This window comes from Lathyrus oleraceus, chromosome 7 (assembly GCF_024323335.1).
Source record: "Lathyrus oleraceus cultivar Zhongwan6 chromosome 7, CAAS_Psat_ZW6_1.0, whole genome shotgun sequence".
NCBI lineage: Eukaryota > Viridiplantae > Streptophyta > Magnoliopsida > Fabales > Fabaceae > Lathyrus > Lathyrus oleraceus.
In genome coordinates, this window is record NC_066585.1 from 15,264,631 (window position 1) to 15,336,719 (window position 72,089).

Sequence of the window (72,089 nt, forward strand, 5' to 3'; positions counted from 1 at the left end):
AGCGGAGTCTGGAGTGTTATATCCCCAGCAAGTCAAAGACTGTTGTTTCCCCACAGAGTGCGTTGGTGGTTCTTATCCCCAGCGAGGTCCCCCAAGCGGATCGGGCACAGAGGAGGTTTTTCCCCAACAAGGGTTACCTTTTCCCAGCAGCAGCGCTATTCCCCAGCAGGGCGGAATCGGAGTGATGGCGAGTTCCTCAGCAGAGTGCCTCGAGCTCCCCAGAAGAGTCCCTTGAGGGGGATACTTTTTATGCATTCATCATGTAGATAAGCATAGCATATTGCATAATCAATTGCGTAGCATTTCCATGATTGTGGAGCATTACGCTGAAAAAGTCATGCATCATTATTGCAAGCATAAGCTAGTCTCTAGCCGTGGTTATCGTTTGAGAGGTGGTTTTGTCCGAAGGCAAAGATGTTACTCTGAGGAGTTTAGCATCACGACGTCAGGTCGGCAATGTTCCCCAGTAGTGCGATACTGGAGGAAGCTTTTCCATCGGACAGAGATGGAAGTGAAGATCGCGATCAGCGCGACTCAAGCCGTGGTTACCATCCAAGAATGGGTTTTGCCGGTCAGTGAAGATGATACTCCGAGGAGTTCAGCATTGTGACGTTGGGTCAATGGTATTCCCCCCAGTAGCGCGATATTGGAGGAAGATTTCTGTCGTGCGAGACGGAAGTTTGAAGATATTACTCTGAGGAGTTCAGCATTCTTGTGATACCAGTAAGTGTCGTGTCGATCCCCGTAAGGTCGAGTTTTCTTTGGTGTCAAGTAAACATCATTGTTCGATGTCCAGTAAACGTCGAGTTTCCTCCCGGTCATTGGTTAATGTCTGGTCGAGTCTTCTTTGGTGTCAAGTAAACATCATTGTTCGATGTCCAGTAAACGTCGAGTTCCTCCTAGTCATTGGTTAATGTCTGGTCGAGTCTTCTTTGGTGTCAAGTAAACATCATTGTTCGATGTCCAGTAAACGTCGAGTTTCCTCCCGGTCATTGGTTAATGTCTGGTCGAGTCTTCTTTGGTGTCAAGTAAACATCATTGTTCGATGTCCAGTAAACGTCGAGTTCCTCCTAGTCATTGATTAATGTCTGGTCGAGTCTTCTTTGGTGTCAAGTAAACATCACTGTTCGATGTCCAGTAAACGTCGAGTTTCCTCCCGGTCATTGGTTAATGTCTGGTCGAGTCTTCTTTGGTGTCAAGTAAACATCATTGTTCGATGTCCAGTAAACGTCGAGTTCCTCCTAGTCATTGGTTAATGTCTGGTCGAGTCTTCTTTGGTGTCAAGTAAACATCATTGTTCGATGTCCAGTAAACGTCGAGTTTCCTCCCAGTCATTGGTTAATGTCTGGTCGAGTCTTCTTTGGTGTCAAGTAAACATCATTGTTCGATGTCCAGTAAACGTCGAGTTCCTCCTAGTCATTGGTTAATGTCTGGTCGAGTCTTCTTTGGTGTCAAGTAAACATCATTGTTCGATGTCCAGTAAACGTCGAGTTTCCTCCCGGTCATTGGTTAATGTTTGGTCGAGTCTTCTTTGGTGTCAAGTAAACATCATTGTTCGATGTCCAGTAAACGTCGAGTTTCCTCCCAGTCATCAGTAAGTGTCTGGTCGAGTTTTCTTTGGTGCCAAGTAAACATCATTGTTCGATGTCCAGTAAACGTCGAGTTTCCTCCCAGTCATCAGTAAGTGTCTGGTCGAGTTTTCTTTGGTGTCAGTAAACATCATTGTTTGATGTCCAGTAAACGTCGAGTTTCTTCCTAGTCATTAGTCAGTGTCTGGTTGAAGGTGTTACTCTGAGGAGTTTAGCATCAAGACGTCAGATCAACAATGTTCCCCAGTAGTGCGATACTGCAGGAAATTTTTCCGTCGCACAGAGATGGAAATAAAATCAAAGGAGTTACGCGATCAGCGCGACAATCGGGGTTCAAATGGAGAAAAGGAAATGTTGAGGCATTTTCTGGAGATCGAGGTTCAAATGGAGATTGGAGTTGAAAATCAAATCCGGGATGAGGTCCTCAGGATTATCTTCTGTTCATGTGTCACCTTAGACTTTGGCTGAGGCCAATGGAGGTCGTTATGGGTGTCTTCTGAGGAAGAGATGCACATGTTACCTTCCTTTTGTGAAGGTATACCCTCTGATATGTCGCCATCAGAGTGGTGTTTGGTGTTATTTCCGATGTTGCCAGCGGAATTATCACAAGAAAGCGGAGAACGGGGTTCAAATGGAGAAAGGGAAATGTTGAGGCATTTTCTGGAGAGCGGGGTTCAAATGGAGAAAGGGAAATGTTGAGGCATTTTCTGGAGAATGGGGTTCACAATGGCGATCACAAGTTATCGTCAGGCGACTGGGGTTCAAATGGAGAACGGGGTTCATTATTTTGGCAAACAAGATGTCGGGGTTCAAATGCAGTGATCCGAGATCATTTGCGCGAAGGAAAATTTCGGGGTTCAAGAAAATGAAAAAAAGAAGAGCAATCAAAAGAAAAATTTCGGGGTTCAAGAAAAGCATTAAAAAGAGGTGATAATCCCCAGCGGATGTGGTGTTCAGGCCATAGTTATCCCTGTGTTACCATTTATTTTGGTATCCAGGTTGACGTTCTTGTTTCGGTATTCCGGCCGACTTTCTCCGTACCAGACGGGTTCTTCTTTTAAGGTTGTTCTTTGCCGATTCTGACTGGCATTGTTAATTATTTTCCCATCAGAGCGCAAATTGTTCGTCTGTTCTTGGTATTCAATCACTCTTCATCCTGATCATCTGAAAGCCGAGGCTATTCATATCGACAGGTTCACAGTGGATTGAATAGGGGCAGCTGTAACACCTCAAAATTTGCCCTCCTCTCTTGGGACTAGCTTAACATATTGCATATCCTTTTTAGGTCATTAGGCATTGCATCTTTGCATATCATGTGGCAACACAAGCAAGTCATCCTCCTAGGTCTTGATCAGAAGATAAAGAGGTTAAGATGCAAGCTAGGGTTTCATTGGATTGATCACTAACCATCTGAGGATGTGTGATTCAAATTAGGGTTTCATGATTCCTCGAAGAGATTGAGCATCATCTTGGTTGAAATGGTACATCATCATCATCATGGTTTTGTCATCACCAGGAGATTCATTGTTCATGATCAGATACCTTGAGATTAGGGTTTTGACCACTGCTCAACCCTAATCATCTGCATGGTGCCATTCAGGGCTTGTCAAGGAGATGGGGTTTTCAATGGATATGGGGATCATCATATGATTATATTGAGCTTATGGAAGCTAGGGTTTCATCATTGAGCCATGGCATCAGGAGTTTGAGGCTCAAGTTCATCAGTCAGGCTGAAACTCATCTATCAGTCAGAAAAAGTCAACTATGGTCAACTGTGCCTGAACTGATGGATTTGGAGGTGGGAGAGGGTTAGATACACCTCATTCATGTCCAAACAAGTTTAATTTGACATTTCAAAGATCAAGAATGAAGAAAATAAAGTCAGATGAAAACTTTCCAAAAATAGAAAGTGACTTGTAATTGAAAATTGCCAAAAATGGAAAGGTTTTCTCCTTAAAATTACATGTCCAAAAATGCATCAAATGAAATTTTGTTCAACATGAAAGTTGTATATCTTGCTCTCACCTTTCCAAAAAGTCCAAGAACATGAATTTCTCATTTGTGGTTGGCAAGTTATGGATTGATCATTGTCAAGGAAAGTTGAATTTCAAAAGTGCATAACTTTTGATTCACAAGGCCAAATGGAGTGAGACTTTTTTGAGCAAAATTCTTTTGATGTCCTCTATCCAAAACAAGCATTACCTGTCATGAAAACTCATCACACAAAAAGTCCATTTTTCAAGTGAACCAATTTTGAATTTGGAGGGAAAAAGTGCATTTTGAGAAATAAGCCTTGTTTTCACATGATTCCACTTGCAATAGCTCACAAATACCATTTGAAACTTGTTGCAACCAGAAATTTCTACTGTTACATTGGTTTTGCATAAGTGAGGGTGGATTGGCTAATTACCATTTAGCATAAAAGTGCATTTTCACTAATCACTCACATTTGGCTAAACTTGATTAACAAAATGGATTAGTGCATCATATAAATGGTTAATCATAACTATTTTTGAGATTAACATTCATTCATCTCAGATCTAGATCCAAAATTGCACAATTCTCTCAACTTTTCATCTTCACTTTTTTGCAATTTCTTCACAAGCTTAGCTAAGATCTTCATTGTTTCATCATCTACAATCATTGTTGAAGCTAATTGAAGCAAGGAATCATCACTATCAAGCCAAATCGTGGACTGTTAAAGTGAGGTGCAACAATGGCAAATGGAGATTTCATCAAGATCGTGCGTAATTGAGCAACAAACCTTGTTCCATTCATCTATCCAAGCATCACAGAAGTTCTGTTTTCACATTTCAAGGCTTAAAACGCGCGATTCAACACCTGTGCTTCAAAGAAGGTAAGATTTCGACCTTAATAATTCATGAAATTGTTTGATGCTTTAGATAGATCTCTTAGAGTAGGTAAATCTGCACTTTGAACCACTGATTTTCATTAAGAATTGGTCAAGTTATGATGATTTGAATTTTGAGGCATGAACATGTTTTGGATCGATCCGGTTAAATTAGGATGAATTAGGCTTAATGAATGTGATATTGTTGATGTACGTTGTGAGACCTTTCCATTGATATAAGGTTTGTGTGATTTGGTGGAAAAATGTTCATGAGCATATGAAGGTGATGAATGTAAAAAAAAAAATCCAGAATCCTATTTTGATCCAAAATTGCGCTTGCCTACATGCTGAGTGGTGTTTGTTGTACAGTAGCGCGCGCTACTTTTTAAACTTGGACATGCTTCGATTCCGCTTGAGTGCAATTCCACATTTTGCTTTTTTTTTCTCATATGCTTCATGCTTCACATGCTATTCATTTCACTTTTTTTATTGTTTCCCTTGCTTCCAAAATTCATAACTCATGAAATAATTGTCCAAATTAACTGAAATTTTTTTCACCATGATCCTTGTAATCTCTAGTATTCTTTGATGATTTTTGTGGAAATTGTTCACGTGTGATTTTTGGAATGGTCTAGGGTTTGCTCATACATGTCATTTGTTGCACCTTGCTTGGTATTTTGATCATGAAATGATGATGCTTAATTGGAAATTTCTGAAACTTTGTATGCATGATCTAGACATCTTAAGGAGCATTTTGGTATGTAGTTTGTGATTTTTTCATTCCTGGATTGAGAGATATGACATGATCATTAGAGGTGTGACAATTTGTGTCACACCATTTCTTGCTTAACTTCATGAATTTTGTTACCATGCCATATGAACTTGAAATGAGCTGAAATTTTTCATGTTGATACTCCTGGATGTTAGGTTCACTTGTGAATGTTTCTGGAATTTTTGAGTGCATTTCCTATTTGTTTGGTAATTTCCTTTCTGTTTGACCAAATGTGGACTTTTTGTGAGTCATGTTTTTAATTGTTTTGTGAAATTCTGGTGGTGTATTGGATGGACTTGAGATTTTGTGGAGTGATTACAGACATCTTGAAGTTTTCCATGGTTTTGGTTTGGTGCATTTATCATGTTCCTACACTGTTTTATGCTTGCTTGAAGTTGATACATGATATTGTGCCTTGTTTGGACTTGTATGAGCATGCTTTAACTTGATGAATTTAATTGACTTGCTTCCCATTGTCCAAATGGCCTGAAATTTGGTGTGATGATCCTTTAATGGGTTCTGTTTAGACATGAATTTTTTGGGAATTTATTGAATTGTTTGTGAGTTGATTTGAGTTGAACCATTCTGTTTGGTCCTTTGAGGTTCTAAATTGCATGTTTTGTACTCTTTGCCTCATGAAATGATAATGGTTGATGATATGAACATGAGACCAACTGGATTTGATTCTTATTTGATTGATCTTGATTTTGGATAAGTTTCATGTTCTGTTTTGACTTATTGATCCTATTTTGACCCTAGTCTTGTACTAGTGGTTTGTGTTCTCACATTTGAGCTTTGTTTCAGGTCAAAGAGCACAATTGCTTATACTTGATGATGTGCACTCAATTGGGATTGGTTTATTGCTTGTTTATGACTAATTTGAGTTTGTTTTGTAGGCATTGAGACTTATGCTTAGGCCTTGTGGCTTGCACCTATGTGCATTGATGCTTGTTATCTGTTTGTGTTGTGGACTTGTAATTTTCTGTTTGACTTTTGTTTGTCTGGTATACTGATTATGTTGGATTGATTTCAGGTACCTTAGTTGCTATAGTTCATTGTGAACTTGCTGTTGCTGCTGCTTGGTTGTGTAAACCAATTGAGGTAGAATCACTAACTCCATGTAGTCTGGAAGACCTGGCCTGTTACTTGGCCAGGCACCTGTCTGAAGTCCTCCTTAAGAGGCAATGTTTGTGCTTGTTTATTTTTGTCCCCAAGCAGGAAAAGACCTTTGTTAAGGCAATTGGCAGACACAAGAGGTGTGTAGTCCACCTCCTGCTATTCTGTTGAGTCGTCCCTTGGCTCACATCACATGTTGATGCCTTGTGGATCCTAACCCAAGATCCATGTACAGTTGTACAGTTGAGTCAGTGTCATAAGTGTAGAAGGGTTCCCACTTTCTGGACCCACACTTCTTTGTCTGAAGCTCTCCCTGGCCAGGGATAAGAGCTGTGAGGCACACCCCTCACTTCCACTTCATCTGGCTTCACCCTGACTCTCAATGTCAGGGTTAAGAGCTAACATCACCTGATACAGTTGGTTTGCTTTTGCAGCCTAACCCTTTGTTTGAGCCCACTTTGTCTGGATATAGTGTGTGCTAATTGTGAATGTTTGCTTTGTTTTGATTATGCTTGCATGCTCTGCTTTACCTGTGTAGGATTAGCTTGCTGCCTGTGCAAGTTAGGATAGAAACCATAACTTAGGGATGATATGCATGATAACATCTAGGCTCGAGTACAGCTCCCTAGTAGTGTGTCTCCCTTTGTATCTGGTTAGAATTTCTTTCCCGTTCAGGGGAACTACGTTGCCCTGATCCTCATACCAGATGAGGTACGTAGGCAGGAGACCGTGCGAGGTCTCTCCGGGCACCCTTTTTCTTTTTGTGTGTGTTTGCTTGACAGTTGCTAGGCTCGAGTTCCCGACTCCTTAGTAACTTGTTGCTTGTTTCTTCTGGTGTGTGTAGGAGATGGATGTAAGCCCAGCCATTGGCATTCTGTATCCTCTTGTTGTGTGCTTGGAGTCCGGTATAAGTCCATCAAGTGGCATCTGGTTTCCAGTGTGGGTTTGTTCGGTTCGGAAGCTGATGTAAGTCCAGCGATTGGCGTTCGGGTTCCATGTTTGCCTTTTGTGCGTGTGTTTGTTTCGGCGTGCGTGAGCCGAACTACGGCAGCTCTGATTCTCGTTCCAGACGAGATACGTAGGCATGGGATGCGATATCCTAGCGAGCCCTCTCCCCTCTTTCTCCACCTGTGTTGTTTGTGTGTGTGATGTTTGTTTTAGCAACCTTTTCTTCCTTTTAGAGCGTGGATCCCGTCGAGTACGACGGATGCGTAGGGGTGCTAATACCTTCCCTTCGCATAACCGACTCCCGATCCCATTCTCTTTGGTCGCGAGACCATGCTTTTCCCAGGTTTACTTCGAGCGTTTCCTTTCCCTCTTTGGGATAAATAACGCACGGTGGCGGCTCTGTGTTGTTTTTGTTTTAGCCCGCCGGTTGTTTTTCGCGGATGCGACAGCTGGCGACTCTGCTGGGGACTATAGAAGTTGACCTTTCTGCTGGTCCATCTTCCCTAAGCGAGTCTCTCCTAGCGTTCTAGGATAGTTTAGGTTGCTTGTTTTGTTATATTTATGGCATTTATTATTCTGATTGTGTATATATTTGCATAAATATTTGCATGCATCATACTATCATGTTGCTGTCCTCTGTACAGGTGGTTCCTCTGTTTGGGGTGGGTGTTCTGAGTGGGGCTAAAACCCAGGCCCGAGTATACACCTAGGATTAGTGTGGTCTCATGTTGCCTCTTTCATGTTAGGTCAACATGTGTTTGGCAACGTGATGTACCACAAGCCGGACGAGGTTCTTGAGGGTGCTCTTCCTTTGTGGGGTACTCCACTCTGGTTGAGTCACCTCATCTGAGCTATTGACTCTGGTGATCGATCATTTCCCGGATCTTTGGTTTAGACGATCTCAGGAGAGCTACAATGGCACATCCGGAAGGGCAAACCCATTGAGTATCTTTGCCCGATTGTCGAGACTATTATCCGCCTTAGGATGACCTGATTAGAGTTTACCTGTGAGGGGAGGGTGATTCTTACAGATGCATGTTCTGTTGGTGACTTTGATGGTGACTATTGGTTCCGTTGATCAAAGTCCTATTTATAAGTTGGATTTATGGGTTTATTTCCGAGACGCCGGAGTGCTGTCCGTGTTATTTATCAGTGGGGATCCGTTTATTTCAGGATTCCCCCGGCCGATTCAGAGGATTGTGGTTATCTGCTCAGAGATTGTCTGGTGATGATGGTGATGTATCTTTCAGTTCCGTTTATTTCGGAATCCCAAGTCGGATTTATGGTTACATATACCTCAGATGGTTGTGATCGGTTCAGAGATCAGGTTTCAGTGCAACAATATGATCAGATGATTGGGAGGATGGGATAATGCATTGCATTCATACATCTGCATCATTCTCATTTTGCATTCATCTGCATCAAACCTATGCCTAGCCATATGGGGAGTATTACTAATTAAGAATCTGGTTGAGAGACATCCGGATGTCAGAATGTTATTGACGAAATATTGTCCGTCTCGATGAAACCAGAATCAAAGGACGGAATCTTCCTCATATGGGTAGACGTTGCATTCATGCATGTTAACCTGTTTGCTGTTTTGTAGGTATCAGTATCTAACCGGTGCGCACAGCTTTTCCGTCCAGATACCCTCCCAGACTCAGCAAATCCAAACTGATGGATCCATCCAACGCCGACATTCTCGAACTAAAAGAGATGATGAGGGAGTTGTTCAGTGTTGTGCAAGGGCTTGCCTTGGGACAGAAAGCCATGGCGGAGAGATTGGAAAGGATTGAAGGCTGGACGATCAAGGAGAAAGTTCAGGGAAAGGTTCCGTCATCCGAAGTAAACAACCCCTTTGGCACCGTGATAAGGAAGCCCCCTGACAATGGTCAGCTCAAGAAGGAGATTGAACCAGGTGGTGTGCAAGCAAAAAGAGAACACGGTAAGGATCGTTACCACCCTTATGCTGCCACTGTAACCATTCCTGTTGGTAATTCACCTGCACCACAGCGACATCAGCCACCTCAACAGAGAGCACAGAGAGCTGGGAACCAAGTGAGAAGAAAGGGGGTTGATCGTCAATTTGATAGGCCACCCATGACGTATGCTCTTCTGTTGAAGAGGTTGAAGGATCTTGGATTGGTGCGGCCAAGGATGTTGACTCTGTTGAAACCTGATCAGAGGCCTGCCGATTATGATGAGTATGCCAAAAAAGTAGTACAATGGTACAACCACCACTTTGTGCAATCTGCCAAAAAGGACAGCACCGCCTGCACCCTGATGTGGAAGTCTTCACCAAGACGCTTTGTCTCCCATAAATTTTCCCTTGTACCTGATTCTTTGGAGTCTAAGCAGAAAGAATATTGAGGATATGGCTGATTTGATTATTGGGCTTGATGTGATTTCATTAGCATTGGCCCATGATTAAAGGTTCCTCAAGAAACCATAGTTCAAGATTATAAATAGACCCTGCTAAAGATTATAAAAGAGTTCACAAATTCGAAAGATACAATACAGAGTACAAGAGTGTGAGTTCAATGGAGAGAAATGAGAGTTCTTCTTCTCACCATCTATTATATTGGCTGCTGAGTTGTGGCGCGAATAGAGTTATCCCTTGCTGAATATTCCTCTCAAGGAGTATTCTAGTCACTCTTAGGTTTACATTTCTTTTTCAGTATTTGTTTAATAAGTTATCTTATGAGAACCATGTTTTTAGTTTATACTTAGATTAATATGAGCTGAACCTTTTATGTGTTAAGCAATGGGAAGTTAATGTTATAATTTTTTCATGATAAGAGATGTGTAGTTTAATGCCTTATTTTATTATGTGTTTCTTGCTTATAAATCTATTTCTTTAAGCGATCAACTTAGAAAAAGATAACAACTTATTATTGTGAGAGATCCAACAACAAGTGAATTTCATAATAAAAATAGTTGAAAAGAGTAGGATAGAGATATTCATTTGATTAGTTCACTTAGAGATAAAGAAATATAGCTATAAGGGATTTCAGAATATAATGGACGTACTTTAGGGTTATAAGTGTGACTTAGAGATTTGTTCTCTTGCCCTATTAGTGCATGCTTTGATGTTGTAGAAATACACCTCTTGATCACTTTGACCTTTCATGGCATGACACAACATATCATGAACACATTATCACATTATTAACATTAATGGACCTAAGCTCAACATGCACTCTCTGATATAATTCCACTCATACTTTACACTCTTTAGGTCTAGTTTAGAAAGGTTTGAACTTTTGACATTCATCTAATATTTTTATCCTTGCTCATGCTTAAAATCAGAAGATAGATAGTAGAAAATCAACCTAAGTAACATTCATTCCCTGTGAGTACGATATCCTTACTTTTTGTCACTTGTTACTTTTAAAACATACATGTATACTTGCATGTGACACATTTTCAAGCAAAAAGTTTTTGACACCGTTGTCGGGAGTGCCAAGTTATAATTTTGATTTTGTATTTATCATTATTCTTTTTTATTATTTAAGCATTTGAGCCTTTAATGTTTTCCTATAATTTGGTGTCATGACAGGTGCTTAGTAATTGTATGCGCAGGTTATTGAATCTAGTCTACATAGGAGATTCTGAACCTGAAAGAACTCTCAGAGTACTAAGGAGATTTCAACTTACTGGACACTTGCCTGGAAGCCCTCCTTCCTATGTTCTAGTTGATGTTCCTGAGATAGAACTACAAGAGGAGTTAGAGCTACAAGAAGGAACAGAGCAAGAGGAAGTAGGGGAAGAAGTTATCATGGAGAGACTGGTGTTATTGGCATTGCCAATGACAGAGCAAGAAATATCGGAGACTATGCAGTCTTTGATCCCGACACCATGAATACTGGGATTATACAACCAACAGTTGATGCACCACAGTTTGAGTTCAAGCCTATGATGTTTCAAATTATGTAATCTACTGGTCAGTATTCAGGCTCTGCACACGAAGACCCTCACTTGCACTTAAGGTAATTCCTAGACGTTGCTAGTGTCATACCCCAAAATTTGCCCTCATATTTTCACTTTTTATCAACCCATAATATTCTCAAGATAGACTCGTTTGAGGGTAGTGTCGTGTAACAAATGTGATCAGGTGTACACCTGAACAGTCTCCGCACTACATCCTAAATAGGCCAAGTTAGGTTAAATGTTCTACGGTCCTCAGCTTCTCGGACCCCAAATCAGAGAAAGCAATGCCTAACAACAAATAACTTGTGTGACATTAGTAACTCCAAAAGGGTCTTCACTGAGTATATGGGTCTCAAGCCAACTTGTTAAGGATTAATCCACACAAGTTGAACATGACTATACCATCCTCCTATCTTAATTGCACTCAAGTTCGGGTTAGAACTTATCTCACCACTCAAAGATCACCAAGCACAACAGCCAAATCATATCACACAAAGAAATATACAAACATCAAATATACAAATATATACACATAAAAAGGTAGGCTAAACCCACTAAGTACTACTCCCCAGCAGAGTCGCCACTTAATTTTTGTAACTGTAAATTCATGACCATCAAGCTATGGATAAGCTTAACATCAATAAAACCAGAGTTGCCACCGCGCTTTTATTGTTTCCAAAGGAAAAGGGAAAAGTACGAACAAAACCCAAAGATAAGAAGTTTTCAAATCAAAACTAATAAAATGCCAGAGATTACATGTAAGGGGGTTGGTTACACAGAGGGAAGGTGTTAGCACCCAAAGTGTCCTAGGTAATCCTAGGGAGCCCTTTTTTATGCGTGTATGTGTTTTTGGTATAAAATATGTTTGAGAAAAAATAGAGTGTGGGGATGAGAAAAGAATTCATTAATTATATTTTTATGTTTGACAAGACCTTCGAACGTGTGCCTACGTACCAACATAAAAATAAGGGATCAAAACCTCGTAGTTCGTAGTATAAAATTTCAAATTTGGTGAATTGCTTTTAACAAAATTTTAAATGAAAAGGGTGTTGGTGTAAGCCCTAGAGGCCAATACTTTTGATACTTGTATCGAATTATTTATTAATAATAAAAGGCTTTTTCTTTATTATGTTTGTCTAATAAAGTCCCTAGAATAGATAGTCCGCTTAATGTATCAAGTGTGACTTAATCATGAGATCACATTAAACATAAGGACACTATTCTTAAAGTACCCGTAGTCGAGCTTTATTGTGAAGTGGGATAACATTAAAGCATTAAGACTATTATGTATATAGACTGATGATCACATCTCATGGATCATGGATAAGGAGTTATCAAGTCTTAAACATAGGTATGAATATTAAGAGTAATATTTATACTGGATTGACCCGCTATGAGAATACTATATAGAATGTTATACAAAGTGTCATAAGTTACTCTCATGGTGATAATGGTGTATACCACCTTTCGACCTTAAACCACTATGGACCCTAGATGTAGAGTCGAGCGCCTTATTGTTGATCAAACATTGTCCGTAACTGGATGACCATAAAGACAGTTGATGGGTACTCCACGAAGCATGCTAAGGGACATGAGTGACCTAGATGGAATTTGCCCATCCTGGTAACACGATAAATGTCTATGGGCCCAATATTGAACTGGACAAGGATGACACGGTTTATGCCTTGTGTTCAATATAGACATAAGGGCAAAAGGGTAATTGTACACATAAGTATTATCACAAAAGGATTTGTCAGATCACATGACATTTTCGTGTCTTGGATAGTAGTGATGTGTTGCTAGATACCGCTCACTATTTATTATGTTAAATATGTGATTTAATATAATTGCCAATGCCGCGAAAACCTACAGGGTCACACACAAAAGGACGGATTGATGAGAGATAGAGTAACTAAGGAATACCGTAATGTACGGTGCACTTAAGTGAATTGTAGAACATCGTAAGGTACGGTGTACTTAAGTAGAATACGAAATATGGTAAGGTACCACACGCTTAAGTGATTTTGGCATATTATAAGATATGGGCCACATACACTTGAGTGGGCTTTTTAGCTTGTAGCCCATACAAGCGGTTCTATAAATAGAACCGTTGTGTAGAAGCATTTGTGTAGTTGCAATTTTGTTTCTCTCTCTCTCTCTCACTCAAAGCCTTCATTCGTAGCAGCTAGCACTGAGATTGAAGGAATCCGTTCGTGTGGACTGAGTAGAGGCGTTGTCATCGTTCAACGTTCGTGATCGCTCCGTAGATCTGCATCAAAGGATACAATCGCCACAAGAGGTAACGATTCTATCACTGATCATTCCCATTCATAAGGATCACTAAAGGAGAAAATTTAAATTCCACTGCGTTTTGGATTGCTCTTCTCCTCCAGTGGTATCAGAGCCACTTACGAAACCATGCATCTGATAGTTGTTTATTTTCTTTATTTTCTATATTAATACGATTAAAAGACAGAATGAATCAAAGAATAAACGAGTAATTAAATTTGGCATCATGTGTGTACGCTTTGGATGATTGATGTTGACTATGCTTCGGAATCCGACATTAGTATGGCGAAGCAGTGATACATTGATCGTCCATAGGTTATGCAATTGAAATCGATCAAGTTATATATATGATATAAGTAATCCTGATGCAAAATAAGGTATATATGATATACTGTTTCCGTTTCGTTCATTCAAACACCTAATGGTTGTTTTCCTTTGAGCGATCAATGATCGTTTGCTTCTTGATCCGACAGTAGTATGCTGAAGCAATGACGTGTTGATCAATCATACTGAATCAAGAATCGAGGTGTGTTTGACGGTCTGAAATTGGTGCATTAGGGTTAATGACGGCACAAGGGTTGTGTTGTCAAAGAGTTATGTGATTAGGGTTATGACTGCGCAAGAGTTGTGCTTTAAAGTATCAAGTGTTGATGCGAAAAACGACGTTGATTTCAAATGAATTGTTCATTAAAAATTTCGGCCCCCGTCCCGCTGGCCTGACAGCGGACCCCCGGCTAACTCTGCGTAGTGTGATCGGTCGCCGAAATTTAATTTGGTTTTAATTAATTAAAAGAATTAAAATTAATAATAATAATGTATTTATTATTATTGTCTTGTGGTGATCGGTTATGGCCTTAGTTTTCCTTTATTTTGTTTTGGGTTTTTAAAATACGACGTGCGTGTCGTACCTCTCTTTTAATCTCTTAATGTAACTTCTTTTCTCATCTCACTCCCTTGTATGTAAAACGAGTTTCTTTTATGTAATGTAATGTTATGAAGAAAGAGAAGAATTCAATATCAAAGGAGGACAACCTTGAAGATCTTGCTTGGAGAAGCTTAGATCGTTATTAGGTTAGCTTAGGTTATTTCATTGGCTTGGGAGAACAATTGCGTTAGGGGCATGTTCTATATTAGTAAGGTGCGATGGGATAATTGTAATATCCAATTGCTAAAACAATGGGTCAAACTTAACTAAACAAATTATAATAAGATTATATATGTTTAGAAGCAAGAGTTGGAAATGATCCATGTGATGGATTGGAATAAGTAGTTATTCATCCAACTAAAATATTCGAGAGTTGTATTAGATACAATTGGAAGGAGTTCCTACCTAAATAACCTAGTTTTGTGTAATTCGCCTATGCGGACTTAAAACAAAGTGAAATGTGGATCTCGACCCACTAGAAAATCTTCCAACGGGATTTTCCGAATCAAATGGTGAGGGTCATTTGTTTTGAGTAAAATAGTGGGAGCATATTTAATTAAAGGCCTAATTAAATATGTTATTGATACTTATATTTTCATGTAGATTACCATGACAACAAACACCTCTAACAACATTTTGCGATCAATCCTTGACAAGGAAAAATTGTCTGGGACAAATTTTCTGGATTGGCACCGAAATCTGAGGATTGTCCTCAAATATGATAGAAAGCTGTATGTCTTGGAGAAACCTGTTCCTGAAGAGGAACCTCCTAGTTCTGCACCTAAGGCAGAAAGAGATGCTTATAAGAAGCATGTCGATGATGCCAGTGAAACTGCTTGTCTCATGCTAGCTACCATGAACTCAGAGTTGCAAAAACAACATGAGAACATGGCAGCGTTTGATATGATCGAACACCTGAAGATGCTCTATCAAGAGCAAGCAAGGCATGAAAGGTTTGAAGTTTCAAAAGCCATTTTTCAAGGCAAGTTAGCTGAGGGAGCCCCTGTAGGTCCTCATGTGCTCAAGATGATTGGGTATGTGGAAAACCTTGAGAGGTTGGGTTTTCCCCTCGGAAAGGAACTTGCAACTGACTTGATCTTGCAATCGTTGCCAGATAGATTCAGTCAATTTGTCCTAAATTTCAATATGAATGATATGGACAAATCTATTCCTGAACTACTAGCCATGTGAGCAGAATCTGAAGTCAAAAGGGAAGTTCATTCTGATGATCGAAAATGGAAAGAGACAGAACAAAAGACCCACCAAGCAGGGTGATAAAGGGAAAGGCAAGGAAGTTGCCAAACCCAAACCCATTGTTGCTGCTTTGAAGCCTAGTGGAGGCATAGCAAAGGAAGGCACCTGTTTCCATTGCGGTAAGACCGGACATTGGAAGAAAAACTGCCCAAAGTACCTGGAAGATAAGAAGAATGGAGTAGAGACTTCAACTTCAGGTATTTTTGTTATTGAAATTAATTTATCTACTTCTGCATCATGGGTATTAGATACTGGATGCGGTTCTCACATTTGTACCAATGTGCAGGGGCTAAAAAGGAGTAGAGATTTGGCAAAAGATGAAGTTGACCTACGAGTTGGCAATGGAGCAAAGGTTGTTGCTTTAGGCGTAGGAACTTATGTATTGACTTTACCTAGTGGTTTAATAATTCAATTAGAGAACTGTTATTATGTACCTGCAATTAGCAGAAATATTATTTCCGTTTCTTGTTTGGACAAGTTTGGTTTTTCATTTATAATAAAGAACAATTGTTGCTCAATTTATTTCAATGATATATTCTATGCTACTGCACAAATGAACAATGGACTATATGTCCTTGATCTTGAAATGCCTATTTATAACATTAATACTAAAAGGATGAAACCTAATGAGTTAAATCCAACTTACCTTTGGCATTGTCGATTAGGCCACATAAATGAGAAATGCATTTCCAAACTCCATAAAGATGGACTCTTGGACTCTTTTGATTATGAATCATATGAGACATGCAGATCTTGTTTAATTGAAAAGATGACAAAGTCTCCATTCACAGGAAAAGGTGAAAGAGCTAATGATCTTTTGGCCCTCATACATACTGATGTATGTGGACCACTGAACGTACCAGCCAGAGGAGGTTTTCAGTACTTCATCACATTTACTAATGATTTTAGTAGATATGGTTATGTGTATTTAATGAAACACAAATCAGAGTCCTTTAAAAAGTTCAAGGAATTCAAGAATGAAGTACAAAACCAACTAGGTAAGAATATTAAAACTCTTCGATCAGATCGAGGTGGTGAGTATTTAAGCCTAGAGTTTGATGACCATCTGAAAGAGTGTGGGATCCTATCCCAACTTACTCCTCCTGGAACACCCCAATGGAATGGTGTATCTGAGAGAAGAAACTGAACCATGTTAGACATGGTCTGATCCATGATGAGTCACGCCGATCTTCCAAACTCCTTTTGGGGACATGCACTATTGACAGCAGCTTACACACTTAACTGTGTTCCATCCAAAAAGGTTGAGAAGACACCATATGAGATATCGAGTGGTAAGAAACCACATATGTCTTACATGAAGATTTGGGGTTGAGAAGTTTATGTGAAACGACAAATTTCAACTAATGTTGAGCCCAAATCTGACAAATGTTTATTTGTGGGGTATCCTAAAGAAACAAGAGGGTATTACTTCTACAATCCTTCTGAGGGAAAAGTGTTTGTCGCTCGAACTGGAGTTTTCCTAGAAAAGGATTTTATTTCCAAAGGAATCAGTGGGAGGAAAGTATAGCTTGAAGAAATTCAAGAATCACAAAGCATTGATACACCTATGGAGGAATTAGAGCAGGAAACACAAGTAGTTGTGGAAGAGCAACCTGCTCAAGTAGAACAAGACCAGCGTAGGTCAAGCAGGATACATCACCTACCTGAGAGATATGGATATCTCATAACTGATTAAGGTGATGTATTACTCATGGATCAAGATGAGCCTGTGACCTACCAAGAGGCCATAACTGGTCCCGAGTCTGAGAAGTGGCTAGAAGCCATGAAATCTGAAATGGATTCCATGTACACAAACCAAGTTTGGACCTTGGTAGAGCCTCCTGTAGGAGTTAACCCTATAGCATGCAAGTGGGTCTTCAAAAAGAAGACTGGCATGGATGGTAAGGTACATACCTATAAGGCAAGACTGGTTGCAAAAGGATATAAACAAATTCATGGGGTTGACTATGATGAAACCTTTTCACCAGTTGCAATGCTTAAATTTGTTCGGATTTTACTTGTTATCACTGCATATCATGATTATGAAATATGGCAGATGGATGTCAAAATTGCTTTCCTTAATTGGAATCTTCTTGAGGATGTGTACATGACACAGCCTGAAGGATTTGACATACCAGAAGAAGCCCAAAAGATATGCAAGTTACAAAGATCAATCTATGGATTGAAGCAAGCTTCCAGAAGTTGGAATCTTCGTTTTGATGAAACAGTAAAACAATATGGATTCATCAAGAACGAAGATGAGCCTTGTGTCTACAAGAAGGTTAGTAGGAGCATGATCATTTTCCTGGTATTATATGTAGATGACATATTACTCATTGGAAACGATGTCCCTACCCTGCAACAAGTAAAGTCTTGGTTGGGGAAATGCTTTTCTATGAAGGACCTAGGTGAAGCAACCTATATATTAAGAATCAGAATCTATAGAGATAGATCACAAAAACTGCTTGGCCTAAGTCAGAGTACGTACATAGACAAAGTGCTGAGACGCTTTAATATGCATGATTCCAAGAAAGGATTCATACATATGCAACATGGCATGTGTCTATCAAAAACACAATCCCCTTCAACTAAGGAAGAAAGGGATCGCATGAATAAGATTCCATATGCATCTGCAATAGGATCTATCATGTATGCCATGTTATGTACTCGACCAGATGTCTCGTATGCTTTAAGTGCAACGAGTAGGTACCAATCTGATCCTGGTGATGCTCATTGGGTAGCTGTCAAGAATATCCTTAAGTATTTGAGAAGGACTAAGGACTCATTCTTGATATATGGAGGTCGGGAAGAGCTGGTTGTAATTGGATACACCGATGCTAGCTTCCAGACAGATAAGGATGACTTTAGATCGCAATCTGGTTATGTGTTTTGCTTAAACGGTGGCGTTGTGAGTTAGAAAAGTTCAAAGCAAGATACAGTTGTTGATTCTACAACCGAGGCCAAGTATATTGTTGCCTCAAGTGCAGCAAAGGAAGTTGTTTGGATCAAAAAGTTCATTAGTGAACTTGGCATAGTTCCTAGCATTGTGGATCCCATTGGTCTCTATTGTGATAACAATGGTGCTATCGCACAAGCTAAGGAACCTAGATCTCACTAACGATCCAAACACATACTTAGGCGTTATCACCTCATTCGAGAGATAATAGATAGAGAAGATGTGAAAATATGCAAAGTACCTACACTTGACAATATTGTTGACCCACTGACAAAGCCTCTTGTGCAGCAAAAGCATGATGGCCATACTAGATCTATGGGCATTAGGGGTATGCCTGATTGGCTCTAGTGCTAGTGGGAGATTGTTGGTGTAAGCCCTAGAGGCCAATACTTTCGGTACTTGTATCGAATTATTTATTAATAATAAAAGGCTTTTTCTTTATTATGTTTGTCTAATAAAGTCCCTAGAATAGATAGTCTGTTTAATGTATCAAGTGTGACTTAATCATGAGATCACATTAAACATACGGACATTATTCTTAAAGTATTTGTAGTCGAGATTTATTGTGAAGTGGGATAACATTAAAGCATTAAGACTATTATGTATATAGATTGATGATCACATCTCATGGATCATGGATAAGGAGTTATCAAGCCTTAAACATAGGTATGAATATTAAGAGTAATATTTATACTGGATTGACCCGCTATGAGAATACTATATAGAATGTTATGAAAAGTGTCATAAGTTATTCTCATGGTGATAATGGTGTATACCACCTTTCGACCTGAAACCACTATGGACCCTAGATGTAAAGTCGAGTGCCTTATTGCTAATCAAACATTGTCCGTAACTGGATGACCATAAAGACAGTTGATGGGTACTCCACGAAGCATGCTAAGGGACATGAGTGACCTAGATGGAATTTGCCCATCCTGGTAACACGATAAATGTCTATGGGCCCAATATTGAACTGGACAAGGATGACACGGTTTATGCCTTGTGTTCAATATAGACATAAGGGCAAAAGGGTAATTGTACACATAAGTATTATCACAAAAGGATTTGTCAGATCACATGACATTTTCGTGTCTTGGATAGTAGTGATGTGTTGCTAGATACCGCTCACTATTTATTATGTTAAATATGTGATTTAATATAATTGCCAATGCCGCGAAAACCTACAGGGTCACACACAAAAGGACGGATTGATGAGAGATAGAGTAACTAAGGAATACCGTAATGTACGGTGCACTTAAGTGAATTGTAGAACATCGTAAGGTACGGTGTACTTAAGTAGAATATGAAATATGGTAAGGTACCACGCGCTTAAGTGATTTTGGCATATTATAAGATATGGGTCAGATACACTTGAGTGGGCTTTTTAGCTTGCAGCCCACACAAGTGGTTCTATAAATAGAACCCTTGTGTAGAAGCATTTGTGCAGTTATAATTTTGTTTCTCTCTTTCTCTCTCACTCAAAGCCTTCATTCGTAGCAGCTAGCACTGAGATTGAAGGAATCCGTTCGTGTGGACTAAGTAGAGGCGTTGTCATCGTTCAACGTTCGTGATCGCTCCGTAGATCTGCATCAAAGGTTACAATCGCCACAAGAGGTAATGATTCTATCACTGATCATTCTCATTCGTAAGGATCACTAAAGGAGAAATTTTAAATTCCGCTGCATTTTGGATCGCTCTTCTCCTTCAAAGGGCACAAAGGGCCAAAAGTTTGAATGGGGTTGTTAGTTCTTTTTGTCTTTTGAAAATTTAAGTCAATATAATTAAGTTTATTTACAAGTTTGATTTAAGAAAAGAATTTGAAAATTCATTTTCATAAGGCCAAGATTTCTAATTGTTTAAACAAAGTCTAAGTTTGAAATTACAAGCAAAGAAGGTTTTTGAAAAGGGAGAGAGAATTTGAAATTTAAGAAGTGGGAGGAGATGAAGAGGTTATCCTAAGCACAAATTAAAAGTTAAGAGTTGAAAAGATCTGACCAATGGGATGCAATCCAACAAACAAGAGTGTCATATAGAAAACCCATTTTCCCTTTGGACTTTAAATCAAGCAATTTGCAATATCCAAACATCAAGAAGATCAAGGCATCAAATAAAGATAGCCACATCCAAGCAAGCAATTCCCATTTTCCATTAAGATGAAGTATTTTTAAAAAATTAAAAATATGCACAAAAACATTTAATTCATAAAAAAAATATCAAAATTAATCCAAAAAATAATTTTAATTCAGAATATGGAAGAGAAAAATATTTAAAGATTTTTGGTGAAAGTCCTATATTTTTTGGATTAAAAATGAAATTATTATGAATTAAACAAAGTAAAAGGATTAAACATAAAATCAGAAATTAAAATAAAAATAGAAAAAACAAGGGCGATCAGATATCCCTCATTAATTGAGATGGGAGATCTGATGGCCACACGCGCGTATTCCATGGTGGATCTTGGTCAATGCAATGTACGCGTGGTAATCAGAAGCAATGGTCCAGATTAGAACATCCAAGCTTGATCAGATGGTCAGGAAGTGTGACAACACACCACCGGAGCTAGGGCTCCGGTCATCTTCTTCGGTGACCTTCACCGGACTGGTCCAACTTCATCTTAATGGAAAATGAAAAGTAATGACACTATTTCAAAGAGAAAATGCTCAAGATCACGAATCTGACCTCAATTTTCTCCAATTCCAAATATATAAAAAGATACAGTGATTTGAATTTTGAGGATCATGAACTGAGTTTCTTCGATTTGACCTCAAAGCAACTCAATCTTGTTGCCTACATTGGTAGGACTTCAGTCAACCAAAAATCACAAAGAATAGTGAAGAATTGAGAGAGAATCGAAGAGATGAAAATTCTAGAAAATCACCTTCAAGTGAGCTTCAAATTTGCTTGATCTTGCTTCCAATTTGCTCTGGCTTAACTTCAGAAGCTTGTAGGAGTTGAATTGGATCAGGGAAAAGCTTGGACTCTTGGAGTTTCAATCTCAAAATAGAAAGAGACTTGAAGCTCGATTTTCAAATGAAAACCTTCAAGATTATCCTTTAATGGTGAGGGTTTGGATTGCAGGTTCAAAGCTTGGGCAAGAGGTCCTTAATTCTGAGCCATGAGGGTCTTATTTATAGGCTATGTATTTGATTTTCACACACTTCCAAAATTGGCCAAAAATAGCAATTCTCTTGCATGCTTGCATCGGCGTGTGATAGGCCCATCAAATGATGCTATCAGGTCCAAAATTACTCATGCGCAATGCTGAAATCATGTCATGTGTCCATGCAATGGAGATTGGAATGTGTGTGTGAAATTCATCCAAATAAACGTTTGAAAAGAACCCATGCGCAAGTCCTCCAATTCTTGGCCAAATGAGATTATCTTGAACTTTTTGGAAAGGTGAGATCAAGGGAAACAACTTTCATGTTGAACACTTTTACATTTGAAGCTTGGATCATGATGAATTTTGAGGTGGAAGTTTGGAAAATCAAACATATTTGAAAATTTTCTAAGTACCAAGGCAAATGTTCACTTCTTCCACCTTGAATAACTTTTGCTATGAGCTTCAAATGGGAAATGTTCCTTCATAAAATTTGTATATATTTCAAACATATTCAATTTGGTCACAAATTTGACCTCATTTGGATTTGTCATGAAGTAGTTATGCATTTTAGAAGTTGAGGAAAATCACTTGTTCAATGGTAGTGGCCTAAAATGACCTATAATGTTTCCTCTTGGCACATGCATTTTAAAGTTGAATTTGAACTTATTACAAGAATAAAGGTTGGATAGGACATATTGAATTTGATCATGAAACTTTAATATCTTTCATATCATAAAAATTGAGCAAGTTATGGTCTTTGAAAGTTGACCTCCTAACTAGGGTTCAAACAAAATGACCTATAATCGTTTACCATTAAAAATGATTTTCCAAGCAAAACTAGATCTTGACCTCAACATGAAAGTTGTTTGTAATGTCATAAAGAGTAACTTTTATCTTGGTATCATTTTCATATGACAAAATTTGTAGGAGATAGGGTCTAGGGAACCCCATTTTTGACTAGTTGACTTTCTCTGGTCAACCACCATGAACCAACTTGCAAACTTGAGATTATCTTGATATTTTGGACTCATGGAGGATAATATATGTAAAATATGATGTAATATAAAGTATACCTTGAAATATTTGATCAAATGTTGAAGAAACTTGATGAGAAAGTCACACAAGATAACCAGATGAATTAGGGCTTCCAAGACAAACAAGCTTCAAACTCTTGATGAATTATTGATCAAAATGATATGTGTAGATCATGGGTATCCATGTATGATGTCTAGAGTAATTGTGAACCATCTCTTGATTAGTCCCATTGCATTGAGGATCTCAAACCCTAGATATGAGCTTGATGGAGCATGGGTGAACACACACACTACCTACAAAAGCAACAAACTATACAATGACATATTTTTGGAATTTTGGTTATTAAATAATGAAAAACAAAGTATGATACAATCAAATGTTCTTGGTGATCCCTCCCAATACAAACTCAATGAATGAAGGGTAAGGAGGATGCCAAGGTGTGATCCCAAAAGCTAATGCATATGATGAGATAGCATGAGGGATCTTAGGGTCAAAATTGGGGTCTTACAATGTGCATCATTCATTCATGTTAATAATTGCTAATAAACATCATAGATTCAAAGCTTATGGTTAATAAAAACCAGGATTTTGCTTAAGGATTGTGGTATTGTCCATCATTTGCTCATCATGTGGGGTGAAACCCTAATTTCATGATCCTTGGGACCTTGGTTCAAGGAGACCATATCTTGGTATTCATTTGATCATCCAAACCATAATTGTGGGCCCATGTGTTGGAGATTGAATGTGGAGCTTTATGCCTGGCTTGGAGACCTTGATTAGAGGGTGTGCATCATGAAACCCTAATGAGGAATGCTTGGTACTTGTGTGCCATTTTGATTTGACTTTTGACCATGAGATTGACTAAAACCTTAATTCTTTGGGAAGAGGTTCTTGATCATCATGTCAATCATTAAACTTGCTTGGTGCATGAGAATCATTCATTTGACCTACATATCTACATGCTTGGGATTTCATCTGATTCAAGGCTTTGTTCAAACATCCATGCATATGCATTCTACTTGGACATTCCTAATCCATTGATCCTAAGCCCATGGTACTTTCAAATTCATTGGTCTTTGGTCATTGATTCATGTTTTCATTGATGCATTGGTCTTTTGGTCCTTGGTTTGTCACTTGATCCATTTGTGATTCATAAGGAATTATAGGCCATTCATTCTTGATTCATCCATGTATTTTAGTCCATTTGATTAGTTTCATTCATTTTTGCTTAAGGAGGTATACTTGAACAAAGTCATGAAAGTCATGTTTTATTTAAAACCAAGTTTTACTCATTCAAGATCTTTTACATTACAAGTCATCATAGGTACATTTTTATCAAGACCATACATTTTACGTTCAAGAAAACCCTAGTCTAAAACCTACAATTGACTTTGGTCAACTTGACCAAAGTCAACCACATTTCCCCAAATCCACATCATTTTGATCTTCAAGCCCATATCTTTTGGTTCATGCCTTGACATCCTTTACCAAATCTCCATGCCTAGACCCGTAAATTCACATTCAACGTCATTAGATCACCATTAAGTTTCACCTCATTCTGACATTCCTCCATAATCTCTCTCACTCTAATTCTCACATAACACAGCAACAACAACGTAAGAAGATTTCACCTATAGACTAACTGCGGGAAAGAGAATAGGAGAAGAATTTATGTGAAATTGATAGAAGGGAATTAGGGTGAAGATTTACTTGGATGAGTTGCAGACCTTGGAGCTTCGTTTTTAGAATCAGTCAACGTGAATAACCGCCGAAGTTGCTCCGGCAAGTAAGTCTTTTCGCTCTTCCTCTTTAATCCATAGCAACCACGATGTAGATTGCTGATAAGGGAGCCAAACCCCTATGGTTTGGACTCCAAATCACTCCTAATTGACATTTAATTTCTGAATCTCAAACTTAGGGTTCTTGAGCGTTTAATTTTATTTGAATGATTTATGAGGAATTGGAATTTTTCATGGTGATATTTGGAGTCCAGAGAAAAAAAAAGGAAGGGGATGGTGTGATTTGTTTTAGGTATTAAGGCTTTGCCGCCGCCGGAGGTGACCTCCAGCTCAGCGGAGGAAGAGAGAGTTCAGTTGGAGGGAAGACTTGATATGAGAGTTTAACTTGAACCGTGACAAACGTGTTTCTCCTTGTGCACGTGTTTTTTCCTTTGTTTGCTGAATCATTCACTCATGTGTGTGGCCTTACCTTAGGCTTTTCTCCATTTCTGGCCCAAATTCCTGCTATACAAACTCCCTCAAGCATGCACACCCCCTGTTTCACTTACTGAATTGCAATGGGCCTTGTAGCTTGGCCCTACGCACTTCCTGTTGTATGCACCATTGATTTGCTAGTATGCTCCCTTTTTTCCATTGATTTCACTTTAATTTCTTTTCCTTTTATTTTAATACATTTAATTGATTTTTAAATGTTTTAAAATTCTTTCTGATATTTCTTTGCATGAAAATTAATTGATTTAATTAGTTTTAATTAGGTTTTTTATTTTAGAAATTAACACCTCATTGATTGATTTTTTGTATATTTACTATTTTACCCATAGGGTTTAGAATACTCTTGATATGCATGTTTAGAGCTTGTTTAGAATCAATTGGTATAGTTTGTCCGATTCATTCTATATAATTCAACTGTTGATTTTCATTCTCACTAATTGTGTTAATAAAAGTTTACTTTGATCAACCAAATCCTTTGAACTGAGCTCAATTTCTCAAGCTTGTTCAAGTGATCAAAACACCCTTGATCACTTGATTGGGCAAGTCCTCGTGTTCAAGATGTACTAGACATCAGGAGCTCAAGACCTCAAGACTCAAGCTCAAGAGATCAAGACTTCAAGATAGTACAAGGCATTCATACTACAGACAAGCTGGACTACTGTCAAGCACAACAAAGGTGTACCAATACTTGTCAATCTTAACTCAAGTTGTGTGCCATGAGCCTTAAGAAACGGAGAATTATGAGAGGGATTATTCCTATCGTTGTCTAAAGTACCTTTAAGTACGGGACGTAGCCCTTAGCTATTCAAAGTATTTGCCTTCGTTCATAGACTTTAGTACAATTTGAATCAAATGATTGTCAAGTCTCGTCATCACAAATAACGTTGCATCAATAGGATCACCCAACAAAGGAGTATCAGCATCAGTCAATCTTGATTCAAGTTGTGTGCCATGAGCCTTAAGCAATGGAGAATGATGAGGTGTATTATTCATACCCTTATCTAGAGTACCTTTGTGTGCAGGACGTAGGCTTTAGCTATTCAAAGTATTCGCCTTTTTTCATAAGCTTTAGTACAACACAAATCAAATGATTGTCAAGTCTCTTCGTCATAAGCAACACTTCATCATAAGGAGCAACAAGGAGAGTCTTTTTCAGTAGCTTGATACTTATGATGAGTATCACATGCCATGAGCCTTAAGCAACGGAGAATGATGACAGGAAATTCACTGCTGGATACATCTTTATGTATGGAGAAACATTAATCTCTTGGTGTTCTAAAAAAGAATTAGTTGTGGCGCACTCTTCTTACGAGGTCAGGTACATTACAACGTCTATGTGTGTGTGTGTCAAGTTGTATGGTTGATGAATTTGATGAAGGAGTTGTGCAGCGAAGACTATGAAGTTGTGACATTGATGATAGACAACATTTTCATTATAAACATTGTCAAGAATTCATTTGCACATGAGAGAAGCAAACATATAGAGATGAGATTTCACTACTTGAGAGAGCTTATGAGTGAAGGAAAATTAAATTGAGTACTGCAAAAGTGAAGATCAAGTGGTCGATTTGGTAATCAAGAGAGACAATTGAAGTGTTCAAGAGGTTGAACAAACACATGAGTATGGAAGACTTAGAGAACTTGAATTAAGGTGGTGTGTTCTAAAAATAATGTAATTCAAATTGGTGCAACCGATTACAGCATGGATGTAAGCAATTGTCACCACTTCAACAGAACACATAATCAGTGATTTCCTGTAACTGATATAACCAATTACAAAGTTGAAAAATGCTTTCTATATTTTAAAGTCTGTGGTTTCTTGTAACTGGTATAACTAGTTATAGAATTGAAAAGTTTGTTTCTAGCTACATTGACGTGTGCTTTGATGTGTATTGCTGTATATATATCTCACAATGAGTTATTAATGAAATCACACTGTTCTCCCCCTATTTTCTCTTTAATTCTCTCACTCTCTCTATTATTCAAATGATTATCATTTCATGTGATCGGTTTTTTTTCCCAAAAAAAAATAACAATAACAATCTTTGTCATACTCTAGACTTACAATGATAAGCTCTGTTAAAAGAATCAACATTCAGTCCAAATAACAATAATAATCTTTCGTAGTAATAATAATAATCAACATGGTTGAGAAAAAATCCAACAACCAACGACTCTATAGTTACATAAAATCACAAAGCAGAACTCAGTGGCAATATACACTGGGCCAAAAGAATATAGGCATGTGCAAATCAATTTCTTGAACGTAGACCATTCGAAGACCATTCTGTTTTAGTTTGATTGGAAAAATATAAAAACAAGATGTGGCAAATCTTCCTCGCAGTATCTAGTATCTGTTATAATATGTGGGATCTTCCCTCGTGTAAAATGTGGGATCTTCCCTATTTCCAAGCCACAGAGTCAATATCGTCTCTGGCTTGCTTGTACAATTCGAGTCTTTTAGCTATTTGATTTCTCCTTTCCATTAGGGCTGGGTCTTCATCCAACATAGCGCCCAATCTATCCTTCTGTGTATCATACAATCAGTTATAATAAACTCACTGGGAAGAGTACCTAGTTTGTTATGTTTTCCTTCTCCATGAAACATGAAGCATTTTGTAATTGTAACATAGCTAAAGTTACAAGCAACACATGCCCAACACGTTGTAACTTATTTATACCATAAAGATAACATTTTAAAGGAATGAGAGGAAATTGTGTTATACGGCCAAAAATTTGATTTAAAGTAATAAAATCATACCTCCTTCTTTCCGACTTGAATGTAGAAATAGTTTAACAATGATCTCTTGGCTTCTCTGACTTGGCAATAGACTACGGCTTTTGGTATAGTATTCTTAAGTGTATCGCATACCATGTTGATATAAGCACTTACATTTGATCCTGAAACAAGTAAACATAATATATTTAACCCGGATAAATGTCTAACTTCACATATCTGCTTAAACAGTGTAGAAACAAATCCGAACTTAGAAGATACATGACATATATAAGTTTGTTCAAACAAGGAATACATCCTCTCTATAAAAATAAGTTTGTTATAAGCTTGTAAAATTTAAAGGTCCATTTCAGCAAAACCAGTCTTTTGATAATGGTATACTTAAAGAATGCAATTTATACTTATATGTTAAGAAAAGGCCAGTAGAGAATTGAGTACCAATCTTGCGGAGGTGATTGTCAGTAAAATTGTCTGTGTTGGGGGGAGCATTCCGGTTTGAATTTGGTGGTCCATTTGGGTTCTTTTCTGGTTCGAGATGAATCTTTCTAAAGAAATCTGCAGTTAGATAGCTAGACTCCATATCAACCAACCGCAAAACTGTCTTCTTGCTTTCGTCTCGGAATCTATCCAGAGCTTCATTTGCAGCAGTTGTAATATCATGTGAAAGCGTTGGGAATCTTCTTAACTCCTGCACACCATGAAGTAGCAAATCTGTAAGACTCAGTTTCCAGTTTCCGTGGGTTCCCCTCCATCCACACCCCAAAAAAATCAGTAATTCCCATAAAATCCTAAAGTAAATTGTAGGCCTGAGCAGCATCTAACATCAGTAATTTAGTACTGATATATGCATATTCAGCATCGTTAGCTTTTGAACATTCGCTATTTTTTCTCAACATAAAAGAAACACTAATAATCAAAGCTGCCAAGGATGAATTAAATGTGGAATAAGAACAGACTCATTGCAAGTCTATATTTGAAAGTTACGAACTGTTGAAAAAGAGTTATATCAACTTCATGTTCCTTACCTCAGTTTCTGCAACTGACTTTCGTACAAGTTCCTTTAAAACAAAGTGGACCTGAAGAATAAAAGGTAACTTAAAAATGGAAAGAGCATAATCTCATTTGCATAAAAAACAGCAAGAACAATAGATTGTTGCATAAAGAAAAAGAGAAAGAAAAACACAGGTTAAACAATCATCAAGAGTTTATAGCAGAAGCAACTACCATGGGAAGGCTACGAAGAAATCTAATTTCAAAGTTACAATACAGGATTCCATCTTCAGGAAATGACATATCATCAAAAAAGAGATACATAAAGCAAAACAAACGGCAGCGGGACTTCTGGGCCATTCAAATTCGGTTATAACAATGACCCGTATCTGGGATAACGTGGCAGAAAAGAAGAGGAACATTACAAGGCATTCTTAATAGATGGAATTGTGTGATCATGAATAACTATGTTTACTTATTATTTTAAACTAACTCTATTTGATCATGAAATCCTTTTAAGTTACCTCTTGCATGACCAAGACTGTAAAGATGAACTACTTGACAGGAGATAAAAGCTTTCCTTTGAAAATAAAGAAAGAGGCATTCTTAATAGATAGAATTGTATGGTCATAAATAATTATATTTGCTTATTATTTTAAACAAACTCCATTTGATTTGAAATCCTTTTTAGTGACCTCTTACATGAACAAGTTCATAAAGATGAACTACTTGAAAGTTGAAAGGAGATAAAAGCATTCTTTCAAAATAAAGAAAGCAAATAGGTGTGAAGGGTGACTAAATAATCAAGTATTTCAAATTAAAATTCATTAATTCCACCAACCATATATAAGAGTCCGAGGAATAATGACAGAATGTAACATATAGTAAAGTCAAGAAGATTACGGCATCCACAGAGGCTTCAGCTGGGCCTTTGAAATAGCTGATAGACCCTTCAATGAGTCTTCTATAACCCTGCTCTGGAGCAATCAGATGAGGTTGATACCCATCAGCTTCAGTGACAATTTTTTGGACATTTTTTAAGGAAAGATGGCGATCAAAGGGTAGCTTTTTCAAAGCAGCCGGTAATTGGTGATCAAAAACTCCGTATATCCGGTCCCCGCCAGGACGCCTGAAATGGAAGTTGGTCAATTGATCATATATAGATTAGATTCTCCAAGAAAGTTAACAATAGGGGGAATAGTTTTATATTATTCTATACAAAGGAAACAATAGCATACTACAAGCACCTACCCTCCATCCAGGTGCTCTTTAAATACTTTGTCAAATGCACGACACATTTCTAAAATAGTGTATAGTTGAGCCTACATAAATAGGTAGTACAACTTAGTATAACTGTACAAACAGAAGTTACACAATTCATATCAATTTCGTAGTAGAATTTGTTTCTGACCCCAGAGTCCACGGCAATCGGCCTGCCAATGCGGTCCAACTCTGCATTAAGCTCGTCAATGGTCTTGTTTATTAAAGCAATGATACTAGGTATCTTCTGCCTAATAACTTGTTCCAAATGCTGAAATCACAAAACGAATGAACAAAAAGAAATAAAATCACTTACCATTGAATGAATTAGAAATCCATAATAAGTTTAGTGACACAATAAAACAAAAATACCAAATGAGAATACCTGAGATAGAAGCTTAGCAAGATACTCTGAGCCCATTTTATGCGCCAAATGTCCATATTCAGGACTTGTCTCAAAATATTCACGTTCCTTCCTTCGAGCAGCAATCATGTCAACATTTTTATTAATATCAGCTTGTGAACGGTTCACAATTCCAACCCATGGATGTTGCAGCCTGTATTGCCTTCCCTCAAGAACCTTCATGTTTCACATAAAGAACATACATCATTTTGCATTGAAGGACAAACTACAATTTTACACTCAATTTTGCATAGAAATCAATTGAAGTTATTGATCACCAAAACAGAAAGATAAGCACACAGTTGTAAGAAAATCCATACATCAACTGCATTAGTTCCTTTATCCATAAGATCAAGTTTTGTAACCACTCCAAATGTTCTTTCACCTGATAAAAGAAAAAATTTCACTATAGGAGATCGCTAAAAAGGAAACAGGGAAGAAAACTATAGAAAAAAGGGCTGAGTATATCCCTGAAATTCTTCCAGCATAAACAGCCATACCTGAAGGATCAACTTCTTTTGCAATTTTTATGGCATCTGAAGTGGCAATATCTTGATTGGCGGGAGAAATAGCTAAGATAATGCAGTTTGGCTTCACAATGAAAGTACACAATTAGACACTGGATTTGGTATAAAAAAAATGCATTACAAAAGGAAAATTCAGTATAGTTAGGGAATTCTGTTATGCATGAAATTCTGATCTAAGCATAACAGAATTCCCTAACTGTTTTTCTGTTATTCTATCAAGTATGATTAAAATAACACATAAATTACTAAAGTATTGCAACAACAAACAATTATGCCGAGCTTTCTATCTTTAGTGGGGAAGGCTGGTATAGCCCATATTCGTTCTGATTGTCATTGTCTAGTATTTTGTTTGTTTTTCTCCAGGTCTATTGATCCTTCTTCACAACAACATGGAGTACTTATAAATCAATGTCTTATAAATCTTGCCATATATAAGATTATGTCCAAAGTTAAGTTCTGGTATGGTTTACAGATTCTAGCATTAAGATATAAGACTGACTATGAGCAAATTGTGATGACAACTAATCCAGATAGAAAAATGTTCTTATGAAGATAGATACAGGAAAAATATGAAAGGGAAATATTCTCGTGGAGAATGGATCTTCACTTTCTCCATCATCTGAGAAGAAACGAACAAGATAAACTACTGCATTCTTCCATTCATATCAAGAATATAATTACCTTCTCAACATACGAACGGACCATGTTTTCAATATCTTGAACAATACTCTCTTGTTGTCCCTCTGAAAGTAGACAAAATTTCAGAATATGTCAGAGCTTTTGACAAGTCTACTCAGAATACCACTCAATTTTTATAAAAGTATTGGGATATATATTCAGGCTTACCTACGGCGACCTTCGTCAACCCAGGAAGATCTATGAGGGTTAAGTTTACAACTGCAGATAAAGCCCCAAAAAATAATCAGATAACTGATATCTCAAACCAAAGACTCATTATGAAAGAAGGCATTATTAATGAAAAAGAAACCATGTGTTTTCACATTCCCATTTCCCAACAAAGAGAGAGCAGATTAAAAGAGGAATCTAATGTTTTTCAACCTCAGGAAATTGATTGTAATTTTCAAGTAAGCAGAAAGTGCAACATGGTGTGAAAAACATTTAGACAAAAAAAATGCTAATCCCAATACTTTGAAGCAATAGTTGTTTGCAATGATAATCATAATTATTATCCCCGTGAATTTTCTTTAGCATCAGAAATCAATGCTTGAGACTGAGTAGCATTAATACAAAATCTAAATCAACAACCTAAACAGGACTAAATCTTAAAATTTTGGCCAGAGTCTAGTTGAAATAATTACCTTATCAAACAAATCATGATTAATTTAATTTACAAACCATTCACCAATAGAAAAGGACAAGAGAATTTTAAAGTTTGGAATTCCACAAGCATTAGTTTAAAGTTTAGCTTATTTAGAATCTCATAATTGTGAGTGAAAATTACCCCAATTGTCATGAAAAAAGTGTGCTATGGAGTATTTGTTGCTTCTCAATAAGATCAAGGACATAAAAAGTCAACTCTACACAATTCTAAAAGCCCCCAATCAAATTGGATTCATGTTTAATCTATCACGATATACATGAACAATGCAGCTACAAACCATTTGGAGAATAAATGCTGAGGTGAATAGGATGATTTGAAATCTGCTTTGACTTCCCAGTTATCCGATCTGTTTCATCTGCTATTTCCTTCCTCACAGCAGCTGCATGGACATTAAAAAGTTGCAGAAAATAACCAATTAGTTGGGAATTTACACAACATAAATTACAGAAATCTTTTTACTTGTTAGCCACACTAAATAACTGACACAACCCTAGCCTCTATTTTAAATACACTAGGCAAGTACTGTAATTGAGTTTCAGTTTGAAATTTAAGTTTGACGGTGGTTAAATCTACCACTCTCGTAAAGATAAATTATCCATTAAGTCTTCATGGTTTCAAATAATAATGACACGTTACTATAAAAACTAAACGATTTCATGCATATCTTAGCTACTCGTTATTGCATATCTTTTTGAAACGCAATAATAAACTTCATTTAGTTTATATTTAGTTAGAAACTTCATTTACCAAAGTCAGCGAATCTCTTTCTTGGTAAGTGAAGAAACTCCGCATATTCCTGGCCATTTTCAGTTTTATGAAGTTGCAGTACCAGCGGCCTCCGTGTAACAATACCTTGTAAGTAATGATAGACAATGTCAAAAAGCCATTCATTCAAAGAAACAAAAATTATTTTAAAAAAAAATTAAAAAAATCCTCCACTAAAATCAAAAGATAAAATAAAAGCTAAACATATAAGCTATTGGTCGTTTTCCCAAGCTATCTAGAGAACTTGTGGAAATAAGTTGAAAAATATTTTTGAGCATACAGTCTCACAAAGTCCAAGTAAGTCAATCCTCACAAGTCGAAATAAGTCAATCCAAATTTGACCTATTCCATAAACAGTAACTACTACTCAGCATAGCATGGCATCATTTATCGAAATCCATACATGAATCAATAACTATAACTTACAAATTTCTGAACTACATTGTTATTCACAGTTGAAAAAACTAGATCTAAGTAAAAAATTCAAATGAAGAAAATATGAAAGCAGAAAACGGTAAGAAAAGAAAGGAAGTGAAGAATACCAGATCCACGAGGAAGAAAGTCTCTTCCAACTACACTTTCCAACACAGACGATTTCCCTGAACTCTGATAGATATTCAACAAATGAGATTTGAATTTGAGCAACATGAAATTGAATTAAAGGAAAGAAGAGAATAAGTAGTTTACTTGTCCACCGACGACGGCGACGGACGGAAGAGCTTCCCATAGAGATAAACCCTCACCGCCGTGATCTCCCAAGACGGTGCAAGCTCGTTGGATCTTGTTGATAAGACCGATCAAGCTCGTCATCGTCGCCATTTTGGATCAGAAATACAAAATCTCAGATCGAAATCAGAATCGGTGGTTTAGGGAATGAGATTTGGGAGGGAATGAAGGTTTATGGTTTTAGATCGGAAGAGTTTTTTTTTTTTTGAGATGAAGAATGCGCGTCCAAAAATGTGTGTAGGAAAGGAAAGGAAAACTAGTGTTAACAGCAATACAAAAATGGAATATAAAGAGACGGAAGAACGAACGAACCAAACTCGTATTAAACGGTTTTTATTTTATTTCTAGTGGGGAAAATCGTCATTTTATGCGTTGGGTTGTACGGTAATGAATAAGTTCAAAAATAACTTAGTTCTAAAGTCACATTTTGAAGACTGTGCTGACACGACATTTCACTAAATAATTAATTAATTAATTAATTAGTAAATCAAATAAAATCTCTTCTTTTATTTTTCTCTAGTAAGATTTCCATGTATTATATTAAGTTTATATATATATATATATATATATATATATATATATATATATATATATATATATATATATATATATATATATATATATATATATATAATTAATTATTTAATTATAAAATATATAATGATTATATAAATTTAATTATATTAAATAATTATATATAAAAATGACTCATAAGATAGAAAAGAAAAAAGTTTTACCTTTTAAAAATAATGATTTTTATCTAAAGACAATTGTTAATTAAAATAATTTATTTTATTTATAGTGATTCATAAAATGGAAAATTAGTTGTCGACTACTATTATCCAATTTGATGCGGAATAAAAATATACTTAAATACTCATGTAATTTGCAATGAGTTATTTAATTATAAAATAAATAATTATTATATAAATTTAATTATATTAAATAACTATATTAAAAGGGAAATTAAAGACTCGATGGAGAAAGAAATATTTTATATATTTAAAAAGACTTTTTCTTTAAAAAAGATAATTGTTGATTAAAAATAAAATAAATATTGTGTTGATAATGATTCGTTAATTATGCGAATAATTTGATAAAATAATTTATTAGTTTTATAATTATGAATTGTTTTTTTATTTTTATTTTTCATAATTTTTTTATTAAATAAAATTATCGAAATCATTTTCAATCATTTTTAATTGAAAAATATCGAATCATTTTTTGAAAAATGAATCTCTTTTTTATGTAAATAAAAAATATTGAAAAAAAAATCCCTTTTTGAAAAAGGAAAGAAATTTCTTTCCTAAAGAAACAAATATTTAGCTAAAGAAAGAAAAAAATAATAATATTTTTTATTTAAGGAAAAAAAATCCTTATTTTAATTTTCAATATTTTTTATTTGAGGAAGAAGGAAATTTTGTATTTTTTACAAAAATAACCCACTTTTTCAAGGAAATTTCCAAAATACTCCTGGTTTCAAAAAAATTCTCAAACTACCCCACTTTTAGGAGGAGAAGCCAATTCAATTGGCGACTCCTCTTAAAAATTGAATGTAGACACCAATTGGATTGGCTAGGGCAGGTGCCCTAGCCAATCCAATTGGCGCCTATGTGTATAACTTCAGAGGAAGCGCCAATTGGATTGGCGCCTCAGTGTAAAATGTAATTTTTTTGTTATAAATAGATGCGTTGTGTGAGTCATTGTTCCATATCTCATTTAATCATTTGGCAATCATGTTTGGTGTTCGTCGCCGATACGGAAAGGTAATTTATGCAAGAAACAAACCTCAGATGCTGATGCTGTTCTGGAACATCACTATGTTCAATCAACTGAAGAGGGAGTTGGTTCGTTGGTTAGATGGGAAAATATTATAAGGGAAAATATTATAAGGGAAAAAATTAGAAGTAATGAGAGACTTGACAGTATCTTTGGTTGGGTGCGAATGAAGACTGATAAGGATGCTAGGGAAATGATGTTCAGTCGAGATGACATTAATTTGATTGTTGTAATCAGTTAGAAATATTTCTGTTTTCAAATAGCTTATTTTGTACTGATGTTTGTTGTGAACCTCGTTGTAACAAAAAGTTAATGATATATAATGATTGAAGGTTACAGAAATACAATGTTACAAAAAGCTTAAGACCCGGATGATGCTCCTCAATTGGGACAGTTGTTCTTGTTGTGTCCTGGTTGACGACAGATACTACATAATCTTATCATTTTATCTGTGGAATCCATTTTTGTCCTGATACGTGTGTTGTTTGACCTTCTTTTTTTCTTTCTACGCATCTCGTCGTTGTGCCAAACTATATCACCTTCATATGGAGGTCAGTATTCCTCCATTGGTAGTATCGAGAAGCTTTGATTATATACATTCATGAAGGTGACGGCCTTGTACACATCAGATAAATGGATGTAAGCGTCTTGACGAGTATAAGTGCATGCTGCAATGACATGGGAGCAAGGAATGTGGAAGGCCTGGAATTTTCCACAATCGCACCAACTTCTGTTTAGTCTAACAGCATAGGCTAAATTTGGTCTCCCCTCGTTGTGGTCCATTGTTTCCTGGACGCTGAAATTTTGCCTATGACGGTCAAAGACTGTTACAGCGTGTGTGTTAGTTTTGATGCTCTCCTCTTTCATGATCTTCATGCAATACTCACTGAATACTTTCCCGGACATTAACACCTCACTCCATCTTTCACCTCTGGTTGCGAACGTAGAAGTCAACCTATAATAGGTCGATCTTACAAAGGCGGTTATCGGCAGATTTCGAATTCCTTTGAATACCCCGTTCATGCATTCCACAAGGTTTGTTGCCATGTATCCCCATCGACAACCTCTATCAAATGCCCTTGTCCACTGCTCTACTGGTATGTTATTTAGCTATCCCCCCGTGTCTTCATTAGATAGTCTAATTTCATCACGATAATATTGAAATGACGGCTGAGTTAGAGCATACCCAACATTCACCACCTTCTTGCGAAGATTCTTATCTTTTATAACACGCATGAAGTTTTGTGCAATGTGTCTGATGCAATAGACATGGGTAGAAGGAGGATCCTGCCATTCGTTGTCATGGTTATTGTAGGCACTCTCAATGGCAGCATGTCTATAAGAAATCAAACAGAGATTGGCTTGTGGAGCCACATGCGTTCTGAGATGTCGAAGAAAGAAACCCCATCCACCAGTCGTTTCACCTTCAACCAGAGCAAAGGCAATGGGAAAGACATTGTTGTTGTCGTCTTGTGCAACCGCCATAAGCAAAGTACCCTTTTATTTGCCATATAACCAAGTGCCATCAATTTGAATAATAGGTTTGCAGAATGCAAAACCTTTTGTGCATGGGTCAAACGCCCAAAAGAGACGGTGAAAGATTCTATTACCTGTAACACAGGTTCCATCTGGCATCATCGTTGGCAATGTCTCCATAATTGCCACAGTTCCTGTGACATATGTTTTTAGTGCCCATAAAAACCGTTGCAATTCTTTGTATGAATCCTCTCAGTTGCCGAATACATGTTCAACAGCCTTTGTCCTCGCAACCCAGGCTTTCTTGTAAGATGGAGTATAATTATATGTTATTCTGATATAGGATATAATTATACTCCCCTTCACTGATGGGTCTTTATTAACCAACGGCAGAATGTATTGACATATCAATGCAGCGCTTAGTTTACGATGATCTTGCTCAACGTTAGTTGCAATGCAACTGTGAGGTGGGTCTATTGAAGAGATCTCCCAAGAGTCGTTTTTCTTTTTTTAAGACGCAGCCAACCGAAACTTACAAAGGATGTTACGACATTCGATAACATACCTTCTTGAATCAGTGCGTTTCACTGTAAAATCAGCAGATTTTTTCATGTGGAATTTTTTGATAGCTCGCACACATTCTTCTTTGGTACGAAACATGTCTCTCACCTTTAATTCGCCTTCTGATCGTGGATACGGGTTATAGAAAACACTGTTGGATGTATCATTGTCATGCAAATCCAAATTTGTCATATGTTGAGGCGGATTGTAGACATGACTAGGAGGTATTGGTGGTGGTTGATCATCATCTTCAATGTCGTTGTTCAGCATCTGATCAATTTGTATCTCGGTCTCCTCTTCTTCTTCATCAACAACGTCAACTTCTGCTTCTGCTTCTGGGTTGACGTCATCTGACCATTATGGATCAAATTCACCAGATTCATCATGACTGGTTATTCGAGACTGTTGAGACGGCATACATGGTTGAAGAGTAATATACAACTCAATACAGTTGCAGCCTGAATGTTCATGACTAACAAACATGTATTCAACATCTTCATCATCTCGTACCTTAAGCGGGAAAAACTTGCATTGACTATTCTAAAAAATATTGGATTTTGATATGTGATCTTTGACACAATACCGATCCTATACAGGATTGTATTCTTTTTTTAAATGCAAGAAGGTTGCATTTCTCTTTATCGTGAGTCTAATGGTATCAGTGTTTCGAAAACAAAAATCATATAACTCAAATAAGGGAGTGAAGTGTGACATTGTGCAGATGAAAACTATTTTCTTGCTGCAGATGAATGTGAGTGAAGTGTCTTGGATGCTGATAGTAAGACACTTAAATAAGGGAGTGAAGTGTCTCACATGCTAGCTAGTTCGAAATGACGTGTCGCACATGCAAGCTAGTCCGAAATGATGTGTCAATCATGCAAGCTACTAAGAAGTGACATGTTCAGCATGCAAGAGAGAGGTCAGCCATGTGTCAGACATGCAGACACACACTCCAAATGAATTGGCGCCCCCATTCATTCCTTACACATGGGCGCCAATCCATTTGGCGACACCTTGTCAAAGCATGCATGCAGACCTCGAAACCAAGCAATCAGACCTAGGTCTTACATGCATGTCCTTATGGAGGCGCCAATTTGAATGGCGACACCATGTACAAGTTGTACATGGGCGCCAATTCAATTGGAGACACCATGCAAGCACAACTTTTCATGCTCTCATTCATTTACCTATAAATACATCCACTTCATCAACACTTCTTCCACACCATCACTCTCACTACTTCTTCTACAATTTCATCTGCATAAACTTCTTGTAATTTCATCTGCATCAACCCCCCGACAAAATGTATATCCTCACAATGGGCGAATCACATAGAGGAACGGTTGCAAACATCGCAACATATGTAAGTTTTTTCTTTTGTTAACTTTTTTCTTTCATCTGCAACAACTTCTTGTAGTTTCATCTTCACCAACCCCCTTTTTATTTTAACATACCAACTTAGTCAAGTTTTTTGTTCTTTCTTTTATAGGATGTATCAAGGTTCCGGACTCGGGTCCACGAATATGTCCATATGGACCCGATGATTCAACCTTATGTTGAACTCGCCGGTTTTAGTCATATAAGCAAGATTTTATCTTGGTCCGTAGATAACAAATTCATTCTAACTTTATGTGAAAGATGGCGACCATAGACACACACATTTTGGTTCCCAACCGGTGAGTGTACCGTGACGTTAAAAGACGTCTACATGCTTTTGGGACTGCCCATTGAAGGTAAGGTTGTTAATAGTAAAACCAACTATGCAAATTCAATTTGCATGGATCTCTTGGAGACTGATTTGTTAGATGATAACGCAAGAGGTCAAGGTATACTACTTTCACGCCTTAATTCATACTATAATAGTTTATACTTAGATGAGCATTCTACCGAAGATGCTCGAATAATAAAAACTAAGTGTTACAGTATGCTGTTAATTGGTTCGTTTTTATTTCCCGAAGGTAGTGGTTCTAGCATGCATATTATGTATTTACCTTTACTTAGACATATAGATAGAATAGGAAGTTACAGTTGGGGATCTACTTGTCTAGCCTATCTCTATAGCTCCTTATGCAAAAACTCACACAAAGACACATCTACATTTTTTGGATGTGTTGTTTTGCTACAAGCATGGGGTTGGTCAAGACTATTGTCCCTAGCACCCGTCAACAACAACCCTTTCACATTTCTGTATGCACAAAAGTAAGTTGTTTAAATTGATATATCTTTACTTACCTCTTTAAAGATTATTATCTCTAACTAATATTTTTACCTTTTTGGTGTAGATGGTCTGCACGTGGTATGAGTTACAACAGATGTCCAAGACACTGTATTACTCAGTATCACAATCTGTTGGATCACCTTTGACCGACAGACGTAAGGATAATAACTTAATTATTTCGTTATAAATTGTTAACTTCTTCTACCTAGATTATAATCCTATCTTCTTTCACATTTCAGTTTATTTGGCGTCCATACCTTAATTTGGATCATGACCATGAGGTCAACGCTGAAGACACGGACGTATGGACTGCATGCACACCGATAATACGGTTCACAACTGTGGAGATGCACAACAGTGATCGTGTGAAGTTGCAGTTTGGTATGCCTCAAAACATCCCAGACCCCCCCCCCCCCAGCTAGCCTAAGAGAATGGCATTTGCGCAAAGTTAACGACTAATGGAACTTCAATCCATGGTAAAACTTTACAAGATCGGAGTGTCGCAAATGGAAGCACCACCATGATCATGTCTTAACTGACGCAGTCATGCCAACTGAAGAAAAACCAAGTCGTACTTATATGGCTTGGTACAGATCGGTTGGTTTTCAGTTTGTCGCCGAGGATATGCACCCGTACGACCCACGCCAGATAACTTACACACCTGACACCTCAATATCAAACCCCTAACAACAATGTCAGACCGAATACACATAACCCTTTGTTCGTCAAACGTTCCGTTCGACCAAAACACAAACATACAACCAAAACATGTCATACACCCAACCCCAATACCAAGAGCATACCCCATACCACCATCAACAAATTGACCATCAACCTGAGACTCAACATCGCTTCACACACACCCCATCACCCTACCAAAGTCGCCTTAGCCAGAACACCCGACGATCATTCAATACCAACCGCCCCTCCTCCTACCATAGCCAAGAAGCCAAAACCTCACAAAACCAAAACATCCAATAACCCTATCTCTACCAACCTTTCCAACAACCTTTCCTCGACGCATCATTCACACTCATGTCTCCCTTCAACCGTCTCGGTCGCCCATCAATGAGTCAACCACAACCCAACTTCTCTGGCATGGGTCATGAACTCAGCTACGGCGGTACACCATCGATGCATACTGAAGACTATGCCGACTTGTCTGACTACCTCAACAGGCCTTCTCCTGTAGTTGGTAGTGACGCTCCTGGCCCCTCAAATGCTTAAACACCGGTACTGAATCATCAACGTGGGTTAAGGCCACGAGTTAGGGTAGCTAGAGGATGTGGGACCAGAGGTCGGTTAGGTGATCTCGATCATCACCATTAGGCTTTTTTGTGTAAACGGAAAATTTTATTAATATCAATTGGTCATATTTCAAATTTATCTATCACGTATATCATTTACCAAAAAAAATTACATTTTACACTAAGGTGTCAATCCAATTGGCGCCTCCTATTAACTTATACACATGGGCGCCAATCCAATTGGCGCCTCCATTCAAGCATTTAAGAGGAGTCGCCAATTGAATTGGCGCCTCCTCTTAAAAGTGGGGTAGTTTGAGAATTTTTTTTAAACCAGGAGTATTTTGGGAATTTCAATGAAAAAATGGGTTATTTTTGTAAAAAATTCAGAAATTTTTAGTTAAAGAAAGAAAAAATTTCAATATTTTTTATTAAAGAAATAAATTATTTCTTTGTTTGAACAAATGAAGGAAAAAATTATAATGGATGGAAGTGAAAAAATGTAGTAAAAGGAAATGTGGGGGAATGATGGATTAGAAAGTTGAAGTTAAAAAATAAAAAAGTTTAATACTTATAATTTTTAAAATCATGTCTGTCAACAAATTAAATATAAAACCAAACCAAATGACAAGAGTTAAGAGGCACATTTAAATTTATTTTCTCTCTCATTTTCTTTAGGAAAAAGATTCAATGACTTTGTAGTTGAATAAATGATAGATAGAGTAACAAAAACAAGAGAGAAATAAGGCAAAGTTTTCGGTTTAAAAGTTATTGAAACGTGATTCTTCTTTTTAAATTCTTTTTTTATAATAAATATTAAAACAGATCAATCAAAATTTATATAAATTAAAAAAAAGTATATTTTAATTTTAAAAAATGTATTTAAACTACAATTTAATAGTTAAGAGAAATTTAATATTTTCAAAATTAAATGTGGTTTTGCACAAATTAATTATATGTAGATGTTATGATCCATTTTCAAAATTTTAAATATTACTTCAAATAGTTTTGGCATTGAAAAGAAAAAAAATCAACATTGTTTATTAATATGAAGAAAAAAAAACGGTAGCAAACCATGTTGTTTGGCGTTTCAATGTAGCAATTATGATATAATAATCAAACTATATTTGGATAAATAAAATATAAAAAAAGTGAGGAACATTTGAAATTAATATCTAAAATTTCAATGACAAATTAATATAAATAAATGTTGTATATCTAAAATCTCACCCTAATTCGAATTTTCATTATGCAATGATGGGAGACTAATGTGTTATTTATAAGAAAAGTAACACACTAATCTAATGGGCTTTTACACACATGCCCGTTACACAAGCTAACTTAAACAATTGGGCATAACAAACCGGCTCAATTCGATATGCTAACAATCCTAGCATATTTCGACTACAACATGTGAACATACTTCGACGACATGTTAAGATCTTATCGAATTGTCGAACCAAGAAGTTACCCTTCGACCATACTAGAGTTTAATTCAATATCTCACAAATCTCCACCTCGTAACAAACTCTATAACATCAGGGGAACAAACTAGCTTTCTTCATGCAGCTTTATCAACTGCATACAGTGGAAAAATTTGCAACTTGGTAATGTCTTGGTGATCATATCAGTAGCATTGTGATTTGTCAAAACCTTCATCACTTGGATTTTTCCACGCTCGATTACCCCTCTGACAAAATGCAGTCTCACATTGATGTGTTTGGTTTGCTCATGATATGCTGAATTCTTCGACAGGTGTATAACACTTTGACTATCACATTTAACATTGATAACTCGACCTTTAAGTTTTAGTTCCTTAGCAAAACCTTAAAGCCACAATGCTTCTGTCACAGCTTCAGTGAGGGTGATATATTCTGCTTTAGTGATTGATAAGGCAACAACCTTCTAAAGTGTTGCTTTCCAACTGATTGATATACCAAACATAGTGAACACATGTCGAGAAATAGATTTTTTGGAATCTATACAACCTACATAATCAGATTCGGCATACCCTTTGATTTCTGCTTTACTATTTTCACCACATGCTCCACCATAAATCAGGACTTTGTTCAGAGACCCATTTATGTACCTTAGAATCCATTTCAATGCTTATCAATGAGCCTTTTCAGAATTCTCCATGTACCTCCTTATAAGACTTATTTCATATGTTATGTCGGGTCTAGTACAAACCATAGTATACATCAAAGACCTGTTATGTTAGCATATAAGACTCTATTCTTATAAGCTCTTTCGACCTCAATGTTGGGACACTGATATGTGCTCGGCTTGAATTGAGGATTTGTCGGAGTCACAACAGGCTTTGAATTTGACATATCAAACTTGTCGAGAATCTTTCGTAGGTTTATCTCTTGAGATAAGCATAATTTCGAATTCTTTATGTCTCTTCGTATGTCAATCCCAAGAATCCTGGATGTTTCTCCCATATCCTTCATATTGAACTCCTTATTGAGTTCAGCCTTCACCTTCATTACGTCCTCGACATTTTTGCTTGCTATGAGAATATCATCCACATAAAATAACAAATGAATTTCCAGGTCGAAATCTGAAGTAAACACAGTGGTCAAACTGACTTCTAATGAAACCTATGTATGCCATGAACTTGTCGAATCTCCTATTCCACTGTCGAGAATATTGTTTCAGTCTATATAAAGATTTATTCAGGTTGTACACATAATCTTCCTTACCCTTTTCTGCATACCCTTCAAGTTGCCTCATCGGGATTGTTTCATATATATCTCCATACAAGAAAGCAATCTTCACATCCATTTGTTCCGGTTCAAGGTCTAATCATGCCACCATGGCAAGTAACATTCAAATGGACCTGTGTTTCACAACAGGAGAGAACACATCATTGAAGTCGACACCTTCTTTCTGAGTGAAACCCCTTGCGACTAATCTTGCCTTGTATATCTTTGACGTCACTTCTTCGATTCCTTCCTTAACTTTGAAAATCCATTTACATCTGACTAATCTGGCTCCATCAGGTTTCTCAGTCAGTTCCCAAGTGTGGTTATCATGAAGAGACTTCATCTCATCATCCATGGCCTTCATCCATTCAGCCTTATTTCGACTCCTCATAACTCCCTTATAGTCTTTAGGTTCTTCATCTATAACCTCACTTGCAGATATTAAGGCATAAGCTATGAGATTTTCATACCCAAGTCTTTGAGGTGGCTTGATGACTCTTCTCAGCCTATCTCTTACCAACAAGTAGTCATCGATAATTCCTCACCTTCCTCAGTATGTTCAACATCTTGTGCTTCTTCTTCAACTTGATCTGGGATACGCAATTCAGCATCGACATCCTCTACCTCAACATGAATCTCTTCTTGTTCCATCAGTTCTACAAATATTTGTGCACTTCAAATAATATCATTTGTTTTCTTGAAAGCCATATCAGCTTCATTGAAAACTACATCTCGACTGGTGATACACCTCTTATGACCTGGCTATAGGCACCATATCCTATAAGCTTTGTCTCTTTTAGGGTATCCCGTGAACATGCATCCCAAAGCTCTAGGTTCGACCTTGTCTTGCCTAATGTGAGCATAGGCTTTCCATCCAAATACTCTAAGTTTGTTGACATCTGGTGGATGTCCCGACCAAACTTCTTCAGGTGTCTTCATATCTAACACGGTCGAAGGACATGTGTTTATCAGATATGTTATTGTCAAAACAGCCTCTGCCCAAAACACATTCTTTAACCTAACACTAGTCAACATGCATCTAACTCTTTTTAAAATGATTCGATTAAACCTTTCAGCTAAAACATTTTGTTGGGGAGTACCTGCAGTAGTTTTGTTCCTTGCAATACTAGAGGCTACACAAAAACTGTCGAATACCTCATTGTAAAATTCAATGCCATTGTCGGTTCCCGGCCTTCCTGCCAATCTGATTTTCGACGAGAGTCTTCCAACTTTTGAAGTTCTCAAAAGTTTCATCCTTAGTCTTCTGGATGAATACCCATAACTTTCTGGAATAATCATCAACTATATAGAAAACACCTTGCTCCTGAATGTAATGGACACCTCGCTGGCAGGGATCCATGTGTTCTTTGTTTGCCTTTATTGAACTTCACTCTGCAAGAATTTCCAAGTACACAGGGTTCACAAAACTTCAGCTTTTCGAATTTGTCTCCACCAAGTAGATTTTGTTTCCCCAATTCAACCAGACCCTTTTCACTGATATTCCCCAATCTCATGTGCCAAATTTCTATCTTCGACAAAGGTTTCGTGGATGCAACATCTGCAGAACCATTGAGAACTTTAGCCTCAAGGGTATACAAGCTTTGTTTCTTCACGCCTCTTAAGACTTCCTTCGACCTCTTCATGACTTTTAGAATACTTTTCTTTCCTTATAAAATATATCCTTTCTTGTCGAATTCACCAAGAGAAATCAAAATTCTCTTCAAATCATGTACATACCTGACTTCAGCGAACAACCTTATTGACTAATCATAGAGCTTGAATCTTACATATCCAACACCTGAAATCTTGCAAGCTTTATTATTTCCAAGAAATATAAATCCACCATCTTGATCACATAGTTCCTCGAACAAGTATTTGTTTAGAGGTATGTGTCAAGTGCAACTTGAATCCATAATCCACTTTTTACTTGAGTCGTCGCTTGAAAACACATGAACATTAGATGAGTCAAAATCATCTTGAGCAATGGATGCATTATCATTATCCTTACCTCTATGATCTTTCAAGCGTTCAGGGCACACTCTTCTTGTATGACCCTCTTTCTTATAGTGATAACATTGAATATCATATGCATCACCACTATAAGACTTTTGCTAACTTTTACCCTTCTTCTTGTCGAGATTGCCATCTCTCTTTGTGAATTTTGCCTTAACCGTCAGCCCTTCACCAGTCGAAGATGGTATGTGCTCCTTTCGTTCGTTCAAATTCTTAGAGTACAAGGTTGATTGAACTTCTTCAAAGGTCATAGACTCTCTTCCATATAAGAGATTTTCTTTGAAGTGAGCATGTGTTTTGGGCAAAACACACAACAGTAACAGCGTTTGATCTTCATCCTCGATTTTTACATCAATATTTACAAGATCAAGAATCAGCTTGTTGAACATATCTAACTGCCCAACTAGAACTTTGTCTTCACTCATCATGAATGAATACAAAGCTTCCTTCTAGTAGAGGCGATTGACCAATGATTTGGTCATGTACAAACTTTCAAGTTTCTCCCAAAGACCCGACGTCGTCGTCTCCTTCGAAACCTGTCGAAGAACCTTATCACTAAGGCTCAATAAGATGTTGTTATGGGTTTTCTCGACCATATTCAATTTTTCATTATCCTTTAAAGCAACGTCCATGGTTGCGGCTCCCTTCAACGCTTCTAAACAACTTCACTGAATCAGTAGAGTTTTCATCTTCAAGCATCACATATCGAAATCGCTCACTCCGATGAACTTTTCAATCTCATACTTTGTTGACGACATCTTCTCCATGCTCATTGCACCAATTTGTTATGAATACGATGTCAGAATTACAATATAATTACTTTCTTGATCGGTAAGAAACCCACAAGGGTAAAAAGGAAGAAAAACAATAATAACACAATGAAATTGATTATAAACTGCTATTTTTTACTTTCTCTTTGAAACAATATTACAAGTGTTACATAATAGAAAATAACTTCTCTCACAGTAATTAGGATTTACATTATGCAATTATGAGAGACTAGTATTCTATTTATAAGAAAACTAACACACTAACCTAATGGGTTTTTACACACAGACCAATTACACAATTTAACTTAGATAACAAGCTAACTTAAACAATTAGGCATAACAAAAAGACTCAATTTGACATGCTAATAATTATAGTCGTCAAAATCGCTATTTGTCACTTTTATTAGTGTATATTATGGCGGTTAGGACAATGCTTTTAAGTAAATCATTGTTTTTTTTACCTAGTGGTAGCCAAATTTATGGCAGATTTCTAAAGTGTCATTCATGTCAATAATGGTGGTCAAAACTGTCATTATTTTTTCAAATAGCAACCACAATTTCGCTATATCTTTTTTGTAGTGAGTATAATGTAGGATGTTTGCAAAATCCCTTATTAATAAAACTTACTAAGTAATAAAAAACATAATCCTATATTTTTCCCTCTAATTTCACATGCCACATAAGTATTTCATGCATTAAATGACATTCATTTATACCTATGTCACTATTCAACCTCCAACTATATAATTTACTTTACAATCCCACTAATCACATATCTCCACAATTCAAAACTAATTTCTCATAATATATAACCACTACTATAAATGTGTAACACCTAACAACTCTATCTCGCCTCTCAACTTTCTTTTCGCTACTCTCCTCCATTATTTTGTGTCTCTATTCCATCTGAACCGTCCCAAATCAATAAGGAAGACATCAAACTCACCATACTCAACCTAAAAGGTTTGTTTCTCTTTTACTGGTTTATCTCAACAAATGCTTGTTATTGTGCTTATTTTACCGACACTACGCCAAAAAGGTTTTTTAACAGCGCATCTTAGACAGCGCTTTTAAAAGAAAGCGCTGTCTAAGGTTAAAATAAAAATAAAATACGGAAAATGTTCTAAAAAAATAATGAAAGCGCTGTCTAAGGGGGGGTCTTAGACAACGCTTTTAGAAAGCGCTGTCTAAGACCCCCCCTTAGACAGCGCTTTTAGAAAGCGCTTTTAAATATAGACCTTAGTCAGCGCTTTTGAGAAAGCGCTGTTTAAAGTCTTTCAATTAAAAAAAAATTATCATAATCATCCCACATCATGAACTCCAAAGCCACAACTTTTGTTTTCTGCTTATTTCAATCTCCGAATCTCACACACAACACGTAAAGAGAAGATGAAGATGGAAGCTTCAGTTTCAGCAGTGGAGAAAATAATCGGTTACACTTTTCAAAACAAGAAGCTTCTAGAACAAGCCATAACCCATACTTCTTACCCTGAAGCCGTTTCATACGAGCGTCTCGAGTTCGTCGGCGACGCCGTATTAGGTCTCGCGATCAGCAATCACCTCTTCCTCGCTTACTCCTCCGTTGATCCTGGTACACTCTCCCTCCTCCGTGCCGCTAATGTTAGCACCGAGAAACTCGCTCGCGCTGCTGTGCGTAACGGTCTGCACCGTTATGTACGTCACAATACATTTTCAATTGTTGATGCGATTAACGAGTTTGTTGAAGCGGTTGATTGTGAGGATGACTGTGTTGTTGTTAAGTATGGTGGATCGGTGAAAGCTCCGAAGATTCTTACTGATATTGTCGAGTCTATTGCTGCTGCTGTTTATGTTGATGTTGGTTTTGATCTTAAAAAATTATGGGTGGTAGGGCTATTTCTGAACTTTCTAGATTTTTTTTTTGTTAGCATTTCAATTGTTGTTTTTTTCACTGTGTTGAACTGTTGATGATAGTAGAAAGGATCATAGCAATTAAAATGAGCATGATGATATGGAAGATTTATTAGCATTTTTAAAATTATGTGAAATTTTGGCAAGAAAAGCTTCTGTTATCTCAGTTTGTGAAATTTCAATGGCATTGTTCAAACTTGCAATCCAAGTTTACCTGGATAGTAACATTAATTTTTGGACCAGATTTACTCTATTAGAAAAGGGAATGACTAGGAATTCCTAAAACTAAGATACATTTAGACCTAATTAATTGATTATGATGATTAGATTTACAGATGTTTGTTATAGCTTGTACATTGGGTTTGGTTGGTTGGATTGGGGTGTATTGTTGCTCCCCAAAGCTGTGGCTTTGGAGTTCATGATGTGGGAGTTGAATGTGTGCATGAACATATTCTGTCTTTGGTTGAGTCAACGATGACATATTATCATGACCATTGCAAGTATGCAACTGATGTTTTTTAGGCACTGTTTGGTAAATATGTTTGGTGCATTTGAGTTAATGACCATGTTTTTTAGGCACATTTTGTAAATATGTTAGATGATTTTATGTTTGGTACATGATGAGTTTATGCATTATTCCTGTTGTTTAAACTTGAACCTATTCTTGCTTAATATTGTGCACTCAATATGAAATCGTGTAGTTGTTTTGACCCAACAACTTTGTCACTGCCTGATAAATGCTTGTAATTTTTGTTGGCAGATAATAAGAGGTGTTTTGGAGCCGATAGTTACTTTGCAAGATCTGGAACAAAAACCGCAACCGGTGACAATGCTTTACGAGATCTGCCAAAAGAATGGTAAAAAAGTTGACATAGAACAACAGAGAAATGGTGCCAAAAGCACGGCCAATGTCTATGTTGACGGAGAGTTGGTTGCATCCGCTTCCTCAGACCAAAAGGATATTGCAAGGCTTAAAGCTGCCAAGGCTGCCTTGCATAAACTAGAACGCTTACTGCCTGCCACTACCATGATACGTGACTGTTATGTCGGCATTGATGGTACCTTTGAAGTTGAAGCTGCAAAGCAGAAGTTATATGCAATTTGTGGGATAAAAAAGTGGCCTAAACCAGTATACAGGTAAACACGGCTAGCCTGGCACTATAATTCATTTATAGTCTTGATTTCATTTTCTGTGTATAAAGTGTGTCTACCTGTCTTCTGGTTTCCTTGCTAGAATAACTTGAAGTTATATGGCAGGTTTGAGAAACCAAAAAATGACGAGGATGAAGAGTGTATTATTTTTTTAAAAATAGTGTTTTTGTTAGCTGGGACAGTTAAGTTATTGCTTGCATTTGAAGATTGCCTTCATATACCTAGTCACAAGGTCTAGGACACAGTAGAAACCTGCCTGTGGCATACAACTCAAATTGAAATATTATTGATCCCTTCCGGTGAATGGTTCACATCCATTTATAAAATCTGCCTTAATTATAAGAAAAATCAGATATTATTTCATCTAACCAAAAGGAGACAAACTTCAAATCATAGGATCAATAGTGAATTCTTCATAAATTTGGTTGATTTCTAAGTATTCAAAAGTAAATAAGAAACTTGATATATGCAACAATAATGTATATAACTGATGCTATTTTTTTCCTTCTTCAGTTCTTAACTGTAATAGATGATCAATGCTACATTGTTCTTTACTCTGAGTATATTGCTTAACACTGAGAGAAATTACTTTAGTCATGCCCGATATATAACTTGAGTACCAATCAACCTAATATTTTGAACTCATTCATAAGAAAAGTCTGTACTCCTTTTTAATCTGAATCAAAGTAGTTGTAAGCTATATAAACAAGATTCAATTATTCTTTACCTTAAATGTTATATACAGGAGGTTCTCCTAAACAATTTGTACTCTGATGCTCCTGGCCTGGCCTACATAACGCCTTTATTAGGTGTAATCCTAATTGGATCCTGGTGGCTGGGTGTTTGGTTCTCTACATCCTTATCCATGACTGAGAGATTTAGTTATGCCTCTGCCCTCTTTTGGGCTATTAGTTTTATACATCTACAAAGAGAAACTCAACAATAATTGTTTTGGGGAGTTGAAATTTTCTACTATCTAATTAATCTTCCTTGTTATTTAAGTTGATTTGCTTGTGTCGAGCTTGTAAACTGATTTCTTGCTTCTCTATGATGTTTTACAGCATTGTGAAAGATGAAGGTACTCCTCAAGATAAGAAATTTGTCACTGCTGTACAAATAGCTACTCCATCTGCCACACTCCAAATGTCTGGAGATGAGAAATCTCGGGTGAAGGATGCAGAGAACTCTGCAGCTTCTTTGATGATTCGGGCCTTACAACAACACAAGTATGTGTGACAATTGTGGCCTCCCAAAGTACTGGTTGTAAGTCTATGTTAGTTTTTGATTTGTGAGAAATAGATACCTGAGTGTAGTTGTAATTGTAGTCTATGTATAGTAAAATTTGATTTTGAATTATTCAATTTTATAAAATTGATTTTATTTATAAAATTATAAATTTGTATATATTTTGATACATTTAAGGCAAAATTGGTTTGAATTGGTATATATATATATTTGTTAGCCAAAAATTGGTAGAAAAAAGGCCAAAATGGCATATATAAAATGTGATAATTGTCTGTCAAAATCTGGTTGAAAACAGGTAGAAATTCTGGTTTATAAACCTGGAAAAAATGTGGTTTAAAACAAAAGTTTCAAAAATTTTCGTATACCTTAGACAGCGCTTTTGTAAAAAGCGCTGTCTAAGGGGGGGGCTTAGACAGCGCTTTTTGAAAAGCGCTGTCTAAGGTATACCTAAAAAATTTAAAATAAGAGGGTCTTATAAAGCGCTTTTAGCGAAAGCGCTGTCTAAGGGGGGGGGGGGGGGGGGGGCTTAGACAACGCTTTTAAGATTTAAAAAAGCGCTGTCTAAACCTTTAGCAGCGGAGGTTTAGACAGCGCTTTAAAGCGCTGTCTAAGGCTAAAAAAAGCGTTGTCTAAGGTCTTGTTTGTTGTAGTGCGACTCTCGTTGTAGTTCTTATTTTTTTTCCAAATCATATTGATGTGTATGACATTAGTGATCGATATATATACTTTGTTATTATCAAGTTGAAGTTTTGAACACACTGTATGTCCCTTGATCCAGATGAGGTATTCCATTTTCTTTGTATTCTTTACTATTTTGTTATATAATTTTATTTAATGAACCTACCGTTGTTACAACTATAACAAATGTGTATGTTGTTTCTTCATTTGAATAAGTGGCCACATAACTTCTTTCTCTTTTTATCAATGGATTTTACAAATAAAATGTGTGATAATATTACTTACGGGTTTCTGGTATTCTATTATTTTGATGTTTCTCATTACATTTCCCATTGATATTTTTTTATCTTTTATGTTTTTACATTATTTATAATTAACTCATATATTTGTTTGAGAGACATGGTTTTATATGGCTTTGGTGAATATGTTATCGGATTAAATATTCGCGATATCTACTTGGTTGATGATTATGGAAGCATGTGGTTATGCATCATTGACATCCAATAGAAAAGGAAAAACGAGTTAGGCTTGTTCATGAGTTCCAAAGATTTTCATCATTTTGAGAACTGTATCTTATTTTTATCTATTACATTTCAGAAACTCTATTGTAATTTTCTTTTATTGAATACATTGTTACATTTATGTTATTCACATATCTTTCATGTGTTTGCTCATGATGTGAGAATGATTTGTTATTATTTATTGTAAATTTATAAGTTACGATGTTAGTAATCATGTCATATGACTACTTTGTATCTTTTTCGTTATATTATTAGACAATCACATTGCCATAACCTAATAGTTTTTCCATTATCTTCATTTAGGGAATGCACTTAATATCTCATAATTAGAAAGTTATGAACTACGGATATTACGAGATTCAATGTCACCATTTTCCATAGATTTATTAAATTTTATTATAAAATAAAGTATAGATGATAAATGTTGGTGTCTGTTTAGCTTTCCATATCTTTATTAAAAAATACATGTAATATCTCATCATTGAAAATTTATGAACGATGTGTATTGCGAGATCCAATGAAACTAATTTCCACACCGTTATTAAATTACTCACTCCGTTCCACAATGAGTGACTCATTTAGAATAAAAAAATGTCTCAAAATGAATGTCTTATTTCAATTTCTAATGCATCTTTTTCAATTCCACCGTCTAATTAATATTACCTTCATTATTCTCAATACTAAATAAATTGTACTTTAGCAAAAATATCATTCTCTCTTTCATTTATTCATTTTTCTTAATCAGTGTCAAATTGTCAACCGAGTCACTCATTGCGGGATGTAGGAAGTATGTTGGAAATGAAATATAGAATAATGAATATTGGTATCTTTATAGTTTTCCCATGACTTCATTAACTAAAACATGTTTTCCAAGTTGAATTCGTATTTATCAATATTACATATTATCCCAACCATCATAATGAAAACGTTTCATACGAATGATACTGGTGATCAATGACACACTTTCCAGAATCATTAATATGTTTGATAAAAACGAGGATTTCACTAATGAATATGGGTGTTTGTTTAATTTTTCATATCAGAGACATTAATATCTTCATGAAAATGGCCAATGTGGACTTTATAAGTGTACAATGCATAATTTATTCAAAGACCAAGTGTAAAAAACGAAATTAATGCTAAATCATATTTAGTTTATCCAAAACTTCATTAAGTGTATGATAATCAAATTTGGTAATTTTTTTTTTTAAATTTTCCCATGACTTTATTAGTTTAATAATATTTATTTGTGATTACACATTAGGCATTATGAACATTAAAGAGTTATACACATTATGGTGTTCAATAACACAATTTCCATTAAACAATTAATGATTTCTATAGAAATGAGGATTTCACTACTAAGGATAATTATTATTTGTTTAATTTTTCATACCATCAACATTAATATCATATTTAAAGTTTACTAGAGGTTGAGAGAGAAATTTGTTGGTGGTATGTATTTTACTAGAGGTTAGTATTCATTGGGTGATTTCTATGACACACACTTTGGTGTTTGAGCTACATTGTTATAGGATTAGTCTAAACCAATTTGTAATAAGATTAAGAGACATGTTTGGTGTCTTAGTGGTGTGTCTTTCTTTTGTAATTCCAATACGTTTCAACTTGGAAAAGTGAAAAAGTCCCAAATTATATTTTACTAATAATGGGTTTTCCATATCTTCCATAATATATCATTCAAATTATAATTTACGTATCTCATTCATAAATACATTGTCTTGCAATGATGTTGTCAGGGATTATTTGGTAAAAATACACTTTTATATTATTAACGTATATTGTTTCTTTGTTAAATATTTGTTATGTAAGATGATTGATTATATTTATTATCACTATTGGTCAATGGTTTTACAAATGTTATCGTATGAAGAATTTGGTGAAATGACTTTACCGAAGACTCCTACAAAGTTTGTATTGGTTGTTAATTGCTGGAATCAATGGAATTTCGTGTGTGAATTCGTTAGCGAGCCATATATGCACTTTATAACTATTGGAGTATAAAGATGTTTATGTAAAGCTCAGTGTGTACGTGTTGGTACGTCTACCAAACTAGGTGTACATGAGGCAATAAATAGTGAATATGTTTTATTTCACTCCGAAGAATATCATGAATAAGAACCTTTAGTTTGATAGTATTTTGTTTATATATTGCTGTCCATTTCTGAAGTACTATTTATTTTCTTATTATTGACGATTCAATTGGAGATTCTAATGACATTAATATTACAAAATTATGAAATTGTATTTCTGGACGCAACATTTGTTTTTTCAGACAAAATATCGTATTATTGGAAGTAATAAGGAAGATAATACATGCACATTACCTGAAATTCCAATTTCGTTTGCTCCATTTGATCTGAAAAAACAAAGAATTGTTGTTTTGAAGTAGAAAAGTTAATTGAATATTCAAGGAGGTTTTAGTATGGTTTGAAGAAGAAATGGTATTTTTGGTCATAATTGAAGAAAACATGAAGATGATATTTTATTGAATTTTCCGCTTGACAATTCCAAAAATGCACTTTTGGAATATTCACTGAGTTGGAAAATACATCAACATGGTATTTTTTTTCAAATTTCCGCTTCGCAAATTTGAAACTACACTTCCTTATTTGTTATTGAGTTGTTAAATTAACAAAATCATTGAAGAAATTTGTTCGGAAATAGATTTTCAAATTAGTAATTTCCCAAGAAATTCCCTAGGAGAACGAAGGTCCAAAAAAGAAAAAGAAAGCCCTATATGAGCTATTAGGAAAGACGAACCACCTGCAATTACAGATGAAAGTACTCCAGCTGCAATTACACTATATGAGCACTGGGAGAGATCCAACCGGCTCAGTGTGATGTTCATTAAGACTAAGGTCACAGGTGGAATACGTGGTTCTGTCGATCAACATGAGAATGTCTGTGATTTGCTGAAAGCCATTGACGATCAGTTCGTCACTTCTGAGAAGGCTTTGGCAAGCACATTAATTATGAAATTTTCTTCCTACCGACTCACCAGTGTGAAAGGTGTGCGTGAGCACATAATGAAAATGCGTGACATTTCAGCTCAACTTAAGAAACTTGAGGTTGATATGTCTGACTCCTTCCTGGTGCACTATATTTTGAACTCTCTTCCGTCCGACTATGGGCCTTTCAAGATCTCCTACCATACACATAAAGACAAATGGGCAATAAATGAATTAATGACCATGTGTGTTCAGGAAGAAGAAAGGCTTGTAATGGAACAGAGTGATAGTGCATTGCTGACAAGCACTCGCGGGAAGAACAAAGCTTTCAAAACTGACAAGTCACAAGCCAATCAGAAAGGGAAATTCAAAATACCACCGCAAGGTGATATCAAGAAAGAAGCAAAGTGTTACTTCTATAAAAAGGGAGGACACATGAAGAAGGAATGCCCTGGATTCAAAGAATGGCTTGAGAAGAAAGGTAATTTATTCTCATTTGTTTGTTATTAATCTAATATGACTGGTGTTAATATTAACACATGGTGGATTGATTCTGGATCAACAATCCATATAACAAATTCCTTACAGGGTATGCAAAACCTAAGGAAGCCAGTGGGAAGTGAGCGGACTGTCCTATCAGAAAGCAGGATGGGCTCACATGTGGAAGCTATTGGAACTTGCAATTTAATTTTGAATAATGGTTTTATTTTGAAATTAGAAAGGACCTTTTATGTACCAAGTTTCTCACAAAACTTGATTTCAGTTTATAGACTTGTACCTTTTGGATATTCCTTTAATTTTAAAGGCACCTTGTTTGAATTATTTTATAATTCGGAATATGTTGGGAATGATATATTGTCTGATGGTCTTTATCGTATTAATTTACAAATCGAATCCATTCATAGTTCAATGCATGTTCAAACTGGCACGAAGCGGTGTAATATTAATGAGAATTCTTCTATGTTATGACATCGGAGATTAGGACATATCTCCATAGAGAGAATTAAAAGGTTAGTAAAAGATGGGGTACTTAATACTCCAGATTTTGCTGAATTTGAAACTTGTGTTGACCGCATTAAGGGAAAGCAGACCAACATGTCTAAGAAAGGTGCCAATAGAAGTTCAAGTATATTAGAAATAATTCATACATGCATATGTTGTCCTGATATGGATGCACATGGTCAGAAATATTTCATCACTTTCATAGATGATTACTCACGATATATGAATATTTATTTGCTTAACAATAAATATGAAACATTGGATGCCTTCAAAGTCTTTAAGGCTGAAGTTGAGAACCAGTGTGGAAAATAAATAAAGATAGTGAGATCAGATCAGGGTGGTGAATACTATGGTAGATACACTGAGAGTGGACAAGCACCTGGTCCATTTGCTAAGTTTCTTCAAGAACATGGGATTGTTGCCCAATACACCATGCCCGGTTCTCCGAACCAAAATGGTGTTGCAGAAAGAAGAAACCGAACATTATTGAACATGGTGCGGAGTATGCTTAGCAACTCTAATCTTCCTAAATCATTGTGGAATGAAGCACTAAAGATGGTTGTGTATATTCTAAATCGGGTTCCATCCAAGGCTGTCCCAAAGACACCATTTGAGTTATTTAAAGGATGGAAGCCGAGTTTACGACATATGCGCGTTTGGGATGTCCGTCTGAGGTGAGGATTTATAACCCACAAGAAAAGAAAGTAGATCTGAGGACCATTAGTGGGTATTTCATTGGATATACCGAAAGGTTCAAAGGTTATAGATTTTATTGTCCATCTCATACAACTAGGATTGTGGAGTCAAGAAATACAAAGTTTCTTGAAAATCATTTGACTAGTGGGAGCGATCAAATCAAAAATTCAATTTCTGTGCATGATCATATATAGTATGAACCTTCCACTTCATGTAATAGATTGGTTACTATTTACAACATCCCTCAAGTTCAAATGGATGTTGATCAACCAATCATCGAGACTCCACAAGCTACTGATGATCCAGTAAATCAAGTTGGTCATCAAGATGATGAACAATTAGTTGAACAACAAGATCCACAAGAAAATGTTGATCAAACATTAAGAAGATCTACTAGGACAAGAAAATCAGCTATTCCTAATGACTACATTGTGTATCTACAAGAATCTGACTTTAATGTTGGGGCTGAGAATGATCCTGAGAGCTTTAGATAAGCCATGAGTTGCAAAGAGTCAAATTTTTGGTATGATGTCATGAATGATGGAATGAATTCCATGAAAAACAACGACATATGGGATCTTGTAGAGTTACCTAATGGGGGAAAAGGCCATTGGTCGTAAATGGGTCTTTAAAACCAAGAAAGATTCATTAGGCAACATTAAGAGATACAAGGCCAGACTCGTTGCTAAGGGATTTACTCAAAAGGAGGGAATCGATTACACTGATAATTTTTCTCCTGTATCTAAGAAAGATTCTCTCCGTGTCATCTTGGCATTAGTTGCACATTTTGACCTTGAGTTGCATCAAATGGATGTGAAAACAACCTTTCTTAATGGTGATTTAGATGAGGAGGTTTATATGAAACAACCTGAAGGTTTCTCTTCTAATAGTGGTGAGCATTTGGTTTGCAAGCTTAAGAGATCCATATATGGTTTAAAACAAGCCTCTCATCAATGGTATCTTAAATTCCATGAAACGATATCTTCATTTGGGTTTATTGAAAACCCCATGGATCAATGTATATACCAGAAGGTCAGTGGGAGTAAAATTTGTTTTCTCATTTTGTATGTGGATGACATACTACTTGCAACCAATGATAAATGTTTTCTACATGAGGTGAAACAATTCCTCTCTAAAAACTTTTATATGAAGGATATGGGTGAGGTATCTTATGTCATTGGCATTAAGATCCACAGAGATAGACTTCGAGGAATTTTGGGTCTATCACAAGAAACCTACATCAATAAAGTTTTAGAGAGATTTAGAATGAAAGATTGTTCACCAAGTGTTGCACCCATTGTCAAGGGCGATAGATTTAATTTGAATCAATGCCCTAGGAATGATTTTGATGGGAATAAATGAAGAACATTCCATATGCTTCTGTTGTTGGAAGTCTTATGTATGCTCAAGTATGCACAAGGCCCGACATTGCATTTACTGTTGGAATCTTAGGAAGATATCAAAGTAGTCTAGGTATGGATCACTGGAAAGTTGCAAAGAAGGTGTTGAGATATCTTAAAGGAACAAAAGATTACATGCTAATGTATAGGCAGACGAACAATCTTGATGTGATCGGGTATTCAGACTCCGACTTTGCTGGTTGTGTTGATTCTCGCAAATCAACACCAGGATATATTATTATGATGGCTGATGGAGCTATTTCATGGAGAAGTACTAAGCAAACCTTGATTGCTACTTCTACTATGGAAGCCGAGTTTGTCTCCTGTTTTAAGGCTACTTCTCATGGTGTATGGCTTAAGAGTTTTATTTCTGGGCTTAGAATCATGGATTCTATTTCTAAACCTCTGAAGATTTTTTGCGATAATTCAGCAGCTGTCTTTATGGCTAAGAACAATAAAAGTGGAAGTCGAAGCAAGCACATCGACATAAAGTATTTAGCCATTAGAGAAAGAGTTAAAGATAAAATAGTAGTTATTAATCACATTAGTACTGATTTAATGATCGCTGATCCTTTGACTAAGGGCATGCCACCAATAAAATTTAAGGATCATGTAGAGAACATGGGACTTGGGTCCTCCTTATGATTGTATACATACAGTTTATGAATAAAACTCTTATATTGTGATGTTTTCTCATTTTCATGCGCACATCAGTTTGAGAAAATATGTTACATCTGGACCAAGAGTAAACATTGGTTTATTCATCAAGTTAGTTACCACATTACAGATATATACTTGAAAATAGACATGTTGTAATACATAGATGAGATTACTCGCTTTTAGAGGGACTATCTCTATGATTCACATATTTATTTCTTGAGTAAGTTTTCCATGACTCATTTATGCCAATAATCAGTTCTATGGACCAAGTGGGAGAATGTAACGGTTTCTTATTTTTATTATAATAATTATTAATAATAAAAACCCAATTTTAATGTGGTCCATAGTTTTGGGATTTTGATTCTGAAAAGGGTATGATTTATTTTGGTTTTAATGTAAATTGATATGACCATTTAATTGGGTGGTAATGAGTTTTAATGGCTTTAAATTTTTGATGGTAGAATCAAGTCTATAAATAGTCTTTGGTCCCCAAAACTTTCTCTCATCAGAAAAGAAATACACCATCTATATTGAAAGAGCAAAAGTTTTGAAGAATCAAAGGCAGTGTACTCACAACACTGCAACAATGGCTGGAGGTAAAACCTCTAATTCTATTTTTGCATTTTGTTTTATTGATCTTGTTGTTCTTTTGTTATCAGAAACATATGATATATATATATATATATATATATATATATATATATATATATATATATATACTAGTCTAACAATAACCTAATAGTTTTTCCATATCTTCATTCAGGGAATGCAATTAATATCTCATAATTAGAAAGTTATGAACTACAAGTATTGCGAGATTCAATGTCACCATTTTCCATAGATTTATTAAATTTTATTATAAAACGAAGTGTAGATAATAAATGCTGGTGTCAGTTTAGCTTTTCATATCTTCATTAAAAAAATATATGTAATATATCATCATTGGGAATTTATGAACTATGTGTATTGCGAGATCCAATGAAACCAATTTCCACACTATTATTAAATTACTACATCCGTCCCACAATGAGTGACCCATTTAGAATAAAAAAGTGTCTCAAAATGAATGTCCTATTTCAATTTCTAATGCATCTTTTTCAATTCCACCATCTAATTAATATTACTTTCATCATTCTCAATATTTAATAAATGATACTTTAGCAAAAATATCATTCTCTCTTTCATTTATTCATTTTTCTTAATCTGTGTGAAATTGTCAACTGAATCACTCACTGTGAGATGTAGGAAGTATGTTGGAAATGAAATATAGAATAATGAATACTGATATCTTTATAGTTTTCCCATGACTTCATTAACTAAAACATGTTTTCCAAGTTGAATTCACATTTATCAATATTACATATTATTCAAACCATCATAATGAAAACGTTTCATACGAACGATACTGGTGATCAATGACACACTTTCCCGAATCATTAATATGTTTGATAGAAACAAGGATTTCACTAATGAATATGGGTGTTTGTTAAATTTTTCATATAAGAGACATTAATATCTTCATGAAAATGGTCACTGTGGACTTTATAAGTGTACAATGCAACCTCTATTCACATACCAAGTGTAAAAAAACAAAATTAATGCTAAATCGTATTTAGTTTATCCAAAACTTCATTAAGTGTATGATAATCAAATTTGGTATTTTTTTTTATTTTCCCATGACTTTATTAGTTTAATAATATTTATTTGTGAATGCACATCTAATAAGGTTACACATTAGTCATTATGAATATTAAAGAGTTACGCGCATTATGATGTTCAATGACACAATTTTCATTAAAAAATTAATGATTTCTATAGAAATGAGGATTTCACTACTAAGGATAATTATTATTTGTTTAATTTTTCATACCATCAACATTAATATCATATTTAAAGTTTACTAGAGGTTGAGAGAGAAATTTGTTGGTGATATACATTTTAGTAGAGGTTAGTATTCATTGTGTGATTTTTATGACACACACTTTGGTGTTTGGGCTACATTGTTATATGTTAGTCTAAGCCAATTTGTAATAACATTAAGAGACATGTTTGGTGTCTTAATGGTGTGTCTTTCTTATGTAATTCCAATACGTTTCAACTTGGAAAAGTAAAAAAGTCCAAAATTATATTTTACCAATAGTGGGTTTTCCATATCGTCCATAATATATCATTCAAATGATAATTTCCGCATCTCATTCATAAATACATTGTCTTGCAATGATGTTGTCAGAGGTTATTTGGTAAAAATACACTTTTATATTATTAATGTATATTGTTTCTTTATTAAACATTTGTTACGTAAGATGATTGATTATATTTACTACCACTATTGGTCAATGGTTTCAGAAATATTATCGTATGAAGAATTTGGTGAAATGACTTTACCAAAGACTCCTACAAAGTTTGTGTTGGTTGTTGATTGCTGAAATCAATGAGATTTTAAGTGTGAATTCGTTAGTGAGTCATATATGCACTTTATAACTATTGGAGTATAGAGATGTTTATGTAAAGCTCAGTGTTTACGTGTTGGTACGTCTACCAAACTAGGTGTACATGAGGCAATAAATAGTGAATATGTTTTATTTCACTTCGAAGAATATCACGAATAAGAACCTTTAGTTTGATAGTATTTTGTTTATATATTGCTGTCCATTTCTGAAGTACTATTTATTTTCTTATTATTAACGATTCAATTGGAGATTCTAATGACATTAATATTATAAATTATGAAATTGTATTTCTGGACGCAACATTCATTTTTTCAGACAAAATATCGTATTATTGGAAGTAATAAGGAAGATAATACATGCACATTACCTGAAATTCCAATTTCGTTTGCTCCATTTAATTTGAAAAAACAAAGAATTGTTGTTTTGAAGTAGAAAAGTTAATTGAATATTGAAGGAGATTTTAGTATGGTTTGAAGAAGAAATGGTATTTTTGGTCATAATCGAAGAAAACATGAAGATGATATTTTATTGAATTTTCCGTTTGACAATTCCAAAAATGCACTTTTGAAATATTCACTAAATTGAAAAATACATCAACATGGTATTTTTTTTTTAAAATTTCCGCTTCGCAAATTTGAAACTGCACTTTCTTATTTGTCATTGAGTTGTTAAATTAACAAAATCATTGAAGGAATTTGTTCGGAAATAGATTTTCAAATTAGTAATTTCCCAAGAAATTCCCTAGGAGAACGAAGGCCCAAAAAAGAAAAAGAAAAAGAAAGCCCATTATTATATTCCAGCCCAAACAAAAGAACGCCTTACTCCACCGATCTCCATCTTTCTTCAACAATTCGTCTCTGTTCAACGCGAAGCCATTTTCATTTTCACTTCCACTTCTACTTTCAATCAATGCTCAGTAGAAGAAAGTTCCTCACCATTTTTTCATCTTCCAATGTTTCTCAACTAATTTCTCACCAATTACAATCAAATGCACTTCCACATCCAATACACAACCCTTTCCCCCAAATTTCAAACAATTTTAGGGTTTTACTATTCCATCTCTATGGAACCCAAGATTCCAAATTTCCCGAATACCAAATGCCTACAGTTACATGGGGAGTGATTCAAGGCCGAAAAGAGAAACTCGTTTCGCGTGTCATCATTTTCGATTACCTCAAGGGTTTGGGAATTATTCCCGATGAGTTGCAGGATTTGGAGCTTCCTTCAACTGTTGATGTCATGAGGGAACGCGTTGAGTTTCTTCAGAAATTGGGTTTAACGATTGATGATATAAATCAGTATCCTTTGATGTTGGGTTGCAGTGTGAGAAAAAATGTGATTCCTGTTTTAGGGTATTTGGAAAAAATTGGGATTTCTAGGTCTAAACTTGGTGAATTTGTTAAGAGTTATCCACAAGTTTTGCATGCTAGTGTTATTGTTGAGCTTGCTCCTGTTATTAAGTTCCTTAGAGGGCTTGATGTGGAGAAAGATGATATTGGGTTTGTGTTGCAAAAGTATCCTGAACTTTTAGGGTTTAAGCTTGAAGGGACTATGAGTACTTCAGTGGCTTATCTTGTTAGTATTGGTGTTAATCCTAGGGATATTGGTCCAATGGTTACACAGTATCCTTATCTTTTAGGGATGAGAGTTGGTACTATGATAAAGCCTCTTGTTGATTATTTGGTTAGTTTAGGGTTGCCGAAGAAGATTCTAGCTAGGATGTTGGAGAAAAGAGCTTATATACTTGGCTATGATCTTGAAGAGACTGTGAAACCTAATGTTGATTGTTTGATCAGTTTTGGTGTGAGGAAGGAGTGTTTGCCTTCGATTATCGCGCAATATCCGCAGATTATTGGGCTGCCTCTTAAGGCTAAATTGTCTTCGCAGCAATATTTTTTTAGTTTGAAGCTTAAGGTTGATCCGGAAGGGTTTGCGAGGGTGGTGGAGAAGCTGCCGCAGGTGGTTAGTCTTCACCAAAATGTGATTATGAAGCCGGTTGAGTTTTTACTCGGTAGGGCAATACCGTCGCAAGACGTGTCTAGTATGGTGGTCAAGTGTCCTCAGTTGGTTGCGTTGCGAGTTGAGCTCATGAAGAATAGTTATTTCTTCTTCAAAAGTGAGATGGGGAGACCAGGAAAAGAGCTCGTGGAGTTCCCTGAATACTTTACTTATAGTCTGGAGTCAAGGATTAAACCTAGATACCAGAGACTTAAGAGCAAGGGGATAAATTGTTCATTGAATTGGATGCTGAATTGTAGTGACCAGAGATTCGAAGAGAGATTGCAGGGAAATTATATCGAAACCGAAAGTATAGGTCCTTCGTTCTTAATTGGTGGAAAATTAGAGTTACCAGGGAATGACATAGTTTCAGATGAGGAAGAGGAGAGTGATGATGAAATGCTATACAGAAGAACTGTTTCTCTTTAGCATAACAATGTATTTTTATTTTTAATTTTGCTTGATGAAACTACTATAGATTATATCTGTGACATGTTATCAAATGAAGGAAAAAGATTCATCTATATTTGTTTGCTGCTAATAGAGTAATAGTTGACATTTCAAGTTTTCTATCTATTTCTTATCCTCAAAGCCACAACTATCATTTAGGTGAAGTGAGGTTTGAAACCAATGAGAAGGAACATCTGGTGCAGTTCATGTTAATTAGGTTGCCCTTAACGTCGATGCATTTTGTATGTTTTTAAATCAATGTGGTAGGAACACATGCAACATGTAAATGATCAAAATATGTCATGTTGAAATTATTATTCTTGGTCTTTTGTTCTGATTTCTGGATTTAGTGTCCTGATCGTCTGACATTTAACAATTGAAGCTGGAATACTCCTCCGATCCATATTATATTATTTTTTTTACTTTTTAGATGCATTGATATTCAATGTATTTAAAAAGAATTTAAAATTTATTACTTTTATAATAAAAAGAGAGAGTAGCATACAAGAACAACTAAGAAAAGTTGGTGGAATTGGCTTAATGGATCAAACGTCATAATTTTTTATATCCAACTTATTAATCTTTTGGGATTTGTTAAATCCACTCTAAGATTATAAGATTATGTTTGAATTGATGAACATAACGGAGTCGAATGGAGTATAGATCTCAGTCTATTGTTTGGATTGATGGAACATAATAGAGTGAAGCAAAACAAAACATGATCTTACTCTGATTGTTTGGTTATTTTATTAAAAATATCTCATTTTATCACATTCACCTCAAATTGGATGAAATAAAAAATGGGGAATCAGATGAAATGAGATGAAATTGATTCATTCATGTTCTATTTCATTCCATCAATTATTTGCAAATCCAAACAATAAAATTATATTAGTTACTATTCTACTCCATTTCATTTCATCCATTACCACCAATCCGAACATACCCTAAGGGTCTCTTTGGTTCAATCGAGGGGACAAGGAAGATTTTTATCAAAGGAAGGGAATGGGAGGTTAGGAAAAGGGAGGTAGAGATTTTAATTACATATATGTTTGGTTTAAAATATAAAAGGAGAGGGGAGGAGAGACATTTTACTTTAAAAAATGTTTGATTCACAAGGGGAAGGGATGTATTTTAAAACTAATTTACATTCTTATCCTTCTAATTTTACCTTAAGTCTCATGTTATTAAGGTTTATAATTCAAATACAAATTCATTGATGAAATACAAGTATTCAATCAGAAAACATCATATTTTTTATATAAAAACGAACTGATTCTAATATATAATTTTAAAAAAATTCTCAAATATAATACAATCTAATAAAAATTATTATAAACAAAAACATTATGATAATTAAAAAATAATATTAAAATATATAAAATAAAATAAACAATTTTAAACATATATAATGATAATAAGATGAAGATATAAAAATACAAGAAATATGAAAGAAAGATAAAATTTGTTCAAAGTAGAATTTTTAATATTTTAATAAATCAAATTTATATTTAAATACATAAATAAGGATAAATAATGTAAATATAATTATAACTAAAATGAAACACCTCCCCTCCAAATTCTCCCGAATCGAGGGAAAGTAAAAAGTAGCTCAAGAGGGATTTTGATCCCCTCCATCTACCTCTCATCCCTCTCTTAAAATTTGAATCAAACGCATACATAATTAAATATTATCTCTCCTTCCCTCCATTTACCCTCAATCAAACAGACCCTAAGAGGTGGAAAAACACCTTATGAAAATTCAAAAATACCTTTCAGATTTCGAAAATGCATCTCTGAAAGTATCATTTATCTCATTGAAACATGTTCAAATTCAGTCTCACTCCATATTTTTTTCGAAATTTATTCCGGAGATGCATCTCTGGATAAATCTTATGAATTAATTTCTAATTTAGCAACCAAATGACTTTTTCGAAAGTGGATTTATGGATTTGTGAAGCGGCTTGAAAATCTGCCACCTTTGCATGTCAGTAATTTCCAAAGATGCATTTCTAGAAGTATCAAATATGATGTTTAATAAAATAATACCCTGCGTGATCAAACTCCATAACCATTTTTACCCAAAACCCTTCCATTCTCAATCAAGATTTTCACTCTAAAACTTCAATCTTATGTTTCACCACATCAAAAGGAGCAAAAGAAACTGGAATTTAAGGTAAATATAATATATTTCATTCCTTATTACTCACATTAATCTTTTTTATAGCTGAAAAAGTTATGTTGCATCCAGAAATACATTTTTGGGTTCTGTATGAATTCATCCGGAAGTGCATTTCTGAAGTCTGTCTGTTTTTATTTTCACACTATCTATTTTCATTTTAATTTGTTTTGAGTATTTTATGTTATTGTTTGCATTAGATATGGTGCACCCCGATGTTTTTTCCAAACCTATTGTGTCTTTGGATGTCAAGCATGTTGATGTGAAGGAGGTAGACGCTGGAAACTAATTTATAAATGGACAAGAGTTTGAATTTCGTGATCACATGCTTCAATGGATTCGTACAGAGGCATCCAAATTGGGGTTTTGTGTTGTAATCGGAAGGTCCGATAATGGTTCAGAGAAGAGTTACATTTCTGACAATGGCATGCGAAAGAAATGAGAAATATATAACTTCTCTTCGGAAATTCAAACAAGATGACACCGATTCAAGAAAATGTGAGTGTCTCTTTAAGTTACATGGTTATATTTTGTCAAATAACAAATGGAGATTTAATGTAACCATGATATGTGTGAAAAGTTATTCGGACATCCAATTACATGTTGCCTCATGCTAGAAGAGAAGGAAATCGTTTCAGACATGACATTGAATATGGTGCAACCTAAAAACATACTTGCAACTTTGAAATTTAAAAGACCCGAAAATATCTCAAATATCAAGCAAGTCTACAATATTCGGGCCCTTAATAACAAGGCATTTACGGGGGATAAAACTGAAATGCAATAACTGTTGAAACTTTTGGATGATAACAATTATGTATCTCGGTATCGACCGTGTGAGGACGGAGTAACCGTTAGAGATATATTTTGGACTCATCCAAATTCCATCAAGTTGTTCAACATGTTTCCTATTATGCTTACCATTGATTCAACGTATGATACCAACAAGTACATGCTTCTACTACTGAAAATTGTTGGTGTTACCTCTACTGAGAAGATTTATTCTGTCGGCTTTGCATTTCTAGACTGCAAAAAAAGATGAAAATGTTACTTGGGCTTTAGAGTTGTGTCAGACAATGTTGAAGGATAAACAAGACATACCGAAAGTAATTATCACCAACCGCGATACCACTTTGATAAATTCGGTTGCAAAGGTCTTTCCTACTTCTTACACATTACTTTGTAATTATCACATAACAAAGAATGTGAGATGTCGAGTTAAACCCATGGTAGGGACGAAACAAATTAAGGGCGAAGACGGAAAAAAAATGGTTAAAGCGGGTGTGATAATGGAAAGAATATTATAATAAATTCTTCTTCAAAAGAGTTATATGTCGATGTTGTTATACATTTCAGCTAGGTTTTTGAGAAATATTAAGATTTGTTTAAATATGTTGAAACTACCATCTTGAACCGGGTGAAGGAAAAGATTTTTTGTGCTTGAATCGATCAAGTTAGGAATATTAAGATTTGTTTAAATATGTTGAAATACAACAACTAACCGAGTTGAGTCTACTTATGCAACACTGAAGAACTGGTTAGGAAATAGTAAGGGTGATTTATGTAAAGCTTAGGAATTTGTGAACCAAATGATCAAAAATCAACATAATAAGTGTAATACCCCAAAATTTACCCTTCATTTTTTCTAAAAAAAAAAAAAAAAAAAAAAAAAAAAACGAAAACGAAAAAAAAAAAAAAAACGAAAAAAGAAAAAAACGAAAAAAAAATTTAATTAATTAATTAATTAACTAAATAAAATAAATAAATAAATAAAATATAACGAATTATTTTGGACTTGGGTCTCCCTCATTTGAGCCCATTACCCACGAAAATCAGTCTATAAATACTGAAGTTTCAGTAGAGGAAAAGACACTTGGAGTTACACTGGGAGATTCACTTGAGAAAAAGGGAGAGAAGCAAAAGTACTCTGAGTTTTCCTTAGAACAAAACCACGAGGAAAAAGATAGTGAGAGAAGGAAACCTAGGAACTACTCTGCAGCAACCTCCAGGCAACTCTGAAAGGTTCATTCTGACTCACAGACTTTCAGCTCAAGCAAACCCTGCCATTTGATTTTTCTTCTCCAATCAGGTTTGCCCTATATCCATCATCTTTATGCCTTTAATTTGAATGCTCTAAATATATGAGGTATTATGGGTGAATTTGATACCCTTTTGATGCATGTGTTTGACAAGAGGTTTAGGCCTCCTACCCTTTATTGCTTTTTGTGAATTGAAAGGGCATGATTCATGTGGTTACATTTTGATTTGAGAGCAACTCTTGGTTACCCTATTTTGTTTCACTAACCCTTTTGTTGAGTTTTTGTGAAGGCACATGACTTTTGCAGGGATAACTTGCGTGGTTTCCCACTTTATTTGTGGGATACCCCTAGAGGTTTCATTCCGATTACCTGTACTGACTCACTTTCTTTGATGGTGTTTAGCTTGGAAGGATCCCTGGGTTTCTCATTCCTTTAATTGCTGTAACTTCGGATCTTTATCCGTGTGGTAATTTTTTCCCTTTCTCATACTTTATCGCTTTCTTAGTTGGAAGACCTCGATAGGAGGCAATGTTTGAGCCCCTTGGTGGCATTTTACTTTGAGATACATGTTTTGTGTTTTGTATTCATATCCCCACATGTAGCGCGGTTCCTTCGTCAAGGACTGCCTGTTTGCCCTCGAGCATCCCAAACCCTAAAACCCAAAGCAACACGTTTACTCCTTCTACTACAGGCGAGTAAGTCTCCAAAGGTCGAGCATCCGGTAGATTGCGTAGTGACGTCGTTCGTCCAAAACCCAATCCATAACCTCGTAGTTAGCCGAACTACGGCTTGCTCTGATTCTCATTCCAGATGAGATACGTAGGCATAAGACGCGATGTCTTAGCGAGCACACATCCCCCCAACCCATAGGTCAGCCGAGCTACGAAGACTCTGATTCTCATATTCAGATGAGATACGTATGCAGTGGATGCGACATCCACGCGAGTCATTTTCATTTAACCCTTTTTTTTTTTGGTAAACAGCACAAGATAAACTCACACCCTTTAGACAAGAACTACAAAAGTGGATCCCGTAGAGTACTACGGATGCGTAGGGGTGCTAATACCTTCCCTTCGCATAACCGACTCCCGAACCCAAGATTTGGTTGCGAGACCTTGTCTTTTCCTTTCCTCTTTTCAGGTTTACTTCGAGCGTTTCCTTTCCCTCCTTTGGGATGAATAACGCACGGTGGCGACTCTTCTGTCATTTTCTTTCGCCGGTTGTTTTTTCGCGCACTGTATTTTTCAGGTTGCGACAGCTGGCGACTCTGCTGGGGACTTAAGAAGTTGACCTCTTGCTGGTCCATCTTCCCTAAGCGAGTCCCTCCTAGCTTTTGTGATTTTCTTGTTTAGTGGGTGTTCATGCTTTTGTATATTTTATTTACTTACTTGCTTGCATTTATCTGCTGTATCTGTTGGAGCTGTTGTTTGTTTGTTGGGATGGGATGTTCTACGAGAGATAAGCCCATTATCCAGGCTCGAGTGTACACATAGGTTTTAGAGTGGATGATCATGAGGCTTGCGTGGCATGTTGCTACGTTAAGTCGTTCGTGAAGAACCACACCCAGACGAGGTTTCTCTTGGATATATTATGTCCTACGGATGTTCCGTAACGACATGATGTTCCTTTAGAAATTGTCGACTCTGGTGACCATTTCCCGAGAACTCAGTCGAGGCCTCTCCTCCGAGACGTGATTATGTTAGCTCTGGTGGGCGCATTCTTGCCGATCAATCCGAGGACCCCGAGACTGGGAACTTGCTTTAGGATGTCCTGTTGAGGGGAGTCAGTGGAGGTCTTTTATCCCGTAATAATGCCAAACCTTCAGTGGTAAACGTATTATTCGCGACTGAAGGGCTGAAGTTGACGAACTTCTGTTCTTAGAACCTACCAGTGAGGGGCGGGCTAAATTCAGGAAACCTTAACCTCCAACCAACCCGGTTTTCTGGAGCAGAGCTTTGATCTTGTATTATATTCCTCAGTGGTTCTCTCTTCAGACAGTGTAACCTGACAGATGTTCAAGCAGATACAACAATCCTGATTGACATGCCACTGCATTGCATTCACATCATCACATGATTTGCATTCATATCATTTAACACATGTTTATCCTTTTCAAGGGGGTTTAAATCTTCTTCTTGATTCTAGTCGGGGTTTTCTTCTTACACTGTTTATCAAATGTGAGACTGGAATCAAGGGGGTAGAATACTTTTGGAATTGATAAACATGTCATTGCATTTGCATAGTCATCCGCATGTCTTGCATAACAGGTACCGCCACAGTGTTCTCAGTTTGTTTGGTGTCCCACTAGCAGGATAGCTGACTCAGGCATTCACCGATACGGTACCCGGAGGAACCAACAGAGAGTAATGGAAAGCCTATAAGCAGAGCTCGCCGAGATGAAGATTCGCATGAATCAATTCATGGATTTGGTTCAAGGGGTGACTCAAGGACAGCAGGAGCTTAGATTGTTGGTGCAGAGGGATCCCCCTATTACTCAACCGGAGACGTTGGCTGATCCTCCAACTGGAGAGGCTAATGGTCCCAATGGACCGGGGCCTATCCCGATCCCGCGCATCAACCTAGATCAACAACCTATTCAGGATGGTCAGGATGATCAGTTCCCCTTGCTTCAGGAAGACTTTGGCATGGACCCCATGTTTATAAGATTGGAAGAGAGGTTGAAAGCAGTGGAAGGACAGAACCTTCTGGGAGTAGATGTTGCTGACTTGGGCTTGGTCCCAGGTGTGAGGGTGCCACCGAAATTCAAGGTCCCAATATTTGACAAATACCATGGCAGCACTTGTCCCAAAACTCACGTGCAAGCCTATTTCCGTAAAATGGTTGCATACTCTGACGACGAGAAGCTACTTATGTACTTCTTCCAGGACAGCCTGGCTGGGGCATCCTTGGAATGGTATATGAGGCTGGACAGAGCCCACATCCGTTGCTGGAGGGATTTGGCAGAGGCTTTCGTGAAGCAGTATCAGTATAATGCAGACATGGCTCCGGACAGAACTCAACTTCAGAATCTGTCTCTTAAAAGTAATGAGTGCTTCAGAGAATACGCTCAACGCTGGAGGGATACAGCTTCCCGTGTTCAACCTCCTATGTTGGAAAAGGAAATGGCCAACATGTTCATGAATACGCTGCCTGAACCTTACTTGGAGCGTCTGGTAGGTTGCAATGCTTCCAACTTTGCTGATGTGGTCTCTACCGGAGAAAGGGTGGAGAATTACCTAAAGACCTATAAGAGCCAGAGTGGAGGTGGATCCTCATCAGGGGTGAAGAAGCCGTTCATTCAGGGACAGAAGAGGAGAGAAGGGGATGCAAATGCCATATCTTCTTATCAGAACAGGGATAACCGGAGGAATAACTTTCAGAATTATCATCAGCAACCGTATGTTGCGGCTGTGACCATTCCAGCTGCAGCACCACTACAACAACAACAATCACAACGTCAACCAACTCAGTATCAACAGCAGCAACAACCAGGTAACAGACCCGCTTATCAACAGAGGCAAAGGATGATGGACCGGCGTTTCGACACCCTTCCAATGTCGTACGCCCAGTTACTTTCTAGTCTTCAACAACTACAACTTGTGCAACTGCGCACTCTGGCTCCTCCTGTTGGTAGACTTCCGGTGGGTTACGACGCCAACGCTAGGTGTAGCTTCCACTTTGGGGCACCTGGCCACAATATTGAGAACTGCAAAGCTTTTAAGCACGTAGTTCAGGACCTCATAGATTCAAAGGCCATCGACCTTGCACCGGCTCCGAATGTCGTTAACAATCCCATGCCCCAGCATGGTGGTGCGAACGTTAATTTGGTAGAGGGAGAAGACAAGTCCATTAAGGATGTGTTGAAGCTGAAGACTCCATTGTCGGATGTCAAAGGATGCTTGCTGAAGGCCAATGTTTTCCCCGGTTGTGGGAAGGGTTGTTTGGATTGTGCCACTCAGAGTGGAGGTTGTTTGAAGCTACAGCAAGGTATCCAGGCCTTGCTCGACAAAGGTATCCTCCAGGTTGAAGATTTGTCTGTCCAAGAGTCGGTGGAAGAGGTTAAAGCGGGTGCCTCTATCTCATCCTTTAAGCAGGCACGGGCCGTGGTGGATTCAGGTGTTGCTCCCGGTTGGGGGCGTCTGTTGGAATTACCAGTGAAAGAAGATAAGTTCGGGATTGGGTACCAGCCAGCTCTGACTTCTACAACTTCAATACTTCAGACTCATCAGGGGCCGATTACTT

At 36.4% G+C, this 72,089-nt stretch overlaps 3 protein-coding genes and 1 long non-coding RNA gene across 4 annotated transcripts; 2 read left to right on the forward strand and 2 right to left on the reverse strand.

Annotated features, from left to right (window-relative positions):
* Positions 1-24,020: 24,020 nt before the first annotated feature.
* Positions 24,021-24,961, reverse strand: LOC127108171 (uncharacterized). The gene is made up of 2 exons (XR_007795975.1): positions 24,479-24,961; positions 24,021-24,354 (listed from the first exon to the last, which is right to left on the reverse strand). It is a non-coding gene; the product is annotated as an uncharacterized LOC127108171 (long non-coding RNA).
* A 2,132-nt stretch (positions 24,962-27,093) lies between these two features.
* On the reverse strand, positions 27,094-34,069 carry LOC127108170 (phragmoplastin DRP1C). The gene is made up of 16 exons (XM_051045595.1): positions 33,711-34,069; positions 33,566-33,629; positions 33,006-33,110; positions 32,536-32,637; positions 31,763-31,813; positions 31,598-31,659; positions 30,890-30,980; positions 30,710-30,774; positions 30,372-30,566; positions 30,138-30,257; positions 29,978-30,048; positions 29,630-29,855; positions 28,762-28,812; positions 28,175-28,424; positions 27,761-27,900; positions 27,094-27,527 (listed from the first exon to the last, which is right to left on the reverse strand). The coding sequence occupies exons 1-16, from the start codon at positions 33,840-33,842 to the stop codon at positions 27,402-27,404; spliced, it is 1,851 nt and encodes a 616-aa protein (XP_050901552.1). The 5' UTR covers positions 33,843-34,069; the 3' UTR covers positions 27,094-27,401.
* A 13,787-nt stretch (positions 34,070-47,856) lies between these two features.
* Positions 47,857-50,949, forward strand: LOC127104450 (ribonuclease 3-like protein 2). Its single transcript, XM_051041630.1, has 3 exons — positions 47,857-48,384; positions 49,169-49,545; positions 50,622-50,949. The coding sequence occupies exons 1-3, from the start codon at positions 47,908-47,910 to the stop codon at positions 50,794-50,796; spliced, it is 1,029 nt and encodes a 342-aa protein (XP_050897587.1). The 5' UTR covers positions 47,857-47,907; the 3' UTR covers positions 50,797-50,949.
* An 11,045-nt stretch (positions 50,950-61,994) lies between these two features.
* On the forward strand, positions 61,995-63,703 carry LOC127104451 (transcription termination factor MTERF4, chloroplastic). Its single transcript, XM_051041631.1, has one exon. It carries the CDS (start codon positions 62,091-62,093, stop codon positions 63,606-63,608), a length of 1,518 nt encoding a protein of 505 aa, XP_050897588.1. The 5' UTR covers positions 61,995-62,090; the 3' UTR covers positions 63,609-63,703.
* Positions 63,704-72,089: the final 8,386 nt, after the last annotated feature.

What these genes read in the sequence shown, in the direction of transcription:
- LOC127104450 (XM_051041630.1), top strand. Translation starts at nt 47,908, where the DNA reads ATGAAGATGGAAGCTTCAGTTTCAGCAGTGGAGAAAATAATCGGTTAC. An exon ending in ATCTTAAAAAATTATGGGTG is followed by an intron (nt 48,385 to 49,168) that starts GTAGGGCTATTT and finishes TTTTGTTGGCAG; the next exon opens with ATAATAAGAGGTGTTTTGGA. An exon ending in TGGCCTAAACCAGTATACAG is followed by an intron (nt 49,546 to 50,621) that starts GTAAACACGGCT and finishes GATGTTTTACAG; the next exon opens with CATTGTGAAAGATGAAGGTA.
- LOC127104451 (XM_051041631.1), top strand. Translation starts at nt 62,091, where the DNA reads ATGCTCAGTAGAAGAAAGTTCCTCACCATTTTTTCATCTTCCAATGTT.
- LOC127108170 (XM_051045595.1), bottom strand. Translation starts at nt 33,842, where the DNA reads ATGGCGACGATGACGAGCTTGATCGGTCTTATCAACAAGATCCAACGA. An exon ending in AAAGAGATTCGCTGACTTTG is followed by an intron (nt 32,638 to 33,005) that starts GTAAATGAAGTT and finishes ATGTCCATGCAG; the next exon opens with CTGCTGTGAGGAAGGAAATA. An exon ending in GTTGACGAAGGTCGCCGTAG is followed by an intron (nt 31,660 to 31,762) that starts GTAAGCCTGAAT and finishes GTCTACTTTCAG; the next exon opens with AGGGACAACAAGAGAGTATT.